The following is a 50,629-nucleotide window of genomic DNA, read 5'->3' as shown; positions in this document are numbered from 1 at the left end:
GACTCTGAAACCTGATATCAAGGAGATGTATTATGTATGATGTATTATAGAGTCCATTTGATGCTGTCATGGGAAATTGGTTAATAGTGCTGCTCCAGCAGAATTCTGCACTGAAATCTGCTTCTCAATAGAGCAAACTGATTTTTTTATATTTAATTTTGAAATCTGACATGAGGCTAGACATATTCCCAGTTTCCTAGCTGCCCCCAGTCATGTGACTTGTGCTCTGATAAACTTCATTCACTCTTTACTGCAAGTTGGAGTGATATCACCCCCTACCTCCCGCCCAGCAGCCTAACAACAGAACAATGGGAAGGTAACCAGATAGCAGCTCGCTAACACAAGATAATAGCTCCCTGATAGATATAAGAACAGCACTCAATTGTAAAAAGCCAAGTCCCACTGAGACACATTCAGTTACATTGAGTAGGAGAAACAACAGGCTGCCAGAAAGCATTTCTCTCCTAAAGTGCAGGCTCTTTCTGAAAGCACATGACCAGGCAAAATGACCTGAGATGACTGCCTACACTATATGTAAATATATAATATATAAAATATTATATATATATATTAAAAAAAATACACTTGCTGGTTTATGAATGAAATTTTACAGGTTAGAGTGTATTTACAGTGTAATTTAGAAATTATATACTACACCATAAAAATCATGACAGAATCCCTTTAAGCAAATAATTCAAATTTAATTTTTTCGGTTATAATAAAAAAAGTACCTTGTAGTACTTGTTCCATGCTAAGATTGAATTGATATATTGGTGGCAAAGCAATGCTATTGGGTTAAGTTCATTTTCTAGGAAACCTAAGGCATGGTGATCCAAATTATGGAAATACCTCTTATTTGAAAAGCTGCTGGTCCCATGCATTCTGGATAATAAGTTATGTACCTGTTATGTGTAATTGCTTGTATAGTTTTAATGTCAAATGACACAACATGTTTCTCCATTTTTACAAGCAGACTGCAGTCCCTTGCACCCAGGGCCTTGAGCACAGTTGGAATTTGTGAGGCATTTCATGGGCCTTGCTATTAAAATATAGCTTAGCCAGGGACAGTATTATATGGGATCCATTGTCTGGAGACCTGTAATCTTCAAATTACTGGAAGGACTTTAACAGAGCTTCCAAATTAATAAAGATGACAAAATGCTTGCATCATCTCCCACTATTATCTCCCATATATTTTTTTTATTTTTAAAGGAAAGCAAGGAAAGCTTTCCTGAGCAAACAATACATTAATATGTTTGTAAGTCAGGCTCTAAACGGAAATGTGGAAGCTTGCAGATGCTTCATGCAGAAATTCCCTTCAAATTACCCAGCTCCTCTGTTGCTATCCCTCCGGCAATTTCTCTCTTTGGATTCTTGCTCCAACTGCATTTTATTCACGTGGCACAGCTATCAGAAAGCCTTTTGGGGATTCCTGTATGTGATCACATGCTCGAATTAACTGTAGCATGAAGTGTTAACTCTATTCACAGTGACTTATAGGCAGCATTTGGGTCCAGGTTTATTCTGAAATAACACAAGCAGTGTCAAGGTGCCTTTACTCTCATATTTACAGTACCTCATTCTTCCACATCAGTACTCTAAGGGGTATTTTTATATTGTTTTTTTATTTGGAATGTAATTTTTTTTATTGAGAGTGAAGTTTAACATTTAACTCATTCAAACTTTTTCTTTTCTTTGTAAATTATCTTGAGTTAAAAAAAAAACAGGTATAGGACCTATTATCCAGAATGCTCGGAACCTGGGGTTTTCCAGATGATGAATCATTTTGTAATTTGGGTCTTCATATCTTAAATCTACTAGAAAATCATGTAAACATTTACTAAATGCAATAGGCTGGTTTTGCTCCCAACAAGGATTAAAGGAGAAGGAAAGTCGTTTGCCAATTGAGGGTGCCAAATGTTAGGCACCGCCGAGTGATTGTATTTATTTACCTGAAACTCCGGGCCGGTGCTCCTATCAGCAGAAAACTGCTCCAGCGAGCACCACAGAGCGCTTCTCTTCCAGCTTCTTCTTTCTACTCGCGGCTGCGCATGCGTATTAGAGTGAAAAGCCGACTTAACAGTGGCGTAACTACCGGGGGAGCAGGGAGTGTGATTGGGCCAGAGCCCGCACTACTCAGGGCCCCCCCGGCAGCTAGCACACACCCATTTCCAGGCGATTCCGGGCGTACGGAGGGGGGCCCGGCTGCACGTTCTGCGCCAGGGCCTGCCCCCCTCTAGTTACGTTACTGCGACTTAACTAAAAAGTCGGCTTTTTGGTTCTACTGCGCGTGTGTCTCAGATGGATCGACTAGAGTAAAATATGTATTTACTGTATATGTATTATCCTGTATTGCTTCTTACTCAAGTTTTTTTTTTAAATAAGCTTGTAAATGTGGAAAAAGCACAAGTGAAGAAAAAAGTTGCATGAATTTTGTCGTAACAATAATACAGTATAGATTTACTCTTTGTTGCCACTCCACTGTTCCTATGGATTTCTGACTAAATGCACTTGTAGCTGCACAGGGCATACCAAATGATGCCAGAAATCAGCCACTTTAGGCCACGCATGCTCGGAAGGGATCCAGAGAAACTGAAACACCTAACCACCTAGAGAAGAACTGCCAAAGGCTCTCCTCACCTCCCCATTTTTGGCAGCATATCATAGGCAGGGTCGGACTGGGGGGCCTGGGCCCACCGGGACTACTGCCCAGGGACACATCCGCCCCCTACTGTGACGCGACTGTGTGAAGGCTCCTGGGTGTTTGGTGCCAAGCGCATGCACAGAAGGCACTGTGCGGTGCCTAAGAAAAACTTTTTCTGGAGAGGGGTCTGGCCCGGCAGGGGCCCATTAAGGGTCGGGGCACACCGGGTATTTTATGGGCCAGTCTGACACTGATCATTGGTAATGGGATACTGTGAAATTATAATATTCAGGGGCTTTCATAAAGTCCCTTAGGATGGAAACTCCTTTATTCTGAGCTTAACGAATGTCTACTGGTGAATAAAACATCAGAGAGTTTAATATAAAGCCATGCCAAATACTACTTATTATGCAATTCATAAAGTTTATAGAGCCTCTAAGTACAAAACCTGTATAGCTTTTACAATGTCCAGCAGGCTGTCTGTTACAATGTTATGTATCTGTGACCCTGTTTGCAAGTGGACCACATTTTAGATAAGAAAACTAAGTTTTGAACTTAAGGCCTGTTGAACACAAGGTGGACTTTAACTGTGGAAGGTAGAAGGGATAATTTTGGGCACTAAGTCACCAGTAAAAAAAAGTGGTGAGCCAAAAGGTATCTTTTAGGAGAAACAGCTTTTTACAGGAAAGTGTCAGTATCACTTGTGGTGAGGTCACTACTAGGATACCTGGGAAAGTCCAGGACGGAGCTTATTTATGCCCCAGGTTCCTAACAGAGTGGTTCCAGGACTGCTAGTCCAACCCAGGTGTTTTGAGTTGTCCTGAGGTATCTCAGGTGGTTAATTAAAAAGGCAGCTCAAGCCAGAGTGGAGAGTTCATGGCTGGGAAAAATACACAGGAAAGCTGCCTGTGTGAGAGGGATTGAAATCACCAAAATGTTTGGGATTTTGTATATTCCTGTATGTTCTTTGTTTTGGGGAGACAGGCGGTAAGCCTTCTCCTGGTTAGTTAGGAAAACTGACCTGTATTAGTTAAAAGCCCAAGTGGCAAGGATTTTATTTTGAATTGTTTGTTTTGTTTATTTTTGCTGCAAGAGACAATAAACTGCCAAAAAGAGACTATACTCTCATGAGTTGTGCTTGTGCCGTGGGCTGTGTTACCCCAGGAAAAGTGATCCCAGCTACCCAAACCCTTACACACTTTATAAACATCTTTGGTAATGTTGATACTTTCTAAAGCTTAACTGTTGAGCCTAATTTACCTGTATAATAAGCCTTCTTTTATTAAAGTTAAACTTGTAATGCTGGACTTAGGGGTGGCCAAAAATCATAATTTATCCTAACTGGCTAAAAGCTAATTTACTGAAATAAGATTTTAGCACAAGGTTGATCCAGGGACTGTTCAACCGCCATCTTTATGTCAAAAAGAGGTTTACCCACCCTCTGAGGTAAACTGGAAAGGCTTCAGTTGGGGTTTTCACCTTCCTTTGGATCAACTAGAGTTTAGGGTGGTTTTATTTCGATTAAAAGGCTGAACTCAATGAATATACCGGGTCATTGAGGTGAGTAACCAATGGCTTAGTGTCCCTGATCGGCTTCCCCAAGTGTGATGCATGCCATGGGTCAACAGCGGATGGGCATGCGTGCATTCATTGGGTCTGGAGTTTGGAAGTCAGGAGGGGGTGACTGCCAGGAGAACCCTTGGTGTCGCAGCCCTGGTGGGTCCCCAATGCCCCAGCGCAACCCTGGGCGCTGGGACATGAAACACTTAGGATGCATGGAGATGTTAAATGTTTAATGCAACTTTGAATAAAGATTTTCTATACTTTGTGACTCTTTGTGGAATTCTTTGAAGTGCCTGATTCCCCATGCTACTATTAGTTTTCTGCTCTCTATGCTGAGAGTTTGGAGCTTGTGCACCTGGACCACATTTTCCACTTGGTGAGTGCCTCTACATTTGGGGTCTCTAAGTGCCCTTTCTCTCTTTATTTGGTTTATATTCATAAAAGTGGGTAACCTTACCACATAGTTTCAGTCAGCCAGTCCTTAGCCACATCTAGGAAACACGTTTTTAGACCTGAACTAAAAACTCTAGTCTCAGTTGTCAGAAGAGAACTACACTCAGAGAAAGCCTCCTACTAATATCCTTGGCTTGATAATAATAACAGGGCAGTATTTATTCTTATCTAATAAATGACTGACATTTATTAAAAGGACTAAACACCCATGAGCCATAAACTATTAAATGAAATCAATGAAAACTAAGGAATAAATCAATGCTAATCAACATTAGTCTAAAGCAGAACCCCTTCCCTATGTAAGACAAAGCAAGCCTACTCCACTGCTGGAAATAGAATTCTTGGAAATTCCTGCAGGACTGAATCATCATACATGCACCCAAACACTTCAACCTAATGACAAGACATCAACCCACATTATATGTTATTTTTCTCTTTTTCTAACACGTTGCTTGGTCTTTTCAAATAGGAGCATGCGAGACCACATTACTCACTGACAGTGGTGTAACTAGTTGTTACTGGGCCCCATAGCAAATTCAATTTAGGGCCCCAAAATATTTATAAATTGGCCTATTTTACCAAGATATATTAAAATTGCTAATTAATTAGGGTCTCGCTGGGCCCCCTACACTCCTGGTCCCCCCTGCAACCGCAGGGTCTGCTTCCTCTATAGTTACGCCCCTGCTCACTGACTCCTTAGTATATCCCACCTGTTAACTAATGCTTAATGAGAGCACAAATGTCTTAGGACAGTTTGTTTTATACCTGATATTAAAGTTGGCTTTATAAGAGCTGTGACAGTTTAATGCTAATGTAAATTAGATATTTTAACTGTATATTACTGTAATCAAATCCCAGGAGCAGGTTTAGGTTACATGGAGGCTCTGTATAGTTCTTTGCCCCAACCCCCCTCCCAACTGTTTTCTTGCCTCACCTACACACCATTTGGACCCCTAGAAACCATCATGGGTACAAGGTTACCACCCAGGTTGCCCTTATCGTAATCTGCCACTGAAAATAACGCTATGTGTCTGTCATCCGTTCCCAAAATTTAAGCAGCCTATTGAGATTTGCCCAATCGCCCAATGTCTCTCCTAAGCTTAAGAATGTTGAGGTTAAGGTTTTGCTGGTGACTGACCCAGGGCCTAGGGTGGACTAGGTAACATGTATATAAAGGATGATTGATGCCTGGCTGGTTTTTGTAGGCATAGCAACTCCTTAACAACAAATTAAAGCAATGAAAGAGGGTCCCAGGTTAAAAGGTCGGTTATAGTGAGATTTGGGGAAGAATGATTATTTGTTATCTATTCCAAGCTCAGCAATCAGGTCTGATAGGTTGAGATATGGAATGAACATGTCTTTAATTGCCTATATATTAGTTGAGGCTCCTGGTATTATCGCATCAACTACTGGTGTGTGATCATCATGGGTAATGGAATAAAGAGTACAAATTACTGCAGTTCTAGTAACCTATATCAACTAACAGCAGGCCTCATTTATTTGTGCACTATTTGAAGGGAGTTTAACAGACCTGAACAAGCCTACTGCCTGTCTTTAATTCTTTTGCATTATTTTACTAGATCTGTAAGGTAATAAGGTTGCTTATAAGGTCTTGTGATCCATAATCAGCAGGAAAGGAAAATACCCTGAATGATATTATTAAGGTTGTGGAAATTCTTGCCCATGGAGGTTTTGTGGCTGATTCAGTAGATACATATATATTTTTTTAGATTTGTTTTTAGCTCCTAAAATTATTCCAGTACTTGCATTTTCATGTTACAGTCATAGATGACTTTTTCACCTTTTTGTTTCGTGTGACCAGTGCCTCATTGATTTTCTGACAGATACAGATGGTCCCGTTTGGAGTAGGTGATAAAGGAGTCTCTGGGCAATAAATTAGGGTGGTGACTGTCAAGATAGACTAATTGATTAAGCCTAAATAATGACCCTCAAGCAGCTCACATTAACACCTGGGGTTGAGACAGGAAGACTGTGGAGTAGTGAAGATCTACCCAAGCAAGGTACCAGGGTTGAACAGAGCTGTGATTAAACAGACCCAAGAATGGACAAAAATGGTTAAAGGAGAACTAAACCCTAAAAATGAATGTGGCTGAAAATGCCATATTTTATATACTGGACTTATTGCACCAGCCTAAAGTTTCAGCTTGTCAATAGCAGCAATGATCCAGGACTTCAAAGTTGTCACAGGGGGTCCCCATCTTGGAAAGTATCTGTGACACTCACATGTTCAGAAGCCCAAAGCCTAATGTACAGCATTTCTAGCCTACTTCTTTAGTTAAGCTTTACTTCTACTTTAACAGGTCAAAGGTCAGGGTTTGCAGGAAGGAGCATAAAACATATTCACACAAGGTCACAACAAAGAAGGCAATTCAAAAGATACAGCAGACTAATAGAGTTCCTTTTTTGTATTGTGGGGAATTTCAGAAGATAGCAGACATACTTTATCCATACAGAGGAAATATGCACCTGGGTAGTATGGCAGCCAATCAAATGTTTCCTTTTATTGTAGGTGGCAAATAACTTACAGAATTGAATCCTTTCTAGGTAGGTGTCACCTGGCTGTTATTTCACAGCCTTGCCCATGATCTTCCCAAATGCCCGTTCCCAATATTGCCAGCTCCCCTCAACCTCACCTGAGCTAATTAATCCCTAAAAAATTAAACAAGCAAAGGAGATGAGTTTTTCTCATTGAATTGCATCTGGCTCTATAGGAAAATCTGGAATTGTATTAGAACACAAGCTTTCGTCTTTGGCTTCAATAGGATTCAGATTGCTGCAGGTGAAACACATTACATTTGCTGTTGTTGACAAATAAGGCATTTTTCCATGGTTAACCCACATGTTCCTAGTGTTGCCTCTATCCTCTGAATTCTCTATGCTTTCAGTCAAAATCAAGGTTCAAGTTTTCTCCCTCCATGAGCAATCGTAATTATTTAGGTCTCAGACATTAAATTTAGTATTCATTTCCTTTACATTCAGTGTGTACTGCCTCTACGGTGTACACATTTGGCCAAATGTACCCACTTAATGAATATGGATTAAAATTAGCCCTGCTGCCTTGCAACTGTTGTTCTCACTTACTTGCAACCAGGGCACTATCAACATGGAGTTATTATGTGGGTGTCCTCTGTATACTGCAGTTTCCTCTCACACTCAGTAAATATACAAGCGGTTAATTGGCTCCTGATAAATTTGACCTTAAAGTGTGAGAATGTGATAGGGACATTAGATTGTAAGCTCCACAGCGACTGTGTTACAGGAGTTGAACCCTGAGAAGACTTCCTTTGAATGCCTGAAGTCTGGCTTAACACTTTTAACAACAGTGGCAGTGATTGGAGGAAGCAGTTTCCTTTATTCAACCTTAATAATCAAAAAGGATCGGGAATCAGTGGAGAACGACTCTACCCCAAGCAAACCAGATGTCTAGGGAAGCTTGATCAAGGTACAAAAGGATATAGGTAGGCACTTTGTAAATAACAGGGTACATTGTAGAGTGATTTTAAAATTACAGGGGGCAGTTCAGATGGAAGGGGATGCTAAGGAGGTCCAGGGGGACAACTATAACTATGAAGCACGTAATATTGATGGGTGGAAGCAGCCCAGATGGATGGGGCACTGTGTGGAGACCTACCTAATAGTTGTCTTCTTGGCTAACCCAAAGTTCTAGTACAGAAAAAGGCTACTAGAGATAGGGGGTACTTATTATGAATAATAGAAAGAATAAAGCCAAAGTTATCATACAATATATTAGCATTTAGTCATTATTAAGAGCTCAACAGTATTAGGGTTAACTAAAGGAATTTTCTGTATAGTGTGCAGAGCTGTCAACTCCCCCCAACTTTATCAGGAGTTACCAGACTTTCGTCTCTGGCCCCCCCCCCCCCAGTCACTCTGATGCATTCCCCAATTTCTTTGACTCTTTCTACCAAGTTGCAGGCAAAAATTTGGTGTTTGCATGTGCAGAACATTTCAGTGACGTCAGTGAAGATAAGTGCGCATGCACAGCATGGTTTCGTCCTCTTTAGGAGAGGTTTGTGCATGTGCATGACGTAACGTCTGGTGACAATTTCACCAGAATGATATTGCCAGCCTACTACAGCGATTAGTGACTAGAATCCTGTTACCAAACTATAAAAGAAATGGGCTGGAATCTCATGAAGATTACTGTTGAGATGGAACAAGACAAGTCAAGAAGGTACACAGCAGGGCTTGGAGAACGATCTAATGGATTTTCTTGAATTGATGTGGAAGGGTTTTTTTCTAAACAGAGACTCTTGAACTTTTATATTTAACCTGTAATATATTTTTTATAAAAATATATTTAGATTTTTTTGTATATACAATTTATGGGAAAGGGATCGTTACGTCCCAAACCTAATAAGTTTGGTGCAAAACCCTTGAATGAGGACTAAACAGAGACTCATCTACTTTTCTATTTATATTCCTACTTATGTTTTATTTTATATACCATTTATAGTTTTTAAATTTACATTTATTTTATTTTAAAATGTATTTTTATATACATATTTTATTTCTAGTCAGGTTTTGTTCTCTCTAGGTAGATTTTATTTTTCAATAAATATTGTATTTTTTACTTTTTATATACATTTATTACTAAACATTTATTTTATACAAATATTTTATTTTTAGTAAGTTTTTTTATAAATATTTTATTTCTAGATGGATTTTATTTTCATATAAATATTTTATTAAAAATTTGGGATTATATTTTTATATAACATTTTATTTTTATTTAATATAAATTGTATTATTCAAAATTTATTTTTATATATTTTTTAAATAGGCTTTATACAAGTATTTTATTTCTAAATTGATTGTATTTTTATATAAATATTGTGTTAGTAGTTATTTTATTGAAAATTGTATTTCTATTTTGTATTTTTATTTTTAACATTTAAATTTCTACTAATATTTTATTTATATAGTGTTTTGACTATGTACATATGAAAAAGTTTGGGAACCCCTCTCAGCCTGCAAACAAAAAAGATAACATTGGTATGTCTTTCATTTCCCAGGAACATCTGAGTACTGGGGTGTTTTCTGAACAAAGATTTTTAGTGAAGCAGTATTCAGTTGTATGAAATTTAATTCAAATGTGAAAAACTGGCTGTGCAAAAATTTGGGTACCCTTGTAATTTTGCTAATTTGAATGCATGTTACTGCTCAATACTGATTACTGGCAACACCAAATTGGTTGGATTAGCTTGTTAAGACTTTCATAGGCAAGTGTGTCCAATCATGAGAAAAGGTATTTAAGGTGGACAATTGCCAGTTGAGCTTCTGTTTGACTCTCCTCTGAAGAATTACAGCATGGTATCCTCAAAGCAACTCTCAAAAGATCTGAAAACAAAGATTGTTCAGTATCATGATTTAGGGGAAGGCTACAAAAAGCTATCTCAGAGGTTTAAACTGTCAGTTTCAACTGTAAGGAATGTAATAATGAAATGGAAGGCCACAGGCACAGTTGCTGTAAAACCCAGGTCTGGCAGGCCAAGAAAAATACAGGAGCGGAGTATTGTGAGAATGGTTACAGACAACCCAAAGATCACCTCCAAAGACCTGCAAGAACATATTGCTGCAGATGGTGTATCTGTATATCATTCTACAATTCAGCGCAATTTGCACAAAGAACATCTGTATGGCAAGGTGATGAGAAAGAAGCCCGTTCTGCACTCACGCCACAAACAGTCGCTAGTTGTATGCAAAAGCTCATTTAGACAAGCCACAGTCGTTTTGGAACAAAGTGCTTTGAACTGATGAGACAAAAATGTAGTTATTCGGTCATAACAAAAGCGCTTTGTATGGCAGAAGAAGAACACCGCATTCCAAGAAAAACACTTGCTACCTTCTGTCAAATTTGGTGGAGGTTCCATCATGCTGTGGGGCTGTGTGGCTAGTTCAGGGACTGGGGCCCTTGTTAAAGTCGGGGGGTCTGATGAATTCAATACAACATCAACAAATTCTTCAGGATAATGTTCAAGCATCAGTCACAAAGTTGAAGTTACGCAGGGGTTTGATATTCCAACAAGACAATGACCCTAAACACACTTCAAAATCTACAAAACCATTTATGCAGAGGGAGAAGTACAATATTCTGGAATGGCCGTCACAGTCCCCCCACTTGAATATCATCGGAAATCTATGGGATGATTTGAAGCAGGCTGTCCATGCCTGGCAGCCATCAAATTTAACTGAACTGGAGAAATTTTGTATGGACGAATAGTCAAAAATACCACCATCCATAATCCAGACATTCATCAAAGGCTATAGGAGATGTCTAAAGGCTGTTACATTTGCAAAAGGAGGCTCAACTAAGTATTGATGTAATATCTCTGTTGGGTTGCCCAAATTTATGCACCTGTCTAATTTTGTTATGATGCATATTGCACATTTTCTGTTAATCTAATAAACTTTGAAAAAAGCTGAAATACTACTGTTTCCATAAGGCATGTTATATATTAAAAGGAAAATGCTACTTTGAAAGCTCAGCCAATGATAAACAAAAGTCCAAAGAATTAAAAGGGGTTCCCAAACTTTTTCATATAACATATTTTATATTAGAATTATATATATTTTTTTGTAAAGCAATAAAGATTTTCTTAGAAGCATTACCAATATGTGTAATGTTTTTATTTTTATATTTGGTGTTCTGCTAATTGTGCCTCAGAATGCTATTACAAGTCCATTTAGGATTATAGTTAATGATCTATTAATTCCGCTGTTTCATTTTTAGAATATGTAACATTTGACTGCAGTGTACATTTCTAATTCATAGGTCTTAAAAACTGCTTGACAACTAATTCCTTGTAGGCTTATGTTGCGTCTAATGATGTTCAGGTTGACAAAAAGTCGACCCTCTCCCGACCCTAACCAGGGCCTTCTGTACCTGACCCCAACCTGGTGCACTTCCCTAAACTCACAAACTCTAAAACCAAAACCAAAAGTTCAGATTATAAAAAGTGCAAATGAAAAAAAGCACTGAACAATGCGCTAAAAGATACGAATACCTAGTTTTTCAGACAAATTCTGGTAAAAAACCCCAGAAAACCTTGCTTATCATTTCAATTCAGGTACAGGTAGAGTAGGGCAGTCAGAGTATGGCACACAAGTAGCGTAGAGCAGACAGAGCATGGCACACACAGGCAGCATAGGGCATACAGAGTAGGTCACACACACAGGGAGCATGGGGCAGGCAGAGTATGGCACACGCAGGGAGCATAGGGCAGGCAGAGTATGGCACATGCAGGGAGCATAGGGCAGGTAGAGTATGGCACACACAGGGAGCATAGGGCAGACAGAGTAGGGCACACACAGGGAGCATAGGGCAGGCAGAGTAGGGCACACACAGGTAGCATAGGGCAGGCAGAGTATGGTACACACAGGGAGCATAGGGCAGGCAGAATATGGCACACTCAGGGAGCATAGGTTAGGCACAGTATGGCACACACAGGTAGCATAGGGCAAGCAGAGTATGGCACACAGGAAGCATAGGGCAGGCAGAGTATGGCATACACAGGGAGCATAGAACAGGCAGAGTATGGCACACACAAGGAGCATAGGGCAAGCAGAGTATGGCACACACAGGTAGCATAGGGCAGGCAGAGTATGGCACACACAATGAGCATAGGGCAGACAGAGTAGGGCACACACAGGTAGCATAGGGCAGGCAGAGTAAGGAACACACAGATAGCCTAAGGCAGGAAGAGTATGGCACACGCAGAGAGAATAGGGCAGACAGAATAGGGCATACCCAGGGAGCATAGGGCAGGGTGAGTATGGCACATACTGGTAGAGTAGGGCAAGCAGAATATGGCACATACAGTAGAACTAAAATTCCAAGAAGCAAATAGGTGGTTGAAGTGCACAACAGCTGGAGTTGTTTTCATATTCCTTCCAAAGAAACCTTTTTGAAGGCAAATATATATATATATATCCCGTATTATTGGTAGTGCTTATTTTCCAGCTATCTTTAGTTCTAGTTAACTTAAATTATGAACAGAAGATTTTTTAAAATCACCTATGCCAAGGGAAGGTTATCACGGCATTATGATCCTTCCCAATACAGTTAAGCACAGAAAGAATAATCTGAGCATGCACACAGTCTGAGTGTACTTGCTGTAATTTATGATATAAATAATGAATAGCAGACCCTTCATATCAAAAGGGCATATTCTTCCTTTCATTTAGGGGTTTATTTACTAAAACTCAACTTTTTTGCACTTTATTTAAAAAAAAAAAAATTTGACAAAACTGCCAAACCTGAAAGCCCTTAATTTACCAATAATTTTTCTAAAAAAAACAGTGGGAAAAAACAGTTTTTTTTCCCCTTTAAAACTCGACCAGAAAAATCTGAGGCTTGATAAATAGGCCCCTTAAGCTGGCCACAGACGCAAAGTTCTCATCGTACAAATCGAGGATTCATACGATTTTCGGAACGTGTGTGGAGAGTCCCGACATTTTTCGTCCGGCGGAGACCAGTCGTTTGGTCGATTGGACAGGTTAGAAAATTTCTGCCGGCTGCCGATAATATCTCTACGTGTACTTCCGATCGTACGATTTTCAGTGGGAGACTGTCACCAGCTTTTTCTATCGTACGATTGCTGTCAGGGGCAGAACATCGGCTGATCTGTTCTTTAACTACTTTATTTGGTCGGAATGGTAAGTCTTTGATCTGAATGGTTAGTGGCAGGTCGGGAGATGGGAAAGTCCGATCATACATTGATTTGTATGATCGGATCTTTGCGTCTGTGGCCAGCTTTAGTCTCAGCACTGAACTGTCCACCCTTGTCACACACACATGCAGATTACAGCAAGGTAGTTGCAAGCCACAGTCAGTGCAGGATATGCAATAGAACATCTTGCATCACTTACCCACTGAACAACACATTACAGCATACTCTTTCACAGTACAACAAATCTTAAGTTACCAATAACGATGAAATAAATTTTCGCCTCGAAAAAGATGCCCATAGACACCAATGGGTGAAAAAAATTGTTGCGTGCCAAAGAAATATACTTCAATTCATTTGGCAAATGTTACGCTGTTTTGCGAATTTTCATCAAATCGAAACAGGTCAGATTTGCCCATCACTAGTTACCAATCATGGTAATGTCAAAAGCAAAACAAAATGATGCTTGACCAGCTTACCATAATAACTGGTAAATCATCATAAAGAATTATAGTTTCCATAACCAGTGTTTCTATCTGCAATGACCTTGCTAGCTTGTTCCCTAAATAGTTACATTTACCTAAGTGATTCAAAGGTTTTTTGACTTGCTTTGCACGTGTAACTAATCAACAGGAATGCCTGGCAAGGATTATGCACTTTCTCCACTTTGGTTATAGGTTGGACATACAGTGGCTATAATGTCACATGACTTTTTGGAAGATGTATGTGTAGAAGAATGTAGATGAATCATTGTACTGTGGTTACTGATCATGTTGGCATTTGGGCAGGTTTGAACAATTTGGGTATGTTAACTTGATTTTATAACACTAGTTTCATAATTATAATATGATTGTATAATACGATGGTTCAAGTTGATTTTGCTTCCTTTGTGTAAGGTCACTTTAACTTTTAAACCAACCCCGAAAGTGAAAAATGACAAAAATAGTAGATGGATTTGCACTGCGTATACATTGTGGAGATGTTTCCCACTGTCTTGGCAGCCCAGACTGATAAATCTGTTGATTGGCTCTTCAAATTAATCTCCATAAAGAGACCTTGGCCTCGCAAATAAGAGCTCCATGTAGCCCTTACTTTGCCATAGGAGTTGCCAGCAGGACCAAACTCACTGAAACTAGAGCAGGGGTGTCCAAACTTTTTGCAACGACGGCCAGATTTGGTGAGGTGAAAATGTGTGGGGGCCGACCATTCAGCCTGACATTCTTTGAACCATTAACATTAAATTACAGGAATCAAGTAATTGTAGCAGTAATATATGAGCACATTAATGAAATGATCTGCCACTTGGTCTATACTGCTGCCTGTGTGCTGAAGGAGTTAGCAATAGACACGTACTGGAACGTAGTGAAGCCATACTTTTTTAGTTTACTGTACTGGCACGTCAGTACGTCTATTGGCACCTTCAGCCCTAAAGAAGTATGCGAAAACAGTGTGTCTCTATGTGCCAGATCATTTCACTAATGTGCCTTAATATTGCTTCTATGGGATTCCTGATCACACTGTGCTGGAGGGCCTCATTATTATTAATTTCATGATGGAGGCTGAGGGCCGGTATAAATTAGAAAAAGGGCCGCAATTGGCCCCCGGGCCGCACTTTGGACATGCCTGAACTAGAGCTATGCATTAGAAAGACACTAGACAAATAGCTCTATGGATATCTACGCTTAATTAAAAAAAAACCTGGGGTGTCCTTCCAACAAGAATTCTTTCACAGCATGTTATTGTTTGTGTATATCTGAGATATTACAGCAATATTATCCACAGCTCAAGGCAGTTTGCCTTGAAAGCTTATGCAACATAAGGTCTTGCTCCATGTTTATGCTGGCCCACTGAACAAACACTTTTTGTGACACTTTTTATTGCAGCACACAGAGTTACAGTAAAACCAGTGTAACTGTAAATTAGAATTCATAGCACTGTACAGGCTTCAGCCAAAAAGAGGGAAAGCAAGTTAAAAATTGCTAGCAAAAGGAGAAGTGAGAATTTATACATTTTCTGTACATTATAACAAACTCCCACAAGTAGGTTTTTGGATTATTATTTGGAAGTTTTTGAAGGACTGGACTTATGAGAGGTCATTTGCTTATTCCAAGGGTACAAGTGCAAGAGCACTAAATGGTGCAAGAACATGCCCCTCAGTGCTCATGTAATAAGCTGTTGCACCATGGAGAATACTAACCTCTGCACCTAGTGCCTACGCTATGTGCCTCTCCCTCCTGCCTCTCATCAATACATCGTTGAATGAAGCAATCATAAGGAGTGTGGTTTTTTAGCACCTGCAGTAATTTGTAAAGAGCAGAAGGCAGTGACTTTTTTGCACTTTGCACATTGTGTTCTGTTATGATCCTACGTATGATACACAGGGAGCATATGGCAGACAGAGTATGGCACACAGGGAGCATAGGGAAGGCAGAATAAAGCAGGAGACAGGGAAACCTATCTGGACTCTAAGATGAACAGTTCCTACTGTGCTACATACAGTGACATAATGCTAGTGCCCCTACAGCAGTTTGTCTGGGATGTTAAAGAGTGAACAATGTGGGCAGTTTCAGTCTGGGTCTGAGGTGTGTTTGGGTCTGAGGTGTGAACAGTACAGGATTTTAGGGTGTGAAGAATAGAGGTGTTACAGGTGTAAACAATATAGAGGGGATTACATGTGTAAACAATGCAGGATTTTATAGTCAGAGTTTAAACAACGCAGGGGCCAATTAATCTCAGCATGGATACTTTTAAATCTTACACATGGTAAGGAATCACATCAGGCAGACTTTCATGTGGGGGGCCATGCTAGGGGGTTGCAGGCCGGATGCCAGTTGGACAGCCCTGCTCTAAGGATATATCAGTGAAACAATTTAATGCATGTGTGGCTACAGCTTCTTTTGAGTAGGAAGAAACACTGCACATGGCAGAATGTTGGCAGTAAAAATGGGGTTCTAGAATGGTCTGCTAGAATCAGCAGGAAGCAATTATTGTTCACCTGTTCAAAAGTAAGATCTTATTAGCTGCTATGGGATACTGCACCTGGCCAAACCTTGTGCCTTTTATTATATCAGTTGACATTTAATACAATGTAAAACCTCTCTCTGAATATTCCTGTTATTCTGTATATATCATACAATTTATCTAGGTGTGAAAGCTCACTGTTTTTTTACACAAATGTATAACAAGGATTCTTCTACCTCCTCTAACTGTAGCAAAAGGTTTTTTTTTCAGCAGCGCACTGTATATTTTGGACCCAATACAGTTCCTGGAAAAAATGTAATTTATTAAGCTTCTATTTCACAGTGATTCAGAGTGAAGCATGATGCATTTTGATCCTGGAAATGTGCCTCTTTTATGGGAAAAGCACATTTTGAAAGAGGATTACATTACATTTTATACAATGATTATAAAGAATAAAACAGCTTACTGAAATCACCATGTACTCAGAGGGGCTTCTGGGACAGTACCCTTTCTAACCCTCTGCAACCTACCTCTAGTGTTTGGATAGGGGGGTCACTAATTTAGAGGGAACAAATACACTCTATACCAGGGGTCCCCAACCCTTTTCACCCTTGAGCCACATTGAAACGTAAAAAGAGTTGAGGAGCAACACAAGCATGGCAAGTCCCTTGGGGTGCCAAATAAGATCTGTGATTGGCTATTTGGTAGCCCCTATGTGGACTACAGGAGATTCTCTTTGGCAGTACACCTGATTGTTATGCCTCCAAATCAAAAATATAAAAATGACCACCTGCTTTGAAGCCACTGGGGAGGAAAATCGAAGGGTTTGGTGAGCAACATGTTACTCATGAGTCTCTGGTTGGGGATCAGTGCTCTATACAGTAAAAGAACAGGATTTCCAGAAATGTATCAATGAATGTGTCCGCTGAGGCAAGGTTCACATCTCATGACTCTAACATATAAAATATTCCTGAACCAACAAGTGTATTTTTTTTTTCAACAAGGAATGTTTTTTTTCTATATGGGCACCTAAGCTTATCTCCCCAGTGCTGGTGCCCTAACCATAGGTCCTCAGATGCATACGGTAAATAGAAAATATGCTTAGACTGACATAACTTCTCATTGTCAAATCATGGCAGAATATTCTTTCTCTACATTTTAATCCAGAGTGGGGGCTGCCCTATTACTTACTCTATAGCCACTAAGGGGGCTGCTAGTTTTGGTATACCATCCCATGCAAAGTAAGTAAATGCAAGATCACATTCATAGACACATATAAATATACATGCTGTGGTGACTGTCTTTATTATTCACTATTAAAGGGAAGTGAGGCATATTTTTTTCTTTATGTTTCCAGTGTTCTAAGTAACATATTAGTTTCTGTTTATTTCTCCATTTTTTCGTTATACTGCCATATCAATTCATCAGCCCCTATAAAAAAATATATGGGTCTTTTGCCTTAGTTTTTTTCCATGTTACAGTGGATAGTACAGGTAAGGGGCCTGTTATCCCCTCTGGGGACCTGGAGTTTTCCAGATAATGGATCTTTCTATAATTTGGATCTTCATACCTTAAGTCTACTAGAAAATCATGTAAACATTAAATAAACCCAATAAGTTGGTTTTGCTTCCAATAAGGATTATGTCTTAGTTTGGGTTGAGTACAAGCTACTGTTTTATTATTACAGGGAAAAGGAAATCATTTTAAAGAATCTGAATTATTTAATTATAATACACAATAGCCATGAATATCTTGTAAATTCTATACATAGTAACATAGTAAGTAAGGTTGAAAAAAGACACATGTCCATCAAGTTCAACTGTTTTTTTTTTTTTTATTAAATCTGCCTAACTGCCAGTTGATCCAGAGGAAGGCAAACAATCCATCTGAAGCCTCACCAATTTGCCTCAGAGGGGGGAAAAATTCCTTCCTGACTCCAAAATGGCAATCGGATTAGTCCCTGGATCAACTTGTACTATGAGTTATCTTCCATAACCCTGTATTCCCTCACTTGCTAAAAAGCCATCCAACCCCTTCTTAAAGCTATCTAATGTATCAGCCTGTACAACTGATTCAGGGAGACAATTCCACATCTTCACAGCTCTCTCTGTAAAAAACCCCTTCCGAATATTTAGGCGGAACCTCTTTTCTTCTAATCGGAATGGGTGACCTTGTGTCAGCTGGAAAGACCTACTGGTAAATAAAGCATTAGAGAGATTATTATATGATCCCCTTATATATTTATACATAGTTATCATATCACCCATCAAGCGCCTCTTCTCCAGCGTGAACATCCCCAATTTGGCCAGTCTTTCCTCATAGCTAAGATTTTCAATACCTTTTACCAGCTTAGTTGCCCTTCTCTGTACCCTCTCTAATACAATAATGTCCTGTTTGAGTGATGGAGACCAAAACTGTACAGCATATTCTAGATGGGGCCTTACAAGTGCTCTATACAGTGGAAGAATGACCCCCTCCTCCCGTGACTCTATGCCCCTTTTAATACAGCTCAAGACCTTATTTGCCCTTGATGCTGCCGACTGGCATTGCTTGCTACAGCCAAGTTTATCATCTACAAGGACTCCAAGGTCCTTTTCCATAATGGATTTGCCTAGTGCAGTACCATTAAGGGTATAAGTGGCTTGGATATTTTTACATCCCAGGTGCATGACTTTACATTTATCAACATTGAATCTCATTTGCCACTTAGCTGCCCAGATTGCCAGTTTGTCAAGATAATGTTACAAGGATGCCACATCCTGGATGGAATTAATTGGGCTGGATAATTTTGTGTCATCTGCAAACACTGATACATTACTTACAACACCCTCCCCTAAGTCATTAATGAACAAGTTAAATAAAAGTGGACCTAATACCGAGCCCTGGGGGACCCCACTAAGAACCTTACTCCAAGTAGAGAATGTACCATTAACAACCACCCTCTGTACCCGATCCTGTAGCCAGTTTCCTATCCATGTGCAAACGACTTCATTAAGCCCAACGGACCTTAGTTTAGAAAGCAGTCATTTGTGGGGCACAGTATCAAACGCTTTGGCAAAATCCAAATAGATCACATCTACTGCCCCCCCTTATAAACGGTGAGTTCAGATGTCATCAGTTATAAACGGTGAGTTGTGATGTAATTTCTGTCACATGACTCACTGAAACTTGTGTATTATAACAAATAAAGTACCCCCTTTGCAAAATATGAGGATATTAGAAGTTACCTCGGAGTTCCATGGCCTTCGGCCTTGTGTTTTTATATGGTCATGAAACTCCTCGGTAACTTATGTATTATCCTTATAATTTACAAGAAGGGGTACTTTATTCACTATATAATGTAGTCTATCTCCATAATTTGGAACTTTCTGGATAATGGGTTTCCGGATAACAGATCCCATACCTGTATTGTGTAGTATATTTGGGTCCAGAACACACATACAGTACCTATGGCAGCCTATAAAAAGGAACAGCAATCTAAATCCAGTTCTGTTTTTTTTATTTTTTTGGCAGTTGGGAATTTGCTCAGCTTACTGTCTGGAAAGAGAACACATGAATCAGCGGCATAAAAGGAAGTGCCCTTAGTTTGCAGAAAAAGATATATACCCAGCAGAACAAACACCTCTCTTCCCACCTTTTGATGCTCTCCCACCTCCCTTGCAGCCGATTGCACTTTCCTGTGGCTGCCACAAACAGCAAGAATTTCTCAAGCAAATGTGTTTTTTTGCCTCTCAGGTTTCCAGCACAGGAAGAAACATACAGAGACCGCAAAGCTAGCAAGAGGGAAGGTCATGAGTTGACACTAGGAGAGAGATTGGAGAGAAAGGGTGAATGTGTATGTACAGTATGTCCGAATAGAAACAGAGGGGGAGAGAAAGAAAACTAATAAGCTGCAATAGTTTTTTTTATTTTTTTCCCCTGACTTGAACTTAAATACCTAGGAAAGGGGCCTTGTCCCCAGAATGGAATTGCGGTTGCGGCAAAAGAATAGGGCAAACACATCGCATGCCAATCACCGGAAATGATGCCAGGGACATTACTCCCTGACGCACTGGAGCTTACAATTTAAGTTCCCTATCACCTTCACACAAGCTATGATCAGTTTTATCAGGAACCAATCAACCTGGCTGTATGTTTTTGCAGCATGGTAAGAAACTCACAGGGAAAACACACATATTTCTTGGCCAAGCTAGAATTTAAAGGGATACTGTCATGGGAAAAATTTTTTTCAAAATGAATCAGTTAATAGTGCTGCTCCAGCAGAATTCTGCACTGAAATCCATTTCTCAAAAAAGGAAACAGATTTTTTTATATTAAATTTTGAAATCTGACATGGGGCTAGACATATTGTCAATATCCCAGCTGCCCCAAGTCATGTGACTTGTGCTCTGATAAACTTCAATCACTCTTTACTGCCGTACTGCAAGTTGGAGTGATATCACCCCCCTCCCTTTCCCCCCCAGCAGCCAAAGAAAAGAACAATGGGAAGGTAACCAGATAGCAGCTCCCTAACACAAGATAACAGCTGCCTGGTAGATCTAAGAACAACACTCAATAGTAAAAACCCATGTCCCACTGAGACACATTCAGTTACATTGAGAAGGAAAAACAGCAGCCTGCCAGAAAGCATTTCTCTCCTAAAGTGCTGGCACAAGTCACATGACTTGGGGCAGCTGGGAAATTGACAAAATGTCTAGCCCCATGTCAGATTTCAAAATTGAATATAATAAAATCTGTTTGCTCTTTTGAGAAATGGATTTCAGTGCAGAAGTCTGCAGGAGTAGCACTAGTAGCTGATGTGTTTTGAAAAAAACATGTCTGTTGACAGGATCCCTTTAATTTATAATCGCAGGCTGCAGAGCAGAAATAATAGCCATTGGGCCACTGTGTAAATCCTATAAGTGTTTTATCAATATTTGAATCAAACTTTTCACAAGTATGCAGTGCATCAATTAAAGGAGCAGGAAAGGTATTATTATGGGCATAATTTATGACTGTAGGAACATTCTGATTCCTACAGGATGTGGTATCTTCTTCCTCTTCTTTGTTTCTCACTGTGGCCCCAGGCTAGGTGTGCTTGTGCAGTAAAGCTGTCTTTGTGCTTGTAAGTTTGGATTTCCTTCTACTGTCCATGTTCACCCAGACCAGGCTGTATAGAGGATCCAGGAAGTAGAATATGATGACATGGTGCTCCTACAGTCGTACCCTGGACTGGTGCATTTTTAAGCCTGGGGTATTAGGTCATTATGCATTTCCTTCTCCTCTATCTAAATATTCCACTTAAAGGAATAAAAGTGATTGTCATGATTTTTATGGTGTTGATTTGTCCAAACTACACTGTTTGCATTGAAAGTAATTCACTCTACCATATAAAATATTCCTGAACCAACAAGTGTATTTTTTTAGCTGTAATATTGGTGTGTAGCAGCCATCTCAGGTCATTTTGCCTGGTCGTGCTTTCAGAATGATCCAGCACTATACAATGGAACTGTTTTCAGATATGATATTGTTTCTCCTACTCAATGTAACTGGAGGAGTCAAAGTAGGAATTAGATTTTTAGTATTCAGTACTGTTCTTATATCTACCAAGGAACTGTTCGCATGTGACAGGGAGCTGTTGGTTACCTTCTTATTGTTGTGTTGATAGGCTGCTGGGGGAGGGGGGGTTGGGGTGATATCGCTACAACCAGCAGTGCAGCAGTAAAGAGTCACTGAAGTTTATCACATGACTGTGGGCACCTAGGAAACGTACAACATGTCTAACCCTGTGTAAGATTTCAAAATTAAATATGAAGCTGCAGGATTCTGCTGGAGCAGCACTATTAACTGATGCCTTTTGAAAAAAACATGTTTTCCTGTGATACAATTCCTTTAAATGTCACCCAAACTGGTGTTCACTCTGGACACTAGTCATTGCTTTGGGATCACCTTGTACAGGTATCACCAGTGAAAGACACTGAAATTTAAGTACCACATCGGAGACACAAACTGTTATTGATTCTTCAGGTATGATTTTGTATGAGCCCTCGTTGCTAGCAATCTAAACAGATTTCATCACTGATTCTCTTTGTGATCTCTTCCTCAAAGTAGAACTAAAGCCTAAACTAGAAAGGGGATCTACTGGGGGCTCAGATCTTCACTTTTTGGATTTTAAAGTTTACCCAATAGATATCTGGCTGATGCTTGGTTTTATTGGTTGGGCAGGCTACCCTGTGGGCCCCATACATGGGGGTGATATGCTACTGACACAGCCTGGAGTGACCAAGTTGGCTGCTTTTACTGGCCTATGTATGACCAGCCTGACTCTCGCAAGAGTCATTTAAATGGTTCTTATGGGCCACTGTAGTTGCTGTGCACAAGTGTCAAGCCACTTTTAATGATTGACAGTTTTTCATGCGTAATTATTGACATTTTGTACCCGAATACTGAGAACTGAATAAGAGAGAAAATGTAGTATATATATATATATATATATATATATATATATATATATATATATATATATATATACACAGGTATATATATATATATATATATATATATATATATATATATATATATATATAATGATCAAAGTGGACCAGCACACCGAAGTTTTCAATCAAAAGAGCTTTATTTCAACATCACTCATGTGTCCAACGTTTCGGCCCACATTAGGGCCTTTATCCTTGATGTTGAAATAAAGCTCTTTTGATTGAAAACTTCGGTGTGCTGGTCCACTTTGAACATTGTATACGCTGATTGACCAAGCACCCATATTTGAACAACAAGGAAGGAGTGCAGGTACTTTGTGAATGCTTATATATATATATATATATATATGTTGTTTGTGCTTTCCTGCAAAGCAGTAGCTGATTTCATTGTATTGGCACAACATTGATGCAATGACTCTATTTGGTACTTTTGCCCTATGTGAAAGCTCTTTGTTTTTGTTCCCCTAAAAGGTTTTGTGAAACTTCCTTCCCCTATCTCGCATATATTGTTTTAAAATCCTGCGGTCTGTGTCTTGGGCAAATCTGTGACATTGCCGTATGCATATAAATACTCAGGACGGTCAGACACCCATACAGACTCATAAAGTCACGTATAGTGAAATTTAGAGTTTGTCTTGGTGCCAACATGGGTAGGGTGGGAGTTTTAGTCTTAGTGACCATCCTTTGTTCCAAGGGTCACTCCGTTCCTATCGCCAGCAAGTCCCCTCTAACCATTTTATTTCCAGGGGACATCCAGAGTGGCACAACTGATATGGAACTGGCTGAGGTGAGATATGAATTCCTTTATTCAATATTCACTACCCTTAATCCACCAGATTGCCATAGATGTTTATTCAAATGTTTTTATACAAATATATATACTCCTCCTATCATCTTATAATATGTATTCCTCAACATCCCTTTTCTCTGTTGGTCAGGACCTTTTTTTACTCTGTATACCCTTGACCTCTACTTACTCAATATTACCCCTGATCATTCTCTCTTCCTACTGCCTTTGCCTTGGCCTATTACTAGCATTGTCCAATGTAATTGGGACCTCTTCCAAATTATTCCCTAGATCGAAATTTACCATCCACATCCAATGTCATTTTTCCTGTGTCTCTTGCAGAGCTACCTCCTACAGTTTGGGTATCTTATCCAAGAACAGGGCTCAAATGCCACTTTACAAAATGCGCTCACCATTATGCAACAGAAACTGGGACTGAAGGAGACTGGAGTCCTAGATGCTGAAACACTGGAGGCCATGAAAAGACCTCGCTGTGGGGTTCCAGATATTGGACAATTCAACACATTTGAGGGGGATTTAAAGTGGGATCACAATGATATCACTTACCGGTGAGGGGATTATTGATCATGTGAATCAGCTTGCAATGCATGACATCTTTCTGATTAGTATGTGTTCCATCTTGATTAAAGTAAATTAAATATATAATTGCATAATATTTTTCACTTCTATTGCACTCTTCTTACCTCCATTTCTCTCACAGTATTCTGAACTACTCCCCTGACCTGGACCCTGAAGTGATCGATGATGCCTTCGCCCGCGCATTCAAAGTCTGGAGTGATGTCACACCTCTGTCCTTCACTCGTATATACAGCGGGGAACCTGATATTAACATTCTGTTTGGGACTGAGGGTAAGGCTACATTACCTATCTTTTAAGACCAAACAGTGTCACCATGTCTAAAATATAAGGTTAATGTTAAACTAGTAACACCAAAAAATAAAAGTGCAATTAGACATAATGTACAATGTGGTCCTCAACTTTTAGTATTTTCATACCTGTCCAATAGATATCTGGCCAATTATGAACTAGATATCAGGCAGGCAGTTTGGTGGAGCCCCATATACTGGATGGGCAAGAAGCTGCCAACTTGACAGCTTTTATTGGCCTGTCTATGGCTTTATACTGGAAGATAAACAGAGGCCATGGCTCTCTACAAGACTACACAATGGAAAACTCTCATACAAAACAAGACCTTTTTTGATGTAACTGGTCCTTTAAGTCTATTTCCTGCAATAGTTTATCCCTTGCTGTAAATTATAAGGACATTAGAAGTCATAGGGCAAATTTATTAACACTGGACAAATCTGCTCTTGTTCATTGACCCATGGCATCCAATTAAATTATTGTTTTCATTGTTCTACCTGCAGCTGGCTAAAAATAGCATATTACTGACTAGCTGCTACAGTCAGGCACACAGTTGCTCATTGTTGGACTTTACTCCACATAAAGGCACAAGGTTACAGGCTGCATCAATGATTTCTTAGTACAGGTATAGGATCCCTTATCTGGAAACCAGATATCCAGAAAGCTCCGAATTACGGAATGGCTGTCTCCCATTTTAAAAATGATTACCTTTTCATCTGTAATAATAAAACAGTAGCTTGTACTTGATCCCAACTAAGATATAATTAATCCCCTTTGGAAGCAAAACCAGCCTGTTGGGTTTATTTAATGTTTAAATTAATTTCTAGTAGACTTAAGGCATGAAGACCCAAATTACGGCAAGATCCGTTATCCGTAAAACCCCAGGTCCTGAGCATTCTGGATAACAGCTTCCATACCTGTATTATAAGGGAATTGTATTTCATAGAGTATATTACAAGGATATTGCACATAAAATCAAAACACAGCTATAGTACATAACCTCTCTGTTACCTAATTTAGAAAATGTACTAGGTTATGCCCCATATATTGCTTTGCTATTAAACAATGATGTGCTAAATCTTTCTGTGATGTCATATGGTGATGTCAGAAACTGCAATTTCTCTTGCAGACCATGGGGATCCTTACCCCTTTGATAGGAAGGATGGTCTCTTGGCTCATGCTTACCCTCCTGGCCCTGGGGTGCAGGGTGATGCTCACTTTGATGATGATGAATTTTGGACACTGGGTACTGGAACTGGTAAGAACTAGATCCCATACAATAATCATTTTTTACACCAGACAGAATAAGTCAGATTGAAGACAGGTGTCACTTCCAGTTATAATCAGTGTATTACTAATTGAGGCCATACACGGACAGATTAAAGCTGCAGATATTGCAGCTTTGGAACAATTTGGCACCTTATCTGCCTGTGTGTGGGGGCTTCTGACGGGTCTCCCTAATCGATATCAGGCCAAAAATCTGCCTAATATCAATCTGCATGTTTGAACTTTCCTGCGATCAAGGACCACATTGGCTAGTTGATGCGGTCTAATGACCTGTCGGAGCACATTTCCTTCATTATACTCCGATCGTATCACCCTGCCTTTGGTGGGCATATCGGGTTAAGAGCTGCTCGTTTGCCAAATGAGCTGAACCTGTTGTGTATGGCCACCTTAATAATTTAGAGGGCAATCTAATTTGCCACAAAATAGTTAGCCAATATTTTTAATTCCCAGGGGCAGAATTAATCTGTTTTCTTCATATGAGGGATAGAACAAAACCATATAACCTATACACAGTTGGTAGGTAAATGGTATGTATAACTTCTACATGAATATTTTTTTACCCTTCCTTCTCAACTCTCATTGGACTGTAATCCACTTAGAAGAAGCTGTCAGAGCATAGGCTCAGAAAGGAATTGTATTGGCAAAGCATTAGCAGGAGCACCTCCGTAAGTTTGCTTGTAGGGTGTAGGGTGTAGAGAGGTAGCATGAAACCAAGCCGACATAGGTAGTTCCCTGTATTTAACACAAGTAAGCATCAACGTATAGTGGCACTGTATTGTATCTATTAGTAAATTAATATACTGTACACATCATTCAGCTTCAACCTATGTCACCTATCACTAATTACCATTCCTCAGCCTCTACCTTTATACCTCTTTTCTCCCAACAGTGGTAAAGACTCGCTTTGGGAATGCTGAAGGGGCTCTGTGTCGCTTCCCATTCACATTTGATGGACAGTCGTTCTCCACCTGTACAACTGCTGGACGCTCAGATGGGTTGCCTTGGTGCAGCACCACTCCCAATTATGATCAGGATAAAAAATACGGCTTCTGCCCCAGCGAGAGTGAGTATCACAGTCACACAGTGAAACAAGGTGACACTAATGTGCTATTTGTAATATTTCATACTGATCCTATGGTTATATTTGAAAGGGACCGAAGCGAGCAATATATATACTGTATATAAACAGTGCTTGACAAGAAAAATGTATTCCACCTGTATAATATCTGAAAATCTGACTTTCTCAATGTATAATAGCTATTTGCATACATGTAAGGTGCTTCCATCTCTTCTCAGTGCTCTACACATATGGAGGCAACAGTAATGGGCAGCCTTGTGTTTTACCATTTATCTTCGACGGAGTGTCATATAATGGTTGTACCAAGGAAGGCCGCCAAGATGGGTATCGCTGGTGCAGCACTACTGCCAACTTTGACCAAGACAAGAAATACGGATTTTGCCCTAACCGAGGTATTGATCTCATTTTATAAAGGGATTATTTATATAGTAGAAGTAGCCTAGATTACTCAAGGCTGTATAGTTAAACTTGCTGTCTGGTTCTTTTATATGGACACAAAACACATTTGGGAAGCCTACCAGACTTAAATTTGGCAGCAGGGAGCATGTTATGTATTGCACTGAGGAGGAGTTTTCTGACAATAATGTCGTCGTAGTAGGTCAGTGTTCATTCTGTTATTTAGTTTTGGGTAACATTACTTTATTGCAGATACATCTGTGATTGGTGGAAACTCCCAAGGAGAGCCTTGTGTCTTTCCATTCACATTCCTGGGGAAGATACACAATTCCTGCACTACAGATGGCCGGGATGACAGAAAGTTGTGGTGTGCCACCACCTCCAACTATGACCTAGACAGCAAGTGGGGATTCTGCCCTGATCAAGGTTTGTACCACCTCCTGTACCTGGTAAATCAGCCATTGTAAGTTTACAGTAATATTAAAGATATACATAGCAATAGAATTCTCACTATAACCAGCCTATATTCAACATCTGTTTTGTGTCTACTTTTGTTTAGGGTACAGTCTTTTCCTGGTGGCAGCCCATGAGTTTGGCCATGCACTTGGTCTGGATCACAGTGATGTGCAAGATGCTCTCATGTACCCCATGTACAGCTATGTGAAAGATTTCCAGCTTCATCAAGATGACGTGCGCGGGATCCAATTTCTATATGGTACAGGTATGGGATCTATTAGAAATGCTTGGGACCTGGGACTTTCTGCAATGTGGATCACCATAATTAAAGTCTACCAACATTTTAAAAATAAAACAAACCCAGTAGGCTTGTTTTGCCACCAATATAGCTTCAGTCAGCTTGCTTACTATCAAGTACAAGCTACTGTTTTATTATTACAGGGAAATCACTATTAAAAATTAGAATTATTTTGCTAAAATGGAGTCTATGGAAGATGGCCCTCCTATAATTCAGAGCTTTCTAGATAATAGGTTTCCAGATAAGGGATCTTATACCTGCATGTAATTATCCCATAGTAAAACCAATTACCCCATAGTAAAACCAAATTCCATACCAAATTTCTCTTCCTTTCATTTCATCACAAAGTTTGCATATTTGCATTTAATTCTCCCTGCCATGCTAGCTGTAGCAATCAAATAGAGGAATGCTTAAAGTTTAAGCATTACACTTAAAGCTTTACTTAAACCTTTTGCATTTTAAGCAATCTGGTAGGTCCTGCGCGGGTCCATTTTTTGGGACCCGTACCCGACCCGTACCCGCAACCCGCACCCGCAACCCGGACCCGCAACCCGCATTCTTACCCGCTTGGACCCGCTACCCGACCCGACCCGCAAGTACCTTATCCGCAACCCGGACCCGCGACCCGCTGACCATCAAGAATCAGGAAGTGCTGTCATTAGAAACCGGAAGTGACATCATCAGAAGTCGATATGATAAGGAAAAAAGAAGTAAAACAGGAAGTACATTCATTGTAAACCGGAAGTGACGTCATCGGGACACGGCGTGACCAGAAAAAGGTGCAAATATCGTTAATGAGAAGATCCGCGGCCCGACCCAGGACCTGCACACCCTCAGAATCACCGCCCCGCGGGTATACCCGCACCTGGAACTTCTCAGCACAACCCGCCAGGTACCGCAGGTTTTTGCGGGTAACCCGCGGGTACCCGCGGGTACCCGACCCGCTGCAGGACTCTAAGGTAGAGTCCAAATTCCCCTAGCAACCATGCATTGATTTGAATAAGAAAGATGAGTAATAAAAAGTAACAATAACAATACATTTGTAGCCTTACAAAGCGTTTGCTTTATAGAAGGGGTCAGCGACGCCCATTTGAAAGCTGTAAAAAGAAGAAAAAGGCAAATAACTATAAAACTATATAAAAAAAAAAAAATAATGAAAACCAATTGAATAGTTGCTTAGAATTGGTCATTTTATAAAATACTAAAAGATACCCTTTAATGATTAAATCAGTGGTTGTTGAGTTTTTCAGTCTAACCTTTGGTCAGGCCCCACCTTAGTTTGTATAAAGGTTGCTACTCCAAATACATTGGGCGTTTTTTCTTGTGGCGGCTTTTTTGTCTCTGCATATTTTTGTCAAAATGCATTCAAGTCATCTGACTTTTTTTTTTCTGGAGACTTTTTTTGTCTCGCCAACAATTTTGTCTTGGCGGCTTTTTTGTTGCAGAAAATTTTTTCACGGCGAATCCATGTCTGGCTAAACACTTCGCTCATCACTACAGTAAAAAGGTGTTCACCCCAAATGTCATCCTAATTGACTAACGTTGCTAGGTTTCAGGTATCAAGGAAAGAAAAAAATCCTTCTCCCTAAGTCCTACCTTAAGGTGCCCAAATCTCTCTGACACTGCACTAGTCCAGGAAAGCAAATACAAATCCTAACTAGAATATCTTCTTAACTATTGAGAAAAACTCAATGAAATTAACTTTTAGAACGTTTAAAACCTTTCGCAGGCAATTGGCTTCACATGATTTTTTGCCTTCCTTTAGATCAACTAGCAGTTATTCAGGTGTCATTTGGACAGAAAAAGGTTGAACTTGAAGATTATGGGCAGATTTATCAAAGGTCGAAGTGAAAGTTCGAATTAAAAAATTTGAATTTCGAGCTAATTTTTGTGTACTTCGACAAGGAAATAGTCCATATTCGATTGAAATTTTAAAAAAATTCTAATATCAAAATTTATCATGTACAGTCTCTTTAAAAATTTTACTAATTCAACATCTAAAACCTGCCAAATTGCTGTTTTAAAAAAACTTCGATTCGAATTCCATCAAATGCGCTATTACTTCGATTCGTACAGTTCGAACGAATACGGACTATTTTTTTTAAAAAATTTTTATTCGATTTCCCCATCACCTCGAAATTCGAACATTGATAAATCTGTCCCTATGTGTCTTTTTTTCCACTGCTGTGTAACCCATACTGTATGGGTGTAAATAGTTAAGTTTAAAAGGAATAATATCTTTAAACCATAAGCCGTGTTTTTTTTACTTAAATGGCCAGATGGTCACCATCTAAATTCCAGCATTTACTCTTACTGGCAGTTACTTAAGTGCTTATGTTTTAACGTTTTAAATACATATTAATGACAGTTACTTCTCATGATAATTGTTACCTACTGTAATTAGGTTCAGGCGCTCCTCCTAACCCCAATCCACCAAAGCCCACCAAGAAGCCATTAGCTACCAAACGTCCCAGAACCACCACAAGACCTGTACCTCCAGTGAACCCGGCACAAGATGCCTGTAATGTGGAGATGTTTGATGCCATTGCAGACCTACAGGGAGCTCTTCACTTCTTCAAAGATGGGTAAAGACTTAAAAGTTATTGTTTACCAGTAGAAATATGGGGTCCATGTGCACATGCCCAAGTAGTACACCATAAGGAGATGAACCAAAAAGCTTGGGTTTTTGTACCTTATATATTTCTGTAATAAATGATTATTGTGCCTTATCAACGCCTGTTTGTAGGATCTCTGAGTGCCTGCTATAAATCATCCAAAGGGTAAATAAAGGCCACTCTATTTGCGTGTTTGAGAATAGTCTGTAGAGAAATGATAATAACTGTCGATGATGTGCTTTCTTCCCTCTTTCCAAAAGGTTGTATTGGACTCTGACTCCCAGAAGTAAGAATTCTCCTCAGTCTCCTCTGCGCATCTCAGATACATGGCCAGCCCTCCCCAGCAAAATTGATACTGCATTCCAGGACCCCACCAGCAAAAGCATTTTTTTCTTCTCAGGTACGGTAAGAAGCAACTAACTTAAGAGAGGGTTGGAATGTACTGTTAATGCAGAGACGTGGTGATGTAATAGGATAATGCTCTAATAATAGGATTAAAAATGTGGTTAACTTTTAGTATGTTATAGAATGGCTAATTCTAAGCAACTTTTCAATTGGCCTTTGTGTTTTCTTTTTTAATGTTTTTGAATTATTTGCCTTCTTCTTCTGACTCTTTCCAGCGTTCAAATAGGGGGTCACTGACCCCATCCAAACACAAATGCCCTCTAAGGCTCCACGTTTATTGTTAGTGCTATTTTTAGTTTTATTACTCATCTTTCTATTCAGGCCTCCCTATTCATATTCCAGTCTCTTATTCAAATCACAAACAATAAAAAATTAAAACCAATTGCAAATTGTCTCAGAATATCACTCTCTACTTCATACTAAAAGTTAATTTAAAGGTGAGAACTTTCAGTTGATTAAACTTATATACTACATTATAAGAGTTAGAAAGGTTGCTCTAGTGTAAAATACAAGACCTTTAAGTGCTAAGTTAACCTTGCCTAGGAGACAGGGGCCTTATGGAATCTCCTCAATATCAAGAGCAAAGTAAATTATTCATACCAACCAAGTAACTTGCTCACAAGCTGTTAGACATATACAATATATACTTCATTCCTGGACCTTTTTTGGCCCATGATGCCTGTTAGTGGACAGGCTAAACTGAAAATACTAGGGGGTTGTAATGAGTCAACCATGGACTAATGTGTATTAGCTATGCACAGAACAGCAGTATACGGAGGAAGGGTGGAGAAGCAAGGTACAGAGCTAAGGTGGAAACATGCTGAGCCAGTGTGAAACTTGTGTCACATCATATTCTGTCTCATTGCAGGGAGCAAGTTCTGGCAGTACACAGGTACAAGTGCTATAGGCCCACGCAGCATCGAGAAGTTGGGTCTGAGTAAGGATGTGGAGGCTATCATGGGATCTTTTGCTCGTGATAATGGAAAGGCCCTGTTATTCAATGGAGAACAATACTGGAGGTAAGAGGATTGAAAGGGAATAACCCTTGTCTCTTGGAATATTGAGGGGGAGAGATATAAGAAAATGAACAATGCTTTTTTTCACCAGATGCTGGGATTGAAGTCATAACCCACAAGAAGGAATGTTAGGAGAAGATCTCATAAGGCATAGTAACATCACTTCTCTTCTTTCTCTTAGGCTTAATCTAAAGACATTGACTATTGATAATGGCTACCCACGGCAGACAGCTGACAACTATCCTGGTGTTCCGGGTGACTCCCATGATGTTTTTCTCTATCAAGGTAGGTATACTGGCGATTTGTGATTTGCAGAGTGTTGGAGCACCAGTAAAAATATAAAACAAGTTGTGCAAGTAGTATATATCAGAAATAATAGGTTTAACCTGGACATATGTGCTCCCCTATCCAGTAACAATTCACATATCCACTTATATTTACAACCAAGCCTCAATACAACTCACCCATACATCCATTTATGTATCTGTCCTCCTCAGTCTAATTCACTTGTGCATTCTTTCCGAGCTGCCATACAGTCCATCCCCTCCCTACTTTTTTATCAATCCATTTATTCATCTATCACCCCATTAATGGAATGTACCTGTTCATACACTCACCTGTACACTTGTCATTTTGTTGTTCCTCTCAGTTATTTATCCATTAATTTACCATGACAAACTTCATCTGCTTTATCAGTCCATTTATCCATTGCTTCCTCCTGACAATCACTTCACCCACCCTGCCAAATACCCACACAGTTTATCCATCCCACCTTTGTGGTATAGATAAAGGATCCGTTATCCGGAAACTTGTTATCCAGAAAGCTTCGAATTATGGAAAGGCCGTCTCCCATAGACTCCATTTTAACCAAATAATTCACATTTTTAAAAATTATTTCAATTTTGTCTGTAATAATAAAACAGTAGCTTGTACTTCATCTCAACTAAGATATGATTAATCCTTATTGGAAGCAAAACCAGTCTATTGAGTTTATTGAATGTTTAAATGATTTTCTAGTAGACTTAAGGTATGAAGATCCAAATAACAGACATGTCCATTGTCCGGAAAACCCCAGGTCCCGAGCATTCTGGATAACAGATCCCATACCTGTATGGTCCCTTCTATCCCACTGTCTCAGCTAGTTCTTCATAACATCCACCCAGCATCTATCATGTGTCCACAGTCATGTAAAAATATTTTTTTATATAAGGACAAAGCCACCCTTGTAATTAAGGCCACAAACTAAATGTTTTAATAAGGTGTGTTATAATGTTACTACTATACCCTACTTTGATAATATGATACTTATGTTCTCATATTCAAACTTTGCCTCCTACAGGAAACTATTACTTCTGCCAGGATCAATACTTCTGGCGTGTGACATCACGAAAGCAACAAGATATGGTTGGATATGTCAGCTATGACCTCCTTCGTTGCCCACAGAATTAAATGGGGAGCTAGGAGAAATGGGGCTGCCGGATACTATTGGGGACACTGAGATGATTGATTTTGATTGGGGAAAGGAGTAGTGCATTTCAGATTTTGATTCAAGCCCTCCTTTGCAGTGAAAAATGAGGTCAATATTACAGAAAGCAATGCCAGTCATTCTGGTATAGTTTAGATTATCTATAGGGTGGCAAATAAATATATGCATTCCCTCTTTTGCATTCAGACTGCCCCATGTCTATTGCTTTGAGGCCTCCTAGGGACACACCATAGGTTGGGATCTTCTCCCATACATTGGCATGAAAACAAAAGGAATGTACAGATATTGTGCCTATGAATTCAACAAATAGGATGTAATTGTTTTACTAACTGAGTTTATTTTGTATAAATAAGGTATTGCCAGATGAATTTATGTATCCTGTGATATTATATATGTCTGCTGTCTTTGCATGGTTTGAAAGGCCTTTACCCAATAGCAGTTTTCTTTTCCCACAATGTTAAACCATTATTGTGATGCATCTAGAAGTGTCCAAGAGAGGGTGAATATTACACTTTGCAGGGATGGCTGCCATTCTTAGAGGGGTGGTTCACCTTTACAGGAATTGTTCAGTATAAAAATAAAAACTAGGTTAATAGATAGACTGTGCAAAATAAAACATGTTTCTAATATAGTTAGGCAAAAATGTTTTTATTTTGATACTGAACTGTTCCTTTAAGTTCAATTTTAGTATGTTATAGAATGGCCAGTTCTAAGCATCTTTTCAATTGATCTTCGTTTTTTATTTTTTCCAGCTTTCATATAGGGGTCATCTATACAAATGCTCTTTAAAGCTACAAATGTATAGTTTTAATTACTCATCTTTGTATTCAGGCCCCTCCTTTTCATATTCCATTCTTGTATTCAAATCACTGCATAATTGCTAGGGTAATTTGGACCCTAGCAACAAGATTGCTAAAACTGCAGAGCTGCTGACGAAAAAGCTAAATAACTCAAAGACCACAAATAATAAAAAATGAAAACCAATTGCAAGTTGTCTTAGAATATCACTCTCTGCATCATACTAAAAGGTAAATCAAAGATGAACAGCGCCTTTAAAAGAACATCTGGGCTAAGCTACTCAAGTGAAGTAGCCTGTAGCAACCATTGGGAAAGGAGAAAATTAAAGCATAGGTCTGCTGAAGTTAACTGCAGTGTGAAATTTTCATCAATGCTTTTCTAGGGTGGAATGTGTCTGTGGAATGTGTGTCTTATGATTTGCGCGTCAGGTGTATATTCTGAATTACATGTAAATGGAACAAGATGTGACCTGTACTAATATCACTTTATAATATAAATAAAGCATTTTCTGCTCAGCCAACTCAGCTCTGTTGTTACTTGTACTGAACAAAATAGTAAGAGATTATACAGATTTTCTGAAGGGACAATCATAAGGGGCAGCAGGAGGGTTTCATGGGTAATAGTAGTTATGGGGTTTGATTATTTAGAAAAATAGGAGACATTATAAGAAGGATTATATGGAATAATAGGAGGAGTTATAGGGAGAAATAACTCCACATAGGGAGAAATATGAGGAGTTATAGGATGGGATCTTAAAGCAATAAGAGGAGTTATAGGGGGGGTTATATGGAGCAATAGCAGAAGTTATAGCAAGGGTTTTTTGGAGCAATAGGAGGAGGTATACTGAAGGAGTTATAGGGAGGGTAATTTGGAGCCATAGAAGGAGTTATAGGGAAGGGTTAGATGGGTCATAGGAGTTATAGGGTGTCATTATTACAACAAGGGATACATGGACCAATAGGATGAGTTATAGTGAGGGATAGCTGGACCAATAGAAGTCATATGGAGAGAGAGAAATAGCAGGACTTATTGGAAGTGTAGGGAATTGAGATGTTGAACATTAAAGAGAAAACAAGAAGCAAGCGTTGGATACAGTTTTAAGTTTAAGAGTGGGAGCAGAATCCTGATTACTACATTTCCACATCATAATAGGCTCTTTCTCTCCTCTGATGAATATAATGCAACACAACCTCTCTGTCGGTTGCCATGGAGACACTAGGGATGCAGGCTGTATTTGTGTGCCTCTGACCAAAGTACCTGGAAAGAAGAGAGGCCTGATGATTTGCATAGAGAACCAAACATTGTATATTTTTTTAAAGCACATAAAATAAAAGTGGGCTGCTAGATTTGAGGTTGTTTGAGGCTGCAGTGTTATGTATAGTTTAATTCTTAGAGAGTTGATCTGTAGGAGGACCAGCATCCAGTTGGTTATAGTCGTCAGGTTGAGAGACCTGAACTGAAAATAAATATAAATTAGATGTTTGTTGTTTAAAGAGAGATCTTATTCAAATGTCACTTTGACTGGGTGGAACATACTGAGAGATATCTATAGCCAGCTCATATGATGTGATAGTTGATAATACAAGCATGAACCTTTTAGGTTGGCCTAAGAGAGAGAGAGAGAGATATATATATATATAATACACAAAAGCCATGAATATCCTGTAAATTATATCCTTATAAACGGTGAGTTCTGATGTCATCAGTTATAAACGGTGAGTTCTGATGTCATTTCTGTCACATGACTCATTGAAATTGGTGTATTATAATAAATAAAGTACCCCCAGTTGTAAAATATGAGGATATTAGAAGTTACCTCGGAGTTCCATGACCTGTATAAAAACACTCGGCCTTCGGCCTCGTGTTTTTATATGGTCATGAAACTCCTCGTTAACTTATAATATCCCTATATTTTACAAAAGGGGGTACTTTATTCACTATATATATATATATATATATATATATATATATATATATATATATATATATATATATATATATATAATACACAAAAGCCATGAATATCTTGTAAATTATATCCTTATAAACGGTGAGTAGTGATGTCATCAGTTATAAACGGTGAGTAGTGATGATGTAATTTCTGTCACATGACTCACTAAAATTTGTGTATTATAATTAATAAAGTACCCCCAGTTGTAAAATATGAGGATATTATAAGTTACCTCGGAGTTCCATGACCTGTATAAAAACAGGTCATGAAACGCCTCGGTAACTTATAATATCCTTATATTTTACAAGAGGGGGTACTTTATTCACTATATATATATATATATACACACACTTAGGCCAACCTAAATGGTTCATGCGCAGTCAAAGTGACATTTGAATAAGAGGCCATTAGATATGGAAAAGCCATAATTTTGCCATAGGATCAGTTGATATATATATATATATATATATATATATTTACAGGGCCGCCATTAGAAATCACGGGGCCCTGTACAACACATTGTACATTTTGTACACATTTTGGGGCCCCCTAGGCCCCGCCCACCCAGGCCCCACCCCAGATCCCGGCCACACCACAGTTAAAAGACCACACAGACATCAGCGCTAAAAAAGGTAACCCCCCCACACACACAAGTTATAAAAAGCTATTGATTGTCAGGGCCCCCTTTTAAATAAAAAAAAAACATTGGTGCCAGGGCACCCCTTACAAGTTAATTTTTTTAAAAAATTGGCAGGGGCCTATAGAGTATTAAAATAAAACATTGGTGGCCAGGGGATTAAAAAAAAACCCACATTGATGTTAGTAGAACTGAATTTGTGACTTCAGAACTTCAATTATAGCTGTTTTCGTGACATCGGGTCGTTTCGCCGCTTCAGGACTTCAGTGTCGGCTCCTTTCGTGACTTCAGGTCTTTCCGCGGCTTGAGGAATTCGTCTGTTCGGCACTTCCGCATTCGGCTGTTTGGGACTTCGATCGAGTAGCACCACTCAAGCATTTTGTACAAAGACACAACCAAACCTAGAGTGGCTTACTGGAATTATGTAATGTGCGCTCAGGCCGCCCAATTGCGTGCACCCATGGTATCGGGTGGACTATCCTTAAGAATAAGCCATCGCTCAATTTTCTTTTACATTCCCCACTAAAAGACATTCCCCGAGATATGTATAAACACCCCCTGTTTATAGACACTTACAGAACATGGAGCTCAGTAAGACACAGATTCAAATTGACACCTTGTTATTCCATTTATCTTTCTTGCTTGGTAATCCAACATTCCCTATGGGGAAAAATAATAGGACTCTGTAGGAATGGCATAACCAAAGTCTGAGAACAGTTAAAGATATCATCAGTGATACATCTACTGTGTTGACTAAGGAAAAGCTAATCCAGACATTTCCATTCTTGGCAAATGACTATATGCTACTGATCCAAATTATCCACTATGCCACAAAAGTATTACGACTTCTTTCCCTAGCAGATAAAGATAATTTGTTAAAGGCATCCTGTCATCGGAAAACATATTTTTTTCAAAATGAATCAGTTAATAGTGCTACTCCAGCAGAATTCTGCACTGAAATCCATTTCTCAAAGGAGCAAACAGATTTTTTTATATTCAATTTTGAAATCTGACATGGGGCTAGACATTTTGTCAATATCCCAGCTACCCCATGTCATATTTCTCAATATGGAAGAGTTACATATGTTCGCTCCCAATACATATCAGACACCTCACAATCTATGCATTTAGATATACTACTTGGTATGACACGGAATTACTACTAAATAATACTATCGTTCAAGAAACTGACCAATGCATTCAAAACCTACATCGACCACAAGAACAGAGTCCACGATCGCCCCCAGGAGCCACCATTTAAATCGTATGCTAAGTACAAGGTGTTATTAAGTACTAACTTTAAACTAAGTATGTGGGAAGATTGATGTGATGATCATTGTTCTGAGAATCAACAGCTAGACGATAATATTCTCGCTATTATTAATATATGCTAAAAATGTGCTGGTAATGGATTCCATATATCTTCTTTTCTGTATTTCCAAATTCTTGTATGTTTGTTTATTTTATTTGTTATGGAAAACGAAATAAAAACATATATTAAAAAAAAAAAAGAATAAGCCACGGGTATTGGCAATGAACTCTGTTTTGTTTAACTCGATACGTATTAGTCACTGAGACTTCTCAGGTAATTGCCATGTTCCCCATTTGGTTCCCCATTCACCACTGTTCAGAGTGGATGTACGTCACCTGAATCCAGCCCTCATGTAGCTAGGGGCTATTGTGGACCAGAGACACCCATGTAAACACTGCTAAGATTAGCATATGTACACTCTTAGTGCCAAGCTAAATGAGGTACACCCATCTATCACTTTTTCTTTTACAGATGACGCTCAGAGCATACATTTTCTTGATGTGTTGATTTATAAGGGTAACGATGGCTGTGTACCTCATTATACTCCAAACCGACATACTGTAATCAGATCTTACACTATAAGAGCCAACATCCCCCACATACTAAAAAAAAAGTTAAAAAAAAAAGTAGATTGTGTAGAGTGAAAAGGCTAGTCAGTGATTCACAGGAACAAGAAATACAGGAGTATTTATATCCCAAAAATTTAGGGATAGCGGATATCCTGAGAAAGTTATTTGTAGAGCCCAATATAGAGTGAAACATCCCCGTGAGAAAAAGGCACAAAACAGATGTACACCTTTTGTCTCCCAACAGTGAGTCTATAGGTAAGACATTACGTAAACATTGGTATATCTTGAGAAATGCTTACCCCAATATACAGGAATTCAAAGCTACACCCCTTGTTTCCTATTGGAGGGGCAGAACTTTTGATACTTCGGTCACTTCCTCTAATCTTAAAACTAAAACCCAAACAACAAATACCTTTTTGGGAAGTAAATCAACAGGCATGAATCCCTGTTTAGTTTGCAACCAATGCCTCTATGTACTCAAGGGGAAGGAATTCGTCCATCCTCGGACTGGACAGAGTGTCAAGCTACGGGGATACTACACTTCTATTACAAAATTTGCGATCTATGTGCTTACCTGTCAGCGTGGTCTCATCTATATAGGTGAGACCACCCAGATGGTGAAGTTACATATTTCACAACACAGATCGTCGATTAATTTGGTGAATATGACTTTACCTGTATCTAAAAATTTTTTGAAAAAAGGCCATACTTCAGATCAATTAAAATTTATGGTTTTGGAAAATGTGCCACCAGTTTTGGAAAATGTGCCACCACTAAAAACAGGTGGTAATCGAGAACTCAAATTTAAAAAGAGAAAAGTATGGTGGTTACTAGATTAAAATCGCTATATCCTTTAGGTCGCAATAAAGACGATCTATATCTATTTTTATAACTGAAGGATCTCTACAGTGGCTGAGCACCAGGTCTACATTCGCTGGTGAGTGTGCTGAGGCATTTCTACGATATATATATATATATATATATATATATATATATATATATATATATATATATATATATATATATATATATATAGTATACTACATCCTAGTGGGTTATACATAGATCATCATTTACAGGAATCTGCATAAGCATTGCCATTTTATTTGAGACACCACATTTTTTGGATGTTATTGCTAATGTTTCATTTTATGACATTGTAATAAACGTAATGGTAATAGCTTGTACACGATTATTCCCCATGATGATGGTGTAGAAGCATTACGTTCTGTATTAACTAGGTCCACTTGTTATAATTGTCCCCCAATCTAAAATGTAATTATTACGTTTGAAAATACTTTTTATTAGCAGAAAGAGGGGACGACTATGGGAGCAACGATGGCTCCTTCCTATGACAATTGTTATATGTCATCATATGAGAATAGATATCTATTTAAATAATAGAATTGTATTATGAAATATAGAATTCCTAATTTGGTAAAGCAGTGAACAGGCTGTAAATTATATAGTTAATCACCTTAAAGGGACAAAAAAGGAAGGTGTTTTAATGGAATGACAATATAATGTACTGTCTGTGAAGACTCTCATTTATCCAGGTCATAATATATAATATCTAGTAGAATTAAGTCAAAGGCAACTAGACGTTTAGAGATTTTTTTTCAAAACGTTGGCTTCTTCTGTTGAAATGAAGTAGTAGAGATTTAAACCCTTGAGGGTTTTAAAGTCACAGACATCCAGTCACAATGGTTCCATTGAACTTCAGTAAGGTGTTGGCAACTGACTACCAGAAATTATGCTGTTTGGCATGTAGGTATTAACCATACTCTACAAAAACCTTTCCTTTCTCCAAAACACAGTTCACTTTATCTGATGGTATATGTGTATGTTTGACTGATTCACTTGCAGATTAATGTTATATTGGGAATCTTAACACTGATAAGTGTGAATGTGATTACACTGAAGGTGTGAATTTAACAAAGAACTCTACACTATATTTTTCTTGTTTTCCCCCCATTCCTTTTCAAGGTCAGGCCCGGATTTGTGGGAAGGCCACCTAGGCCCGGGCCTAGGGTGGCAGGATTTTAGGGGGGCGGCATGCTGCCTAACCACACCCACATTGGTTCAAAAACACTGGGGATGCACTGGAGATACAATCTCCATGAAAATTTGCATGAATAAAGGATAGGGGACAGGGGGGACAAACGGCAGTGGGCCTAGGGGCGCCTGCTATGTAAATCCGGCCCTGTTCGAGGTATGATCAGTAACATCCCTTGGAACAATTGATTATCTTGAAGGTTGAAGAGAACCTACGCGTTACTGAACTGGGGACAACACTTGGTTTAGGACTTCATATTTTGAATTTGTAGCTGAAACAAGAGACCACCCTCAGCAGGAAGACAAAGCTGAGCACAACAAGTTTGCGCATTACTGAACCTATGCCTTAATATCACTTACTTCAAGCACAAGGAAGTATTTTATAGACAAAAACATGGCTGTGCCATGGGTCTGCCTGTGTCTCTAACTGTAGTGAACCTTTACATGGAAGTGGAAAAGACAGCCCTGAATACTTTCAAGGGAACAATACCAAGTCATTGGTTCAGATATGTGGACAACACCTGAGTCAAAATTAAAGCACATGAAGTTCCAGCTTTCACACAACACATACACTCTGGTCACTAAGGAAAATGTAAAACATGGCAAACTGACATTTTTGGACAATAGTTTTCAAAGTGACAGTCCTTTGAGGACAGCAATGTGCACATTTTGGATATCGAGGACAGATAGTATGTGTGAGAACTTACCCTAATAGCCTAGCGGGGACGATGTGCCATTTGCACACACCGATACACACTGTTCTTCTGTGTTGTCGCGCGAGCCGGCTGCTTCCAGGTTATGCGTGTCAGTGCCCGACGTAAAGGACTTTTCATAAGTTACTGGGTGCTTTCTTTTGAGTGTTTCAAGGTGTTACTGATCCTGCCTGTCCCTGGTTTTTGTTCTGTCTGCTGCCTGTCCTGATTATTGCCAGTTTTTGACTACTCTCCTGAATTCTCCCTGATACAACGATATTGGTGTGTTTTGACCTGGACTGTGACCCCGACTATTCTCTTGCCTTCCAAGTCTGTACTGCCTCCTAGATTGGTTTGTTCCCGACCATGATTCTTGTTCTCCGATCCGGTACTACGTGCGTTTCCCATGCTTGCCTAGAACATTTGGGGACCCCAAATTGTCCCCAACGTAGGTACTCCTTGGGGACAAATAGGGTCATAAAATGTAAGGACATATTTAACACATATAGGGGTACATTTATCAAAGATTGAAGTTTTGCCACTAGAGTGAAATTCCGCAGCTCTCAATTCATTTTTATGGGATTTTGAAAGGCGTATTTATCAATGAGTGAAAGTGAAAGTTCACCCTTTGATAAATACGCCTATAAACATCCCATAGAAATGAATGAAGAGTGGCGGAATTTCACTCTAGTGACGGAACTTCACTATTAACTTCACTCTTTGATAAATATACCCCATGGGGACAGGGCTGTTGCACCAGAGGTGTCTATTAGCCAAAGTTTTGTTTTATTGTCCAGGGTTCACAATGCTTTAATCGAACAAACCCAAGAAAAAACTATAGTTGTCGGTTCAAGACAAGACAAGTAAAGGTGGCCATACATTATAAGATCCGCTCATTTGGCAAGGTCGCCAACGAGCGTATCTTAACCCGATATACCCACTTACAGCTGGGCAATATTGGATGATTCCAAATGTTCGGCCCTGGGGCTGAACGATCGTATTACAATGCTAAGAATGGGCGCAGACGGGCCGCGGGACCGCAATCAACTAGCCGATGCGGTCCTGGATCGTAGAAAAAAAATCAATCTTGACCGATCGATATCTGGCCAATTTTTGGCCTGATATTGATCGGGAGGAGCCTTCGGGAGCCCCCTCCAATGGACAGATAAACTGCCGAATTGGTCTAAAGGACCCATATCGGCAGCTTTAATCTGCCCGTGTATGGCCACCTTTAAGACATTGCTAAGGTACTATTCCCCTACTGTTTGTAATCACATGTGCACATTATCTAAATGAGATCAAGTCTTAATAATCAGCCCTGTAGCATCAGTTTATATAACAGGCCAACCTCATTTTTTATTTGATAATTTGACAACACCTAAGCTTAGCTTCTCAACAGCTGCTAAGAGCCCACAGAGCATGTGAGTGTCGCAGACTCTTTCCAAGATGGTGACCCCCTGTGACAAGTTTGAAGTCCTGGATCATTGCTGCTATTGACAAGCTGAAACTAGGCTGGTGCAATATGTTCAGTATATAAAATATGGTATTTGTAGCCATATTCATTATTGGAGTTTAATTCTCCTTTAAAAGCAAGTGGTGTTTGATAATTCTCTTTCACCTGAGACCCCCGAGAGCTGGGTGCTCTGTGCGAAAGGGTAGGTTTTGGCCCATCTTTGCTGTGTCAGAAGGGAGAAAGAAGGGAGAGGTTATTACATTTTTCCTCACCTCTTCCTATTTTGTTTCCTTCTAGAATTTAACCTAGATCTAAAGGAAAGGAAAATGCTGCACATTATAGGCTACTTCTCCTATTACTCAGCCTGCAGGATTCAGGGACGCCTAATGTACCTCCCTACTTACAGACCAGGATACTTGCTTCTCCCTCCACTGAATAAAGATATTGGTAGCAGCTGCCTCCTTTCCTTATGCAAAATATGCAGTATATTTACTAACTGGGTGCAAATGCATTAATATCACTTGCAATATAACAGGTCAGCTGTGGTATCTCCTGCTGTTGATATAACATATTTACCCTATATAGCAGGAGGAGCATCTGCTTTGCTGGACTACAGGACCAGAAGATGGGCTAGGCAAGCAAGGCACATACTTTGCGTGCAATTGATTGGGGGATGCAGTTGGGTGGGAAGTGAGTGAGCAGATGGATAAGATGGGAGAACTAGTGGGCTGGTGTAGTGTACAGAGTGAGTGATGGTTGATACATCCATATTTTTTCATAGTTGTCCATCTTTGATTGTAATTTGAATTTTCAGTAAGGACCCACATACATTGCTGTTTCTGCCCCCGACACACAGGTATGTTTAGTACATCTAGAACACTTTCCATCCACCAACTACCATTATCAGTATGTAATCTGTATGTTCATTGTATATACCCATCTATTGTACATTCTATGAATACATAATAATAAAAATGTGTTATTGCCCAATAGATCTTTCAAGTGGATGCAAAGGCATCCATTCAGATTTCATCAGTTTAACATACACTCTCTAGAGAATTGTGCAACTGACTCCAGGATTATAAAAGTCCCCCTCTCTCTCATGGATTCCTCTCAAAAGGTGTTTTACAGCCCCCAGATTCTCCCTCATAATGAAAGATTTGTAGTGACAAAATTAATGCTGCCATACGAAATACTTGAGGTTAATTATGGCTGATAAACAAGATACAAACTAATTTAAAAAGATAGGGACTTGAAAGGGAAAGTCATCCTTGGGTCCCCTCTTTCCTGCCCAAAACCCTATTCTTTACTTCCATTAACTTGTCCTTTTGTTGAAATTTCAATATGAGGAACATTGTTTTTTAAGTTATTCCATTTATTAATTTATATCTCTGTTCCTCCATCGTTTGTAACCAAGAGTTCTATATCTACATCACTCAATATAATGTATTGCTTTGTCAGTGTTGCAGTCTTGGGTGAGTTTGATGCCAACTTCCACCACATGCAAAATAGAAACTTGATCTAGTTCTACAGCATCCTATAGGGGTCTCTTACTGGCTCCAACCAAATCAGCTCAGGCTCACAAAATGCTGGAAAGGGTTTTTGCTGCCTGTAAACTGAGATCACAATATGTTCTCATCCTTTATAATGAATATCTCCTGATATAATAAGTTATATTTTTTTATATAAAAAAGTACATAATATGTTAAATGACCATAGGCAGAGTTAATTAAAGAGACCGTTAATAAAATCACTAAAAGTATCTTTGCATAAAAAGGGCAACCCAAAATAATGCAAATTGACACATAGTGCTAATCCCTACCAAAAGTGAAATACTAATTACAGACATCTAAGGAAAGCCTTCTAACCTTCACTATCCCATAATCATGGCCGGGTGGGTGACATTCCGCCCTTAATATTTTGCAGCCCTAGGCCCGGGCCTTTCCACAGATCTGGACCTGCCCATAATATGATTTCATTGGTTGTGCGAATACAAAAATAAATCAAGACTAGGCAATACATGCACAAAGACATCAACCCATTTCATATTCACTGTATCCTATTTGTGTTTCTTGTTCCCTCTTTAGATGAAGGACAGAGTTATACAGGGATCATTCTTGGGGGAAAAAAAATTTCTCAGAATGGATTTTTTTGCAGGAGAGCATGAATTAGAGTCCCCCGATCGATTCTAGCTAAAAAGTTTTGTATGGAAATTTTCGCCGCGCTAAATGCCATATGCGTAACCACATGTGGTAACGCGTGGAAAAATGAAAATCTGAACCGTGAATCTGAGAGTGTGAGTCGAAGCGTTTTCGGTTAACCCATGTCGTTGCTAGCCTACAGAAGAAATTTCAACAAAAACCAACAAGCGTAGGACGCAGAAACGCGTTTCGAAAAAGTTTTCAAAAGCTGGCAATTGGCTGCAAAAATTTTTTTTCCGCATTTTCAAAATTTCGAAGGTGGGGAATCGAAGGTCTCATCGAGTGGAACAATTTGATACCCTACTCACTCATTTCCAACAAACGATGAGCTCGCTACGGGTGACGCTATGTCGTAAAAAAGCGTATATTTTGTCACCTCTTTCAACATGCCAGTTAATTCCTCACAAAATACTTCTCTCACACACTCCAAATTGAAGTTGTTTATGAAGCTTCCCTAGACTAGTGATTTGATTTTCAGCCTTTCAGCCTCAAAGGAGCCTTCGCAGGAATTTTTTAAATATACGCCATTTGACAGTTATGCAATTTCTAAAACGTTTATTTTTAGTGAGTCTCGGAAACGGTAAATCACAGGGACAAGAAATTTGGCACACAGCACTATGGTATCACCAGCTATTAATGTGCCAAGTTTTGACTTAATGTGATGCACAGTTTTTATGCCAGCGCCTTTTAAGTTATTACGTTTTCGCCATTTTCCCTGTATGTGCCATAATGAGGATTTTTTATTTCAGAAACTGTCTGTGGCAAACTCTTGAAATTAACAGCAAATGTCATGTAGGAGGTGGTGTACAAAAATTTTCATGTTTCTACTGTATAAGGAGGCCGATCAACAGTAACTCAAAGAAACCACCATATTAAACTGTAGCAACAAAATGGAGGACCCATAGGTTTACAATGGGCCATTGATTTCAATGGGGATTTGAAAAATACTGATTATAATGGGGGTATTTTGAAAGCATAGAACTTTGCAACTGTAAGAGATAGGAAAAAGAAAATTGGTAAAGTGATAAAGCCCTTCACAAGGTACCATCATGCCAATTTGGGGGGCCTAATTTCTGCCTAATTTCTGGCTGCCACGTCATTTCAAAGTCTGAACCCCAAAACCGGACGACGCAAAATCAAAGGAGCCCAAAAATGGGAAGGTAAGCTGCTGGAGGTCAAGTCTTCTTTCCCTGACAATTTGGGGCTGCTAGCTGATAGGGTTTACAGATTATGTAATCATGTAATCATACATAGATGCTGCACCCCAAAACGGTGCACCCCAAGTTGCCAGGATCCCAAAACTCAGCAGGAATGTTGGGGAGGGTAAAGAGTGTTAGTCCTGAAGATTTGGTGATTCTAGCTGAAAAGGCTGGTGCTAAATGGGCCTCACACCATGTCTATTTTTTCCATTGAATATTGCTAGGGAGAGATCTTAGAAACTGTGAGGGAACACTAGCATGCGCATATGTGGACACATTGTACGACCCCTACAATATCTGTGAATGGCAATTACAATGAGAGATATAGACAGCTGAAATCTCAGCAACCATAAGAGATAGAAAGATGAAAATTGCTCAAGTGATAAAGCATGTCATGATGTGCCACCACACCAATTTAGAAGACGATCCCTCATTTCTTCTAGCGGCCATTTCGATGCAAACTCTGAACCCCAAAACGGATCACCCCAAAATCACAGGAGCCCAAAATTGGGCAGGCATGCTTATGGAGGACTAGGCTGCTTTCCCTGAAATTATTTTGCTGGTAGCTCTTGTGGTTGAGGGTTTAAGGGGTCATAACCAGACATAGATGCTCCACCCCAAAACGGTGCACCCCAAGTTGCCAGGATCCCAAAACTCAGCAGGAATGTTGGGGAGGGTAAAGAGTGTTAGTCCTGAAGATTTGGTGATTCTAGCTCAAAAGGCTGGTGCTAAATGGGCCTCACACCATGTCTATTTTTTCCATTGAATATTGCTAGGGAGAGATCTTAGAAACTGTGAGGGAACGCTAGCTTTGGAAGTGCCTATTGAAGAAGTGTGAGGGAACAGTAAGTACTAGGGTTCAGATAGCTGTGTTTAGCTCCTCCTTGGCTGCCCTCAGTCGGAATACCTCCTAGTGGCTCCTCTGACTAGCGTGTGCCTGCCTCATTAGCAAATGAAGGACACAGACCTGTTGAACTCTTAATAAATACAATTTATTAGGTAAAACTCCAGTGCAATACAAATAAAAACAGTTTATTTAAATAGTTCAATATTTAAAGATTGCTGCATAGAAGCATACATCAATACAAGTCCATATCCATAAGTAAAGTCCATTCGTAGGGGATTTAGTCATCAATCCAGGATAGTTCTGCCCCCTCCCCGGAAAATGATTTCCGTGTGACCCCATAGTCAAACAAGAGTTCTGTACCCACGTCGATGTTTTTGTTTGCTAAAAACAGTATGTGAGGCCTGGAGTCATCAGCAAAATATTTCATTGTTGGTTTAAGGTTTGGCCTTTTACGGGAATGATTTATTTTCCTCCCATATGTGGTTGCCAGTTCACTATGGCAGGGGCAGGGAACATTCTGGGCATCGATGCAGCGTCTTTTATTCTTTCTGTCCATGAAAAAATACAGGTACCCCATTTCGCACTGCTCCACGGACCTCATTAGCTGTTCCCCTTCCTTTGCAGAAATCTCCTTGCCATGATAGTCACAAATATAGTCACCCTTTTGAAAAGGCTTGAGGGTCACCACGTTTTGCCCTTTGTCTGGGTCATCTATAATTGATAATCCTGGCCACTGCTGTGTTTCGATCAAACGTTGAATTTTTCTGTCGTTGTCCTCTCTTCTTGGCTGTTTCCTAGCCTCCCAATGCAGCAGGATCTCCTCCACGCTTGGAACATTCTTACTCCATGCTTGTAGCCAAAGGTAGTTGTAGACATGGCTCGGGGTGGGCTTTTCGTGCTTGTAATGTGCTGAAATTTAAAGAAAAGAAAATTAGATTTACATATACCATATATAAAAAAAAAATGTTTGTACCGCTGCAGAAAAAAAAACAATTAGAAAACGACACAAAAGATGCATGTGTGATACTTACCAATAACGGCATCCATGCGGCATTTTGTCTGCTGTCTCCTCCATCTGTCAAAGCAGTATTTTCCGTGCATTTCTGGAACCTCGCGGCACTGCTTCAGCGTTGGCCCTTTGGAGTCAAGTTCCACTTTAAACATGTTTTCTATTTTTTTGTATGAAATCTCCTTTTCAGACGACTTCTCTTTAAATTTTCCAGAAACTTGTCCATCTCTGGAAAACAAAATCACAACTCTTAGTTTACAGAAGAATAACAGTTTAATAAGACATCAACAACTACAAAGGCTACGCCCACTGATGATGCTCAATCAGCAACTTACCTTGAGTTTGATGGCTCTTCCCATGTCCTCTGAAGCTCGCTGACTCTCATTGCAGCACGGACATACTGGGGCTCATTTATCAACACTGTGCAAATTTGCCCATGGGCAGTTACCTATAGCAACCAATCAGCGATTAGCTTTTAAAAGCCAGCTGCAAGTAGAACAATGAATGCAGCAATCTGATTGGTTGCCATGGGTTACTGCCCATGGGCAAATGTGCCCAGTGTTGATAAATGACCCCCACTGTGTGTGGTTGCTTTCGATTGCTTCAAAATCTGCCCTCAGATATATTTTTAGCAATTCTTGGTCTTCTAAACTGCTTTCACAGATGATGAATTTTTCAAAAATCTGCAGTGCCTCCTTCCCGGTTGACAAACAAGCATTAAACCTATAGCGGAAACACAAAATTAGCATGCTAGATTTGTTTTCTGATTTTAATACAATCAGATGATGGTGGCTTTGAGGACAATATTCCCAGTAGAAAAATAACTTACCTTTCTTGGAATCTGTGAACATCAGTTGTTGGGTTCTGAATTTTTGATCCTTTGCTGGAGACAAAAAAGTACCCCTTGTCTCCGTTGGTGATCCTCTTTATAAAAGTCGGTCGGATGAATCTGAAATAGGTGTCGAACCACATCTCCTCAACCTCGTTGAGGACCACTACGTGTTGTGCTCCATCCTTTACCTTTATGACAGCGGCTCTTGCGCTGTCTTTGGAGCGGCTCTGGTATCGCTTCCTCTCAAGCCACTGTTGAACCTATTAAAAAATGTAAATTAGAAAATGTGCTTAAACCGATCAGTTGAACTTTGTCTAGTGTGAGATCATATTCATGTTTTTAGATAATAGTACTCACGGTCATGTGCTGGATAACACTTGGTCTCTGAAGGTGTTGTAAAATCAAGAGTGCTTCCAAGTAGAAAAGCACGGACGTCATATCCCTCTCTTGCAATTCAGTTCTGGTATTGGCCCGATCAATTATCTCAGCAAAATAATGGTTCGCCAGTTTTAGCACTTCCTGGCACTCTCTCGGATTTGTGCACCTTCTGTAAAAAGAGAAATACAAAAGGCAAATTTAGTACACAGGCCTATAAACAGACATATCCTATACAACATCACCGGCCATTAATGAGACTTACCTTCCAACAGAGTTTTCCTTACTGGCACCTCTGCAAATGGATTTCTGGACCTCTGTTATGCTTTTTAAAAATTTTTGAATTGACCCACGCAGAGATGGATCCTCTTCCAACAGCTGATCCTCTGAGGTGACATAAGCAATACATTTTTTCACCCCGCTCATATAATTTCTCGCAGTTGCTCTGCTGGCTGCTGAAGCTCCAATTTCCCGAAAGAACTCCATGCTCCTCTCAATGTTGTGTATGCAGCTAGTGGAAGGTTCATTTGGGTTCACAAAATGCAACCATCTTGATACATTATCGACCTGAAGGTAGAAGGTTAGAATTAACTGGTTTGCCATTTAAAGTTAGAAATGTACTCAGTACCAAGAGTGCAGTGTTAAAAAAGTACTCATGTTTGATTCCTGATTTGGCATACTTTTTCTCCAGGTAGCTTCTGAATCCCTGCAGCAGAGGTGAATTAGACGTGTGTTTTCTGTGAAGTCCAGCCTCCTCCATAATCTTTTTTGTTGACATCTTGCTGGCAGATGTGCTAGGAGACAAAAATAGAGAGAGAGGGAACCATGTGAATAGGATACAAAATATGACCCTGATGAACTGTAAGAAAGATAAACAAAGGCTGGTGCTAAATGGGCATCACACCATGTCTATTTTTTTCATTGAATAATGCTAGGGAGATATCTTAGAAACTGTGAGGGAACACTAGCATGTACATATGTGGACACATTGTACGACCCCTACAATATCTGTGAATGGCAATTACAATGAGAGATATAGAAAGCTGAAATCCCAGTAACCATAACAGATAGAAAGATGAAAATTGCTCAAGTGATAAAGCATGTCATGATGTGCCACCACACCTATTTAGAAGATGATCCCTCATTTTTTCTAGCGGACATTTCAATTCAAACTCTGAACCCCAA

The 50,629-nt window shown here is 39.5% G+C and overlaps 2 protein-coding genes across 2 annotated transcripts; one reads left to right on the top strand and one right to left on the bottom strand.

Annotated features, from left to right (window-relative positions):
- The first annotated feature begins 23,407 nt into the window (after positions 1-23,407).
- On the top strand, positions 23,408-34,830 carry mmp9.1.S (matrix metallopeptidase 9 S homeolog). The gene is given in 13 exon segments (NM_001086503.1): positions 23,408-23,592; positions 23,935-24,161; positions 24,314-24,462; positions 25,607-25,735; positions 26,654-26,827; positions 27,061-27,234; positions 27,491-27,664; positions 27,798-27,959; positions 30,397-30,577; positions 30,868-31,007; positions 31,881-32,031; positions 32,210-32,313; positions 33,368-34,830. Coding segments are annotated over 13 exon segments (2,016 nt in total). The 5' UTR covers positions 23,408-23,451; the 3' UTR covers positions 33,478-34,830.
- A 12,675-nt stretch (positions 34,831-47,505) lies between these two features.
- On the bottom strand, positions 47,506-50,248 carry LOC108702204. Its single transcript, XM_041578077.1, has 8 exons — positions 50,073-50,248; positions 49,710-50,011; positions 49,427-49,613; positions 49,067-49,329; positions 48,817-48,960; positions 48,573-48,638; positions 48,260-48,465; positions 47,506-48,137 (listed from the first exon to the last, which is right to left on the bottom strand). The coding sequence occupies exons 1-8, from the start codon at positions 50,220-50,222 to the stop codon at positions 47,506-47,508; spliced, it is 1,950 nt and encodes a 649-aa protein (XP_041434011.1). The 5' UTR covers positions 50,223-50,248.
- Positions 50,249-50,629: the final 381 nt, after the last annotated feature.

This window comes from Xenopus laevis, chromosome 9_10S, assembly GCF_017654675.1.
Source record: "Xenopus laevis strain J_2021 chromosome 9_10S, Xenopus_laevis_v10.1, whole genome shotgun sequence".
Lineage (NCBI taxonomy): Eukaryota > Metazoa > Chordata > Amphibia > Anura > Pipidae > Xenopus > Xenopus laevis.
This window is presented reverse-complemented; position numbering and strand designations above follow the sequence as displayed.

What these genes read in the sequence shown, in the direction of transcription:
- LOC108702204 (XM_041578077.1), bottom strand. Translation starts at nt 50,222, where the DNA reads ATGTCAACAAAAAAGATTATGGAGGAGGCTGGACTTCACAGAAAACAC. An exon ending in ATCGAAAGCAACCACACACA is followed by an intron (nt 48,639 to 48,816) that starts GTGGGGGTCATT and finishes AAATGAGCCCCA; the next exon opens with GTATGTCCGTGCTGCAATGA. An exon ending in CCGCATGGATGCCGTTATTG is followed by an intron (nt 48,138 to 48,259) that starts GTAAGTATCACA and finishes TTTAAATTTCAG; the next exon opens with CACATTACAAGCACGAAAAG.